Genomic DNA, 72089 nt, shown 5'->3' with positions numbered 1-72089 from the left:
ACACTGTTTCAAGGGCCTAACCACACTAGTAGGCCAAATGCAGTTTAATATCTGATAGTATAGGCCGAAAGCCAGAATGTGGAAGCTCAGCTTTGTTCAGTTGAGGACAACACCAGGCAGGGGCAGACACCTTTAGTAGGCCGGAACAGCCAATTTTTTTTTAAAAAACAGCAGTTAATAAGAGGCAGAAGGTAGAAGCTCAGCTTTATTCAGTTGAGGACAACACCAGGCAGGGGCAGACACCTTTAGTAGGCCGGAACAGCCAATTTCATTTTTAAATATCGTCATTTGGAACAGAAGGTTGAAGCTCAGCTTCATTCAGTTGAGGACAACACCAGGCAGGGGCAGACACCTTTACTAGGCCGGAACAGCCAATTTCATTTTTAAAAATCGTTATTTTGGAACAGAAGGTTGAAGCTCAGCTTTATTCAATTGAGGACAACACCAGGCAGGGGCAGACACCTTTACTAGGCCGGAACAGCCAATTTCATTTTTAAATATCGTCATTTGGAACAGAAGGTTGAAGCTCAGCTTTATTCAGTTGAGGACAACACCAGGCAGGGGCAGACACCTTTACTAGGCCGGAACAGCCAATTTCATTTTTAAAAATCGTTATTTTGGAACAGAAGGTTGAAGCTCAGCTTTATTCAGTTGAGGACAACACCAGGCAGGGGCAGACACCTTTAGTAGGCCGGAACAGCCAATTTTTTTAAAAAAACAGCAGTTAATAAGAGGCAGAAGGTAGAAGCTCAGCTTTATTCAGTTGAGGACAACACCAGGCAGGGGCAGACACCTTTAGTAGGCCGGAACAGCCAATTTCATTTTTAAAAATCGTTATTTTGGAACAGAAGGTTGAAGCTCAGCTTTATTCAGTTGAGGACAACACCAGGCAGGGGCAGACACCTTTAGTAGGCCGGAACAGCCAATTTCATTTTTAAAAATCATAATTTGGAACAGAAGGTTGAAGCTCAGCTTTATTCAGTTGAGGACAACACCAGGCAGGGGCAGACACCTTTAGTAGGCCGGAACAGCCAATTTCATTTTTAAAAATCGTTATTTTGGAACAGAAGGTTGAAGCTCAGCTTTATTCAGTTGAGGACAACACCAGGCAGGGGCAGACACCTTTACTAGGCCGGAACAGCCAATTTCATTTTTAAAAATCATAATTTGGAACAGAAGGTTGAAGCTCAGCTTTATTCAGTTGAGGACAACACCAGGCAGGGGCAGACACCTTTACTAGGCCGGAACAGCCAATTTCATTTTTAAAAATCGTTATTTTGGAACAGAAGGTTGAAGCTCAGCTTTATTCAGTTGAGGACAACACCAGGCAGGGGCAGACACCTTTAGTAGGCCGGAACAGCCAATTTTTTTAAAAAAACAGCAGTTAATAAGAGGCAGAAGGTAGAAGCTCAGCTTTATTCAGTTGAGGACAACACCAGGCAGGGGCAGACACCTTTAGTAGGCCGGAACAGCCAATTTCATTTTTAAATATCGTCATTTGGAACAGAAGGTTGAAGCTCAGCTTCATTCAGTTGAGGACAACACCAGGCAGGGGCAGACACCTTTACTAGGCCGGAACAGCCAATTTCATTTTTAAAAATCGTTATTTTGGAACAGAAGGTTGAAGCTCAGCTTTATTCAGTTGAGGACAACACCAGGCAGGGGCAGACACCTTTAGTAGGCCAGAACAGCCAATTTCATTTTTAAATATCGTCATTTGGAACAGAAGGTTGAAGCTCAGCTTTATTCAGTTGAGGACAACACCAGGCAGGGGCAGACACCTTTACTAGGCCGGAACAGCCAATTTCATTTTTAAAAATCGTTATTTTGGAACAGAAGGTTGAAGCTCAGCTTTATTCAGTTGAGGACAACACCAGGCAGGGGCAGACACCTTTAGTAGGCCGGAACAGCCAATTTTTTAAAAAAAACAGCAGTTAATAAGAGGCAGAAGGTAGAAGCTCAGCTTTATTCAGTTGAGGACAACACCAGGCAGGGGCAGACACCTTTAGTAGGCCGGAACAGCCAATTTCATTTTTAAAAATCGTTATTTTGGAACAGAAGGTTGAAGCTCAGCTTTATTCAGTTGAGGACAACACCAGGCAGGGGCAGACACCTTTAGTAGGCTGGAACAGCCAATTTAATTTTTAAAAATCGTCATTTGGAACAGAAGGTTGAAGCTCAGCTTTATTCAGTTGAGGACAACACCAGGCAGGGGCAGACACCTTTAGTAGGCCGGAACAGCCAATTTCATTTTTAAAAATCGTTATTTTGGAACAGAAGGTTGAAGCTCAGCTTTATTCAGTTGAGGACAACACCAGGCAGGGGCAGACACCTTTACTAGGCCGGAACAGCCAATTTCATTTTTAAAAATCGTAATTTGGAACAGAAGGTTGAAGCTCAGCTTTATTCAGTTGAGGACAACACCAGGCAGGGGCAGACACCTTTACTAGGCCGGAACAGCCAATTTCATTTTTAAAAATCGTTATTTTGGAACAGAAGGTTGAAGCTCAGCTTTATTCAATTGAGGACAACACCAGGCAGGGGCAGACACCTTTAGTAGGCCGGAACAGCCAATTTTTTTTAAAAAAACAGCAGTTAATAAGAGGCAGAAGGTAGAAGCTCAGCTTTATTCAGTTGAGGAAAACACCAGGCAGGGGCAGACACCTTTACTAGGCCGGAACAGCCAATTTCATTTTTAAAAATCGTTATTTTGGAACAGAAGGTTGAAGCTCAGCTTTATTCAGTTGAGGACAACACCAGGCAGGGGCAGACACCTTTACTAGGCCGGAACAGCCAATTTCATTTATAAAAATCGTAATTTGGAACAGAAGGTTGAAGCTCAGCTTTATTCAGTTGAGGACAACACCAGGCAGGGGCAGACACCTTTAGTAGGCCGGAACAGCCAATTTCATTTTTAAAAATCGTAATTTGGAACAGAAGGTTGAAGCTCAGCTTTATTCAGTTGAGGACAACACGAGGCAGGGGCAGACACCTTTAGTAGGCCAGAACAGCCAATTTCATTTTTAAAAATCGTTATTTTGGAACAGAAGGTTGAAGCTCAGCTTTATTCAGTTGAGGACAACACCAGGCAGGGGCAGACACCTTTACTAGGCCGGAACAGCCAATTTCATTTTTAAAAATCGTAATTTGGAACAGAAGGTTGAAGCTCAGCTTTATTCAGTTGAGGACAACACCAGGCAGGGGCAGACACCTTTACTAGGCCGGAACAGCCAATTTCATTTTTAAAAATCGTAATTTGGAACAGAAGGTTGAAGCTCAGCTTTATTCAGTTGAGGACAACACCAGGCAGGGGCAGACACCTTTAGTAGGCCGGAACAGCCAATTTCATTTTTAAAAATCGTAATTTGGAACAGAAGGTTGAAGCTCAGCTTTATTCAGTTGAGGACAACACCAGGCAGGGGCAGACACCTTTAGTAGGCCGGAACAGCCAATTTTTTTAAAAAAACAGCAGTTAATAAGAGGCGGAAGGTAGAAGCTCAGCTTTATTCAGTTGCAGCTTCTTGGCAATAATATAAAGAAGACGCGACAGGACAACACTCGGTGGATGCCATATCTGTGTTTTCAATGGAAAAAAACCTTTCCGTTAACTATTTGCAGGAGAAAGTTTTTGTAGCTGTTGGCCAATTTTTTTCAAAAAAAGCAGTTAATAAGAGGCCGAAGGTAGAAGCTCAGCTTTATTCAGTTGCAGCTTCTTGGCAATAATATAAAGAAGACGCGACAGGACAACACTCGGTGGATGCCATATCTGTGTTTTCAATGGAAAAAAACCTTTCAGTTAACTACTTGCAGGAGAAAGTTTTTGTAGCTGGTGGCCAATTTTTTTCAAAAAAAGCAGTTAATAAGAGGCAGAATGTAGAAGCTCAGCTTTATTCAGTTGCAGCTTCTTGGCAATAATATAAAGAAGACGCGACAGGACAACACTCGGTGGATGCCATATCTGTGTTTTCAATGGAAAAAAACCTTTCAGTTAACTACTTGCAGGAGAAAGTTCTTGTAGCTGGTGGCCAATTTTTTTCAAAAAAAGCAGTTAATAAGAGGCCGAAGGTAGAAGCTCAGCTTTATTCAGTTGCAGCTTCTTGGCAATAATATAAAGAAGACGCGACAGGACAACACTCGGTGGATGCCATATCTGTGTTTTCAATGGAAAAAAACCTTTCAGTTAACTACTTGCAGGAGAAAGTTTTTGTAGCTGGTGGCCAATTTTTTTCAAAAAAAGCAGTTAATAAGAGGCCGAAGGTAGAAGCTCAGCTTTATTCAGTTGCAGCTTCTTGGCAATAATATAAAGAAGACGCGACAGGACAACACTCGGTGGATGCCATATCTGTGTTTTCAATGGAAAAAAACCTTTCAGTTAACTACTTGCAGGAGAAAGTTTTTGTAGCTGGTGGCCAATTTTTTTTTAAAAAAGCAGTTAATAAGAGGCAGAAGGTAGAAGCTCAGCTTTATTCAGTTGCAGCTTCTTGGCAATAATATAAAGAAGACGCGACAGGACAACACTCGGTGGATGCCATATCTGTGTTTTCAATGGAAAAAAACCTTTCAGTTAACTACTTGCAGGAGAAAGTTTTTGTAGCTGGTGGCCAATTTTTTTCAAAAAAAGCAGTTAATAAGAGGCCGAAGGTAGAAGCTCAGCTTTATTCAGTTGCAGCTTCTTGGCAATAATATAAAGAAGACGCGACAGGACAACACTCGGTGGATGCCATATCTGTGTTTTCAATGGAAAAAAACCTTTCAGTTAACTACTTGCAGGAGAAAGTTTTTGTAGCTGGTGGCCAATTTTTTTAAAAAAAGCAGTTAATAAGAGGCAGAAGGTAGAAGCTCAGCTTTATTCAGTTGCAGCTTCTTGGCAATAATATAAAGAAGACGCGACAGGACAACACTCGGTGGATGCCATATCTGTGTTTTCAATGGAAAAAAACCTTTCAGTTAACTACTTGCAGGAGAAAGTTTTTGTAGCTGGTGGCCAATTTTTTTCAAAAAAAGCAGTTAATAAGAGGCCGAAGGTAGAAGCTCAGCTTTATTCAGTTGCAGCTTCTTGGCAATAATATAAAGAAGACGCGACAGGACAACACTCGGTGGATGCCATATCTGTGTTTTCAATGGAAAAAAAACTTTCAGTTAACTACTTGCAGGAGAAAGTTTTTGTAGCTGGTGGCCAATTTTTGTACTGTACCAGTTTTTTGTTGTATGTGTTTTTGTTTTTAATGTTAAAATGTCTGCATTTGATATCTCTCCAGTATTTTCTTTTTTATAAGCAAAATACTGCAGTTTTACATCGGTTACATGGATACACAGGCAGCTTGGTGGTCAGTGGAGGAGTATTGCAAGGAGTGACCGCAGACAGGCTATCAAAGGCCTAAAATAACAAACAATAGGCTCATGGCAGTTTTACATCGGTTACATGGATACACGGGCAGGCAGCTTGGTGGTCAGTGGAGGAGTATTTAAAGTAGGGACCGCAGACAGGCTATCAAAGGCCTAAAATAACAAACAATAGGCTCATGGCAGTTTTACATTGGTTACATGGATACACAGGCAGCTTGGTGGTCAGTGGAGGAGTATTGCAAGGAGTGTCTGTCCCAGTACTCCCAAAATATAAATAGATGTTAATGTCTCGCAAAACAACCAAAAAAAAAAAAGGTGGCATACTTAGGTACAGGGGTGGGCTCATCTGCTGAGTTTCTGACATAGTAATTTGGCAGTAACTATTTAATGGTGCCAATATAGGACACAGACACAGACTACTTTAAGTTGCATCATAGATGTCTACAAATTTGTATTGTCAGTGCCAGACATTGAATGATGTCAGCGAATAGACTAAAGATTGGTGGAGCTGTGCGACATAATTTTGCACGTGGTAGAGCACAGTTTGAGCTGGGGGAGGGGGGAACTCTCTTGAGGCCGGCGGGACCGCCCCAGGGCCCCTCATGTTACAACGGTGTGTCTGACGTTGGGTGTGCACCACCACCGCCAGAGACACTACATTGTACTATGAGGGACCCAGTGGCAGTGCCGTCGACCAAAAGCAGCCACACCCACCTCTTCAGACAAACAGCAGTCTCACGGGTGCTTGCGCCAAGTCGCGATACCACGGCCCCGTGTGGGGAGTTTGGCCATTTAGGGAGGTGTAAACATGTCGTATGCTGGACAATCAGCTGCAGCAAATTATACATTAGAAAAGTAATTCACAGTAGTCCACAGGCAAGAGCTTTTCATAGGAAAGCTAGGTGTCGGCCGGGCAAGGTGGGGCAAAAGATTTCGAAATCCAGTTGTGGTTCATTTTAATGAATGTTAGATCGTCAACATTTTGGGTAGCCAGACGAGTCCTTTTTTCGGTTAATATTGAACCTGCAGCACTGAATACTCTTTCTGATAGGACACTTGCTGCCGGGCAAGCAAGCTCCTGCAATGCATATTCTGCCAATTCTGGCCAGGTGTCTAATTTTGATGCCCAGTAATCAAATGGGAATGACGGTTGAGGGAGAACATCGATAAGGGATGAAAAATAGTTAGTAACCATACTGGACAAATGTTGTCTCCTGTCACTTTCAATTGATGCAGCAGTACCTGTCCTGTCTGCGGTCATAGCAAAATCACTCCACAACCTGGTCAGAAAACCCCTCTGTCCAACGCCACTTCTGATGTGTGCACCCCTAACACTCCTAGTCTGCTGCCCCCTGGAGCTCGTGTGAGAACGATCACGTGCGCTGTGTGCTGGGAATGCCTGAAGCAAACGGTCAACAAGAGCTGATTGTTTGGTTGCTAATATTAGTTCCAAGTTCTCATGTGGCATAATATTTTGCAATTTGCCTTTATAGTGTGGATCAAGGAGGCAGGCCAACCAGTAATCGTCATCGTTCATCATTTTCGTAATGCGTGTGTCCCTTTTTAGGATACGTAAGGCATAATCCGCCATGTGGGCCAAAGTTCCAGTTGTCAAATCTCCGGTTGTGATTGGTTGAGGGGCAGTTTCAGGCAAATCTACGTCACTTGTGTCCCTCAAAAAACCAGAACCCGGCCTTGCCACGCAACCAATTTCCAGTGCCCCCGGGAAAGCTTCCGCATTAAAAATATACTCATCCCCATCATCCTCCTCGTCCTCCACCTCCTCTTCGCCCGCTACCTCGTCCTGTACACTGCCCTGACCAGACAATGGCTGACTGTCATCAAGGCTTTCCTCTTCCTCTGGTGCAGACGCCTGCTCCTTTATGTGCGTCAAACTTTGCATCAGCAGACGCATTAGGGGGATGCTCATGCTTATTACGGCGTTGTCTGCACTAACCAGCCGTGTGCATTCCTCAAAACACTGAAGGACTTGACACATGTCTTGTATCTTGGACCACTTCACACCTGACAACTCCATGTCTGCCATCCTACTGCCTGCCCGTGTATGTGTATCCTCCCACAAAAACATAACAGCCCGCCTCTGTTGGCACAGTCTCTGAAGCATGTGCAGTGTTGAGTTCCACCTTGTTGCAACGTCTATGATTAGGCGATGCTGGGGAAGGTTCAAAGACCGCTGATAGGTCTGCATACGGCTGGCGTGTACAGGCGAACGTCGGATATGTGAGCAAAGTCCACGCACTTTGAGGAGCAGGTCGGAGAACCCAGGATAAGTTTTCAATAAGCACTGCACCACCAGGTTTAAGGTGTGAGCCAGGCAAGGAATGTGTTTCAGTTGGGAAAGGGAGATGGCAGCCATGAAATTCCTTCCGTTATCACTCACTACCTTGCCTGCCTCAAGATCTACTGTGCCCAGCCACGACTGCGTTTCTTGTTGCAAGAACTCGGACAGAACTTCCGCGGTGTGTCTGTTGTCGCCCAAACACTTCATAGCCAATACAGCCTGCTGACGCTTGCCAGTAGCTGGCCCATAATGGGACAACTGGTGTGCAACAGTGTCATCTGCCGATGGAGTGGTTGGCCGACTGCGGTCTGTGGAAGAGCTGTAGCTTCTGCAGGAGGACGAGGAGGAGGAGGAGGAGGGGGTGCGAACGCCTACAGCCAACTGTTTCCTAGACCATGGGCTAGGCACAACTGTCCCGAAATTGATGTCCCCTGTGGACCCTGCATCCACCACATTCACCCAGTGTGCCGTGATGGACACATAACGTCCCTGGCCATGCCTACTGGTCCATGCATCTGTAGTCAGGTGCACCTTTGTACTCACAGATTGCCTGAGTGCATGGACGATGCGCTGTTTAACTTGCTGGTGCAGGGCTGGGATGGCTTTTCTTGAAAAAAAGTGTCGACTGGGTAGCTCGTATCGTGGTTCAGCGTACTCCATCAGGGCTTTGAAAGCTTCGCTTTCAACTAACCGGTAGGGCATCATCTCTAACGAGATTAGTCTAGCTATGTGGGCGTTAAAACCCTGTGTACGCGGATGTGAGGATAAGTACTTCCTTTTCCTAACCAGAGTCTCATGTAGTGTGAGCTGAACTGGAGAGATGGAGATCGTGGAACTTGCGGGTGTGCCGGTGGACCTGGCAGACTGAGAGACGGTTGGAGACGGTATTGTTTCCGCCGATGCCCTAGATGCAATATTTCCTCCTACAAAACTGGTGATTCCTTGACCCTGACTGCTTTTGGCTGTCAAAGAAACCTGCACAGATACTGCCGGTGGTGCGGAAAATGGTGGCCTTACAGTGACGGAAGGGATGTTGCGTTGCTGACTAGCTTCATTGGCCGAGGGTGCTACAACCTTAAGGGACGTTTGGTAGTTAGTCCAGGCTTGAAAATGCATGGTGGTTAAGTGTCTATGCATGCAACTAGTATTGAGACTTTTCAGATTCTGACCTCTGCTTAAGCTAGTTGAACATTTTTGACAGATGACTTTGCGCTGATCAATTGGATGTTGTTTAAAAAAATGCCAGACTGCACTCTTCCTAGCATCGGATCCCTTTTCAGGGATTGCAGACTGAGCTTTAACCGGATGGCCACGCTGTCCTCCAACAGGTTTTGGCTTTGACACGCGTTTTGGGCCAGATACGGGCCCGGCAGATGGAACCTGTTGCGATGTTGATGCCTGCTGCGGCCCCTCCTCCACCTCCGCTTCTGAACTACTGCCGCCTGCACCCTGTTCCCCCAATGGCTGCCAATCGGGGTCAACAACCGGGTCATCTATTACCTCCTCTTCGAGCTCGTGTGCAACTTCGTCTGTGTCACTGTGTCGGTCGGTGGTTTATCGTTCGTGGCGGGGCAACATAGTCTCATCAGGGTTTGATTGCGGATCAGTACCCTGAGAGGGCAATGTTGTGGTCTCAGTCAAAGGAGCAGCATAGTACTCTGGCTGTGGCTGTGCATCAGTGCACTCCATGTCAGAATCTACTTGTAATGGGCATGGCCTGTTAAGTGTTTCACTTTCTAAGCCAGGGACGGTATGTGTAAAGAGCTCCATGGAGTAACCCGTTGTGTCGCCTGCTGCATCCTTCTCTCTTGTTGTTGTTTTTGCTGAGGAGGACAAGGAAGCGACTTGTCCCTGACCGTGAATATCCACAAGCGACGCGCTGCTTTTACATTTACCAGTTTCAGAAGAGGAGGCAAAAGAGCTAGAGGCTGAGTCTGCAATGTAAGCCAAAACTTGCTGTTGCTGCTCCGGCTTTAAAATCGGTTTTCCTAATCCCAGAAAAGAAAGCTTTCGAGGCCTTGTGTAGCCAGACGACGAAACAGCCTCCACAGCTCCAGACTTAGGTGGAATATTTTTATCCCCACGACCACCTGATGCTCCACTACCACTACCATCATTACCAGCTGACAATGAACGCCCACGGCCACGACCTCTTGCACCAGACTTCCTCATTGTTTGAAAAACTTAACCAAGTTAACTTTATTTGTTGCTGTCAAACAACTTACACGGTGAGCTATAACTTCAGTATGATTTCAATATCCCTTAACAGGTTGGTGAGACCACAAGGAAAATCAGGCACAATGTTACACACTCTGTTTTCTGTGGCACCAAATCACAGAGATGACACACACGCAGGACTGTCACTCAAGCACAAATGTCAATATTAATCTCCCACCTATTTTTTTTTTTTTCTCAGGGAGACTTTAGAAACCAAATAAGATAAAATGTTTTTTTCAGGGACAATTTAGAAACCAAATAATAAAATAAAATAAAAAAAAAGGCTTTCTATGGCCCACTGAGTGAGAGATGGCACACACAGGAGTGGCACACAAGCCCTGACTGAGGCCAATATTTTTCTCCCACTGATTGATGTAGTGTTTATTTTTAAGGTAGATTTTCGAACCCAAATCAAGCAAAAAAATAAATAGGCTTTCTATGGCCCACAATTTAAGAGAGAGAGGTGGCACACCCAGGAGTCAAGACTGGCACACAAGCTGAAAGGGCAATATTAATCTCCCACTGTTTTTTTTTTATTTTATTTTTTTTCAGGGAGACTTTAGAAACCAAATAATAAAATTAAAAAAAAGGCTTCCTATGGCCCACTGAGTGAGAGATGGCACACACAGGAGTGGCACACAAGCCCTGACTGAGGCCAATATTTTTCTCCCACTGATTGATGTAGTGTTTTTTTTTAAGGTAGATTTTAGAACCCAAATCAAGCAAAAAAATAAATAGGCTTTCTATGGCCCACTGAGTGAGAGATGGCACACACAGGAGTGACACACAAGCCCTGACTGAGGCCAATATTTTTCTCCCACTGATTGATGGAGTTTTTTTTTTTAGGTAGATTTTCGAACCCAAATCAAGGAAAAAAATAAATAGGCTTTCTATGGCCCACTGAGTGAGAGATGGCACACACAGGAGTGACACACAAGCCCTGACTGAGGCCAATATTTTTCTCCCACTGATTGATGTAGTGTTTTTTTGTTAAGGTAGATTTTCGAACCCAAATCAAGGAAAAAAATAAATAGGCTTTCTATGGCCCACTGAGTGAGAGATGGCACACACAGGAGTGGCACACAAGCCCTGACTGAGGCCAATATTTTTCTCCCACTGATTGATGTAGTGTTTATTTTTAAGGTAGATTTTCGAACCCAAATCAAGGAAAAAAATAAATAGGCTTTCTATGGCCCACAATTTGAGAGAGAGAGGTGGCACACCCAGGAGTCAAGACTGGCACACAAGCTGAAAGGGCAATATTAATCTCCCACTGTTTTTTTTTTACTTTTTTTTTTTTCAGGGAGACTTTAGAAACCAAATAATAAAATAAAATAAAAAAAGGCTTTCTATGGCCCACTGAGTGAGAGATGGCACACACAGGAGTGGCACACAAGCCCTGACTGAGGCCAATATTTTTCTCCCACTGATTGATGTAGTGTTTTTTTTTAAGGTAGATTTTAGAACCCAAATCAAGCAAAAAAATAAGTAGGCTTTCTATGGCCCACTGAGTGAGAGATGGCACACACAGGAGTGACACACAAGCCCTGACTGAGGCCAATATTTTTCTCCCACTGATTGATGGAGTTTTTTTTTTTAGGTAGATTTTCGAACCCAAATCAAGGAAAAAAATAAATAGGCTTTCTATGGCCCACTGAGTGAGAGATGGCACACACAGGAGTGACACACAAGCCCTGACTGAGGCCAATATTTTTCTCCCACTGATTGATGTAGTGTTTTTTTGTTGAGGTAGATTTTCGAACCCAAATCAAGGAAAAAAATAAATAGGCTTTCTATGGCCCACTGAGTGAGAGATGGCACACACAGGAGTGGCACACAAGCCCTGACTGAGGCCAATATTTTTCTCCCACTGATTGATGTAGTGTTTTTTTTTAAGGTAGATTTTAGAACCCAAATCAAGGAAAAAAATAAATAGGCTTTCTATGGCCCACTGAGTGAGAGATGGCACACACAGGAGTGACACACAAGCCCTGACTGAGGCCAATATTTTTCTCCCACTGATTGATGTAGTGTTTATTTTTAAGGTAGATTTTCAAACCCAAATCAAGGAAAAAAATAAATAGGCTTTCTATGGCCCACAATTTGAGAGAGAGAGGTGGCACACCCAGGAGTCAAGACTGGCACACAAGCTGAAAGGGCAATATTAATCTCCCACAGTTTTTTTTTTACTTTTTTTTTTTTCAGGGAGACTTTAGAAACCAAATAATAAAATAAAATAAAAGAAAAGGCCTTCTATGGCCCACTGAGTGAGAGATGGCACACACAGGAGTGGCACACAAGCCCTGACTGAGGCCAATATTTTTCTCCCACTGATTGATGTAGTGTTTATTTTTAAGGTAGATTTTAGAACCCAAATCAAGCAAAAAAATAAATAGGCTTTCTATGGCCCACAATTTGAGAGAGAGAGGTGGCACACCCAGGAGTCAAGACTGGCACACAAGCTGAAAGGGCAATATTAATCTCCCACTGTTTTTTTTTTACTTTTTTTTTTTTCAGGGAGACTTTAGAAACCAAATAATAAAATAAAATAAAAAAAAAGGCCTTCTATGGCCCACTGAGTGAGAGATGGCACACACAGGAGTGGCACACAAGCCCTGACTGAGGCCAATATTTTTCTCCCACTGATTGATGTAGTGTTTATTTTTAAGGTAGATTTTAGAACCCAAATCAAGCAAAAAAATAAATAGGCTTTCTATGGCCCACAATTTGAGAGAGAGAGGTGGCACACCCAGGAGTCAAGACTGGCACACAAGCTGAAAGGGCAATATTAATCTCCCACTGTTTTTTTTTTACTTTTTTTTTTTTCAGGGAGACTTTAGAAACCAAATAATAATAATAAAAAAAAGGCTTTCTATGGCCCACTGAGTGAGAGATGGCACACACAGGAGTGGCACACAAGCCCTGACTGAGGCCAATATTTTTCTCCCACTGATTGATGTAGTGTTTTTTTTTAAGGTAGATTTTAGAACCCAAATCAAGGAAAAAAATAAATAGGCTTTCTATGGCCCACTGAGTGAGAGATGGCACACACAGGAGTGACACACAAGCCCTGACTGAGGCCAATATTTTTCTCCCACTGATTGATGGAGTTTTTTTTTTTAAGGTAGATTTTCGAACCCAAATCAAGGAAAAAAATAAATAGGCTTTCTATGGCCCACTGAGTGAGAGATGGCACACACAGGAGTGGCACACAAGCCCTGACTGAGGCCAATATTTTTCTCCCACTGACTGATGTAGTGTTTTTTTTAAGGTAGATTTTAGAACCCAAATCAAGCAAAAAAATAAATAGGCTTTCTATGGCCCACTGAGTGAGAGATGGCACACACAGGAGTGACACACAAGCCCTGACTGAGGCCAATATTTTTCTCCCACTGATTGATGGAGTTTTTTTTTTTAAGGTAGATTTTCGAACCCAAATCAAGGAAAAAAATAAATAGGCTTTCTATGGCCCACTGAGTGAGAGATGGCACACACAGGAGTGGCACACAAGCCCTGACTGAGGCCAATATTTTTCTCCCACTGACTGATGTAGTGTTTTTTTTTAAGGTAGATTTTCGAACCCAAATCAAGCAAAAAAATAAATAGGCTTTCTATGGCCCACAATTTAGGAGAGAGAGGTGGCACACCCAGGAGTCAAGACTGGCACACAAGCTGAAAGGGCAATATTAATCTCCCACTGTTTTTTTTTTATTTTATTTTTTTTCAGGGAGACTTTAGAAACCAAATAATAAAATAAATAAAAAAAAGGCTTTCTATGGCCCACTGAGTGAGAGATGGCACACACAGGAGTGGCACACAAGCCCTGACTGAGGCCAATATTTTTCTCCCACTGATTGATGTAGTGTTTTTTTTTAAGGTAGATTTTAGAAAACAAATCAAGCAAAAAAATAAATAGGCTTTCTATGGCCCACTGAGTGAGAGATGGCACACACAGGAGTGACACACAAGCCCTGACTGAGGCCAATATTTTTCTCCCACTGATTGATGTAGTGTTTTTTTGTTAAGGTAGATTTTCGAACCCAAATCAAGGAAAAAAATAAATAGGCTTTCTATGGCCCACTGAGTGAGAGATGGCACACACAGGAGTGGCACACAAGCCCTGACTGAGGCCAATATTTTTCTCCCACTGATTGATGTAGTGTTTATTTTTAAGGTAGATTTTCGAACCCAAATCAAGGAAAAAAATAAATAGGCTTTCTATGGCCCACAATTTGAGAGAGAGAGGTGGCACACCCAGGAGTCAAGACTGGCACACAAGCTGAAAGGGCAATATTAATCTCCCACTGTTTTTTTTTTACTTTTTTTTTTTTCAGGGAGACTTTAGAAACCAAATAATAAAATAAAATAAAAAAAAGGCTTTCTATGGCCCACTGAGTGAGAGATGGCACACACAGGAGTGGCACACAAGCCCTGACTGAGGCCAATATTTTTCTCCCACTGATTGATGTAGTGTTTTTTTTTAAGGTAGATTTTAGAACCCAAATCAAGCAAAAAAATAAATAGGCTTTCTATGGCTCACTGAGTGAGAGATGGCACACACAGGAGTGACACACAAGCCCTGACTGAGGCCAATATTTTTCTCCCACTGATTGATGGAGTTTTTTTTTTAGATAGATGTTCGAACCCAAATCAAGGAAAAAAATAAATAGGCTTTCTATGGCCCACTGAGTGAGAGATGGCACACACAGGAGTGACACACAAGCCCTGACTGAGGCCAATATTTTTCTCCCACTGATTGATGTAGTGTTTTTTTGTTAAGGTAGATTTTCGAACCCAAATCAAGGAAAAAAATAAATAGGCTTTCTATGGCCCACTGAGTGAGAGATGGCACACACAGGAGTGGCACACAAGCCCTGACTGAGGCCAATATTTTTCTCCCACTGATTGATGTAGTGTTTTTTTTAAGGTAGATTTTAGAACCCAAATCAAGGAAAAAAATAAATAGGCTTTCTATGGCCCACTGAGTGAGAGATGGCACACACAGGAGTGACACACAAGCCCTGACTGAGGCCAATATTTTTCTCCCACTGATTGATGTAGTGTTTATTTTTAAGGTAGATTTTAGAACCCAAATCAAGGAAAAAAATAAATAGGCTTTCTATGGCCCACAATTTGAGAGAGAGAGGTGGCACACCCAGGAGTCAAGACTGGCACACAAGCTGAAAGGGCAATATTAATCTCCCACTGTTTTTTTTTTACTTTTTTTTTTTTCAGGGAGACTTTAGAAACCAAATAATAAAATAAAATAAAAAAAAAGGCTTTCTATGGCCCACTGAGTGAGAGATGGCACACACAGGAGTGGCACACAAGCCCTGACTGAGGCCAATATTTTTCTCCCACTGATTGATGTAGTGTTTTTTTTTAAGGTAGATTTTAGAACCCAAATCAAGCAAAAAAATAAATAGGCTTTCTATGGCCCACTGAGTGAGAGATGGCACACACAGGAGTGACACACAAGCCCTGACTGAGGCCAATATTTTTCTCCCACTGATTGATGGAGTTTTTTTTTTTAGGTAGATTTTCGAACCCAAATCAAGGAAAAAAATAAATAGGCTTTCTATGGCCCACTGAGTGAGAGATGGCACACACAGGAGTGACACACAAGCCCTGACTGAGGCCAATATTTTTCTCCCACTGATTGATGTAGTGTTTTTTTGTTAAGGTAGATTTTCGAACCCAAATCAAGGAAAAAAATAAATAGGCTTTCTATGGCCCACTGAGTGAGAGATGGCACACACAGGAGTGGCACACAAGCCCTGACTGAGGCCAATATTTTTCTCCCACTGATTGATGTAGTGTTTTTTTTAAGGTAGATTTTAGAACCCAAATCAAGGAAAAAAATAAATAGGCTTTCTATGGCCCACTGAGTGAGAGATGGCACACACAGGAGTGACACACAAGCCCTGACTGAGGCCAATATTTTTCTCCCACTGATTGATGTAGTGTTTATTTTTAAGGTAGATTTTCAAACCCAAATCAAGGAAAAAAATAAATAGGCTTTCTATGGCCCACAATTTGAGAGAGAGAGGTGGCACACCCAGGAGTCAAGACTGGGACACAAGCTGAAAGGGCAATATTAATCTCCCACTGTTTTTTTTTTACTTTTTTTTTTTTCAGGGAGACTTTAGAAACCAAATAATAAAATAAAATAAAAAAAAGGCTTTCTATGGCCCACTGAGTGAGAGATGGCACACACAGGAGTGGCACACAAGCCCTGACTGAGGCCAATATTTTTCTCCCACTGATTGATGTAGTGTTTATTTTTAAGGTAGATTTTAGAACCCAAATCAAGCAAAAAAATAAATAGGCTTTCTATGGCCCACAATTTGAGAAAGAGAGGTGGCACACCCAGGAGTCAAGACTGGCACACAAGCTGAAAGGGCAATATTAATCTCCCACTGTTTTTTTTTTACTTTTTTTTTTTTCAGGGAGACTTTAGAAACCAAATAATAATAATAAAAAAAAAGGCTTTCTATGGCCCACTGAGTGAGAGATGGCACACACAGGAGTGGCACACAAGCCCTGACTGAGGCCAATATTTTTCTCCCACTGATTGATGTAGTGTTTATTTTTAAGGTAGATTTTAGAACCCAAATCAAGCAAAAAAATAAATAGGCTTTCTATGGCCCACTGAGTGAGAGATGGCACACACAGGAGTGGCACACAAGCCCTGACTGAGGCCAATATTTTTCTCCCACTGATTGATGTAGTGTTTTTTTTAAGGTAGATTTTCGAACCCAAATCAAGGAAAAAAATAAATAGGCTTTCTATGGCCCACTGAGTGAGAGATGGCACACACAGGAGTGACACACAAGCCCTGACTGAGGCCAATATTTTTCTCCCACTGATTGATGGAGTTTTTTTTTTAAGGTAGATTTTCGAACCCAAATCAAGGAAAAAAATAAATAGGCTTTCTATGGCCCACTGAGTGAGAGATGGCACACACAGGAGTGGCACACAAGCCCTGACTGAGGCCAATATTTTTCTCCCACTGACTGATGTAGTGTTTTTTTTTAAGGTAGATTTTAGAACCCAAATCAAGCAAAAAAATAAATAGGCTTTCTATGGCCCACTGAGTGAGAGATGGCACACACAGGAGTGACACACAAGCCCTGACTGAGGCCAATATTTTTCTCCCACTGATTGATTGAGTTTTTTTTTTTAAGGTAGATTTTCGAACCCAAATCAAGGAAAAAAATAAATAGGCTTTCTATGGCCCACTGAGTGAGAGATGGCACACACAGGAGTGGCACACAAGCCCTGACTGAGGCCAATATTTTTCTCTCACTGACTGATGTAGTGCTTTTTTTTAAGGTAGATTTTCGAAACCAAATCAAGCAAAAAAATAAATAGGCTTTCTATGGCCCACAATTTAAGAGAGAGAGGTGGCACACCCAGGAGTCAAGACTGGCACACAAGCTGAAAGGGCAATATTAATCTCCCACTGTTTTTTTTTTATTTTATTTTTTTTCAGGGAGACTTTAGAAACCAAATAATAAAATAAAAAAAAAAGGCTTTCTATGGCCCACTGAGTGAGAGATGGCACACACAGGAGTGGCACACAAGCCCTGACTGAGGCCAATATTTTTCTCCCACTGATTGATGTAGTGTTTTTTTTTAAGGTAGATTTTAGAACCCAAATCAAGCAAAAAAATAAATAGGCTTTCTATGGCCCACTGAGTGAGAGATGGCACACACAGGAGTGACACACAAGCCCTGGCTGAGGCCAATATTTTTCTCCCACTGATTGATGGAGTTTTTTTTTTAGGTAGATTTTCGAACCCAAATCAAGGAAAAAAATAAATAGGCTTTCTATGGCCCACTGAGTGAGAGATGGCACACACAGGAGTGACACACAAGCCCTGACTGAGGCCAATATTTTTCTCCCACTGATTGATGTAGTGTTTATTTTTAAGGTAGATTTTCGAACCCAAATCAAGGAAAAAAATAAATAGGCTTTCTATGGCCCACTGAGTGAGAGATGGCACACACAAGAGTGGCACACAAGCCCTGACTGAGGCCAATATTTTTCTCCCACTGATTGATGTAGTGTTTATTTTTAAGGTAGATTTTCGAACCCAAATCAATGAAAAAAATAAATAGGCTTTCTATGGCCCACAATTTGAGAGAGAGAGGTGGCACACCCAGGAGTCAAGACTGGCACACAAGCTGAAAGGGCAATATTAATCTCCCACTGTTTTTTTTTTACTTTTTTTTTTTCAGGGAGACTTTAGAAACCAAATAATAAAATAAAATAAAAAAAAGGCTTTCTATGGCCCACTGAGTGAGAGATGGCACACACAGGAGTGGCACACAAGCCCTGACAGAGGCCAATATTTTTCTCCCACTGATTGATGTAGTGTTTATTTTTAAGGTAGATTTTAGAACCCAAATCAAGCAAAAAAATAAATAGGCTTTCTATGGCCCACTGAGTGAGAGATGGCACACACAGGAGTGACACACAAGCCCTGACTGAGGCCAATATTTTTCTCCCACTGATTGATGGAGTTTTTTTTTTTTAGGTAGATTTTCGAACCCAAATCAAGGAAAAAAATAAATAGGCTTTCTATGGCCCACTGAGTGAGAGATGGCACACACAGGAGTGACACACAAGCCCTGACTGAGGCCAATATTTTTCTCCCACTGATTGATGTAGTGTTTTTTTGTTAAGGTAGATTTTCGAACCCAAATCAAGGAAAAAAATAAATAGGCTTTCTATGGCCCACTGAGTGAGAGATGGCACACACAGGAGTGGCACACAAGCCCTGACTGAGGCCAATATTTTTCTCCCACTGATTGATGTAGTGTTTTTTTTTAAGGTAGATTTTAGAACCCAAATCAAGGAAAAAAATAAATAGGCTTTCTATGGCCCACTGAGTGAGAGATGGCACACACAGGAGTGACACACAAGCCCTGACTGAGGCCAATATTTTTCTCCCTCTGATTGATGTAGTGTTTATTTTTAAGGTAGATTTTCGAACCCAAATCAAGGAAAAAAATAAATAGGCTTTCTATGGCCCACAATTTGAGAGAGAGAGGTGGCACACCCAGGAGTCAAGACTGGCACACAAGCTGAAAGGGCAATATTAATCTCCCACTGTTTTTGTTTTACTTTTTTTTTTTTCAGGGAGACTTTAGAAACCAAATAATAAAAAAAAAAAAAAAAAGGCTTTCTATGGCCCACTGAGTGAGAGATGGCACACACAGGAGTGGCACACAAGCCCTGACTGAGGCCAATATTTTTCTCCCACTGATTGATGTAGTGTTTATTTTTAAGGTAGATTTTAGAACCCAAATCAAGCAAAAAAATAAATAGGCTTTCTATGGCCCACTGAGTGAGAGATGGCACACACAGGAGTGGCACACAAACCCTGACTGAGGCCAATATTTTTCTCCCACTGATTGATGTGGTGTTTTTTTTTAAGGTAGATTTTAGAACCCAAATCAAGGAAAAAAATAAATAGGCTTTCTATGGCCCACTGAGTGAGAGATGGCACACACAGAAGTGGCACACAAGCCCTGACTGAGGCCAATATTTTTCTCCCACTGATTGATGTAGTGTTTTTTTTTAAGGTAGATTTTAGAACCCAAATCAAGGAAAAAAATAAATAGGCTTTCTATGGCCCACTGAGTGAGAGATGGCACACACAGGAGTGACACACAAGCCCTGACTGAGGCCAATATTTTTCTCCCACTGATTGATGGAGTTTTTTTTTTTAAGGTAGATTTTCGAACCCAAATCAAGGAAAAAAATAAATAGGCTTTCTATGGCCCACTGAGTGAGAGATGGCACACACAGGAGTGGCACACATGCCCTGACTGAGGCCAATATTTTTCTCCCACTGATTGATGTAGTGTTTATTTTTAAGGTAGATTTTAGAACCCAAATCAAGCAAAAAAATAAATAGGCTTTCTATGGCCCACTGAGTGAGAGATGGCACACACAGGAGTGGCACACAAGCCCTGACTGAGGCCAATATTTTTCTCCCACTGATTGATGTAGTGTTTTTTTTTAAGGTAGATTTTAGAACCCAAATCAAGGAAAAAAATAAATAGGCTTTCTATGGCCCACTGAGTGAGAGATGGCACACACAGGAGTGACACACAAGCCCTGACTGAGGCCAATATTTTTCTCCCACTGATTGATGGAGTTTTTTTTTTAAGGTAGATTTTCGAACCCAAATCAAGGAAAAAAATAAATAGGCTTTCTATGGCCCACTGAGTGAGAGATGGCACACACAAGAGTGGCACACAAGCCCTGACTGAGGCCAATATTTTTCTCCCACTGATTGATGTAGTGTTTATTTTTAAGGTAGATTTTCGAACCCAAATCAATGAAAAAAATAAATAGGCTTTCTATGGCCCACAATTTGAGAGAGAGAGGTGGCACACCCAGGAGTCAAGACTGGCACACAAGCTGAAAGGGCAATATTAATCTCCCACTGTTTTTTTTTTACTTTTTTTTTTTTTCAGGGAGACTTTAGAAACCAAATAATAAAATAAAATAAAAAAAGGCTTTCTATGGCCCACTGAGTGAGAGATGGCACACACAGGAGTGGCACACAAGCCCTGACTGAGGCCAATATTTTTCTCCCACTGATTGATGTAGTGTTTATTTTTAAGGTAGATTGTAGAACCCAAATCAAGCAAAAAAATAAATAGGCTTTCTATGGCCCACTGAGTGAGAGATGGCACACACAGGAGTGGCACACAAGCCCTGACTGAGGCCAATATTTTTCTCCCACAGATTGATGTAGTGTTTTTTTTTAAGGTAGATTTTAGAACCCAAATCAAGGAAAAAAATAAAAAGGCTTTCTATGGCCCACTGAGTGAGAGATGGCACACACAGGAGTGGCACACAAGCCCTGACTGAGGCCAATATTTTTCTCCCACTGATTGATGTAGTGTTTATTTTTAAGGTAGATTTTAGAACCCAAATCAAGCAAAAAAATAAATAGGCTTTCTATGGCCCACTGAGTGAGAGATGGCACACACAGGAGTGGCACACAAGCCCTGACTGAGGCCAATATTTTTCTCCCACTGATTGATGTAGTGTTTTTTTTTAAGGTAGATTTTAGAACCCAAATCAAGGAAAAAAATAAATAGGCTTTCTATGGCCCACTGAGTGAGAGATGGCACACACAGGAGTGACACACAAGCCCTGACTGAGGCCAATAATTTTCTCCCACTGATTGATGGAGTTTTTTTTTTAAGGTAGATTTTCGAACCCAAATCAAGGAAAAAAATAAATAGGCTTTCTATGGCCCACTGAGTGAGAGATGGCACACACAGGAGTGGCACACAAGCCCTGACTGAGGCCAATATTTTTCTCCCACTGATTGATGTAGTGTTTATTTTTAAGGTAGATTTTCGAACCCAAATCAATGAAAAAAATAAATAGGCTTTCTATGGCCCACAATTTGAGAGAGAGTGGTGGCACACCCAGGAGTCAAGACTGGCACACAAGCTGAAAGGGCAATATTAATCTCCCACTGTTTTTTTTTTACTTTTTTTTTTTCAGGGAGACTTTAGAAACCAAATAATAAAATAAAATAAAAAAGGCTTTCTATGGCCCACTGAGTGAGAGATGGCACACACAGGAGTGGCACACAAGCCCTGACTGAGGCCAATATTTTTCTCCCACTGATTGATGTAGTGTTTATTTTTAAGGTAGATTTTAGAACCCAAATCAAGCAAAAAAATAAATAGGCTTTCTATGGCCCACTGAGTGAGAGATGGCACACACAGGAGTGGCACACAAGCCCTGACTGAGGCCAATATTTTTCTCCCACTGATTGATGTAGTGTTTTTTTTAAGGTAGATTTTCGAACCCAAATCAAGGAAAAAAATAAATAGGCTTTCTATGGCCCACTGAGTGAGAGATGGCACACACAGGAGTGACACACAAGCCCTGACTGAGGCCAATATTTTTCTCCCACTGATTGATGGAGTTTTTTTTTTTAAGGTAGATTTTCGAACCCAAATCAAGGAAAAAAATAAATAGGCTTTCTATGGCCCACTGAGTGAGAGATGGCACACACAGGAGTGGCACACAAGCCCTGACTGAGGCCAATATTTTTCTCTCACTGACTGATGTAGTGCTTTTTTTAAGGTAGATTTTCGAAACCAAATCAAGCAAAAAAATAAATAGGCTTTCTATGGCCCACAATTTGAGAGAGAGTGGTGGCACACCCAGGAGTCAAGACTGGCACACAAGCTGAAAGGGCAATATTAATCTCCCACTGTTTTTTTTTTACTTTTTTTTTTTCAGGGAGACTTTAGAAACCAAATAATAAAATAAAAAAAAAAAGGCTTTCTATGGCCCACTGAGTGAGAGATGGCACACACAGGAGTGGCACACAAGCCCTGACTGAGGCCAATATTTTTCTCCCACTGATTGATGTAGTGTTTATTTTTAAGGTAGATTTTAGAACCCAAATCAAGCAAAAAAATAAATAGGCTTTCTATGGCCCACTGAGTGAGAGATGGCACACACAGGAGTGGCACACAAGCCCTGACTGAGGCCAATATTTTTCTCCCACTGATTGATGTAGTGTTTTTTTTAAGGTAGATTTTCGAACCCAAATCAAGGAAAAAAATAAATAGGCTTTCTATGGCCCACTGAGTGAGAGATGGCACACACAGGAGTGACACACAAGCCCTGACTGAGGCCAATATTTTTCTCCCACTGATTGATGGAGTTTTTTTTTTTAAGGTAGATTTTCGAACCCAAATCAAGGAAAAAAATAAATAGGCTTTCTATGGCCCACTGAGTGAGAGATGGCACACACAGGAGTGGCACACAAGCCCTGACTGAGGCCAATATTTTTCTCCCACTGACTGATGTAGTGTTTTTTTTTAAGGTAGATTTTAGAACCCAAATCAAGCAAAAAAATAAATAGGCTTTCTATGGCCCACTGAGTGAGAGATGGCACACACAGGAGTGACACACAAGCCCTGACTGAGGCCAATATTTTTCTCCCACTGATTGAATGAGTTTTTTTTTTTAAGGTAGATTTTCGAACCCAAATCAAGGAAAAAAATAAATAGGCTTTCTATGGCCCACTGAGTGAGAGATGGCACACACAGGAGTGGCACACAAGCCCTGACTGAGGCCAATATTTTTCTCTCACTGACTGATGTAGTGCTTTTTTTAAGGTAGATTTTCGAAACCAAATCAAGCAAAAAAATAAATAGGCTTTCTATGGCCCACAATTTAAGAGAGAGAGGTGGCACACCCAGGAGTCAAGACTGGCACACAAGCTGAAAGGGCAATATTAATCTCCCACTGTTTTTTTTTTATTTTATTTTTTTTCAGGGAGACTTTAGAAACCAAATAATAAAATAAAAAAAAAGGCTTTCTATGGCCCACTGAGTGAGAGATGGCACACACAGGAGTGGCACACAAGCCCTGACTGAGGCCAATATTTTTCTCCCACTGATTGATGTAGTGTTTTTTTTTAAGGTAGATTTTCGAACCCAAATCAAGCAAAAAAATAAATAGGCTTTCTATGGCCCACTGAGTGAGAGATGGCACACACAGGAGTGACACACAAGCCCTGGCTGAGGCCAATATTTTTCTCCCACTGATTGATGGAGTTTTTTTTTTTAGGTAGATTTTCGAACCCAAATCAAGGAAAAAAATAAATAGGCTTTCTATGGCCCACTGAGTGAGAGATGGCACACACAGGAGTGACACACAAGCCCTGACTGAGGCCAATATTTTTCTCCCACTGATTGATGTAGTGTTTTTTTGTTAAGGTAGATTTTCGAACCCAAATCAAGGAAAAAAATAAATAGGCTTTCTATGGCCCACTGAGTGAGAGATGGCACACACAGGAGTGGCACACAAGCCCTGACTGAGGCCAATATTTTTCTCCCACTGATTGATGTAGTGTTTATTTTTAAGGTAGATTTTCGAACCCAAATCAAGGAAAAAAATAAATAGGCATTCTATGGCCCACAATTTGAGAGAGAGAGGTGGCACACCCAGGAGTCAAGACTGGCACACAAGCTGAAAGGGCAATATTAATCTCCCACTGTTTTTTTTTTACTTTTTTTTTTTTCAGGGAGACTTTAGAAACCAAATAATAAAATAAAATAAAAAAAAGGCTTTCTATGGCCCACTGAGTGAGAGATGGCACACATGCCCTGACTGAGGCCAATATTTTTCTCCCACTGATTGATGTAGTGTTTATTTTTAAGGTAGATTTTAGAACCCAAATCAAGCAAAAAAATAAATAGGCTTTCTATGGCCCACTGAGTGAGAGATGGCACACACAGGAGTGGCACACAAGCCCTGACTGAGGCCAATATTTTTCTCCCACTGATTGATGTAGTGTTTTTTTTTAAGGTAGATTTTAGAACCCAAATCAAGGAAAAAAATAAATAGGCTTTCTATGGCCCACTGAGTGAGAGATGGCACACACAGGAGTGACACACAAGCCCTGACTGAGGCCAATATTTTTCTCCCACTGATTGATGGAGTTTTTTTTTTAAGGTAGATTTTCGAACCCAAATCAAGGAAAAAAATAAATAGGCTTTCTATGGCCCACTGAGTGAGAGATGGCACACACAAGAGTGGCACACAAGCCCTGACTGAGGCCAATATTTTTCTCCCACTGATTGATGTAGTGTTTATTTTTAAGGTAGATTTTCGAACCCAAATCAATGAAAAAAATAAATAGGCTTTCTATGGCCCACAATTTGAGAGAGAGAGGTGGCACACCCAGGAGTCAAGACTGGCACACAAGCTGAAAGGGCAATATTAATCTCCCACTGTTTTTTTTTTACTTTTTTTTTTTTCAGGGAGACTTTAGAAACCAAATAATAAAATAAAATAAAAAAAGGCTTTCTATGGCCCACTGAGTGAGAGATGGCACACACAGGAGTGGCACACAAGCCCTGACTGAGGCCAATATTTTTCTCCCACTGATTGATGTAGTGTTTATTTTTAAGGTAGATTGTAGAACCCAAATCAAGCAAAAAAATAAATAGGCTTTCTATGGCCCACTGAGTGAGAGATGGCACACACAGGAGTGGCACACAAGCCCTGACTGAGGCTAATATTTTTCTCCCACAGATTGATGTAGTGTTTTTTTTTAAGGTAGATTTTAGAACCCAAATCAAGGAAAAAAATAAATAGGCTTTCTATGGCCCACTGAGTGAGAGATGGCACACACAGGAGTGGCACACAAGCCCTGACTGAGGCCAATATTTTTCTCCCACTGATTGATGTAGTGTTTATTTTTAAGGTAGATTTTAGAACCCAAATCAAGCAAAAAAATAAATAGGCTTTCTATGGCCCACTGAGTGAGAGATGGCACACACAGGAGTGGCACACAAGCCCTGACTGAGGCCAATATTTTTCTCCCACTGATTGATGTAGTGTTTTTTTTTAAGGTAGATTTTAGAACCCAAATCAAGGAAAAAAATAAATAGGCTTTCTATGGCCCACTGAGTGAGAGATGGCACACACAGGAGTGACACACAAGCCCTGACTGAGGCCAATAATTTTCTCCCACTGATTGATGGAGTTTTTTTTTTAAGGTAGATTTTCGAACCCAAATCAAGGAAAAAAATAAATAGGCTTTCTATGGCCCACTGAGTGAGAGATGGCACACACAGGAGTGGCACACAAGCCCTGACTGAGGCCAATATTTTTCTCCCACTGATTGATGTAGTGTTTATTTTTAAGGTAGATTTTCGAACCCAAATCAATGAAAAAAATAAATAGGCTTTCTATGGCCCACAATTTGAGAGAGAGTGGTGGCACACCCAGGAGTCAAGACTGGCACACAAGCTGAAAGGGCAATATTAATCTCCCACTGTTTTTTTTTTACTTTTTTTTTTTCAGGGAGACTTTAGAAACCAAATAATAAAATAAAAAAAAAAGGCTTTCTATGGCCCACTGAGTGAGAGATGGCACACACAGGAGTGGCACACAAGCCCTGACTGAGGCCAATATTTTTCTCCCACTGATTGATGTAGTGTTTATTTTTAAGGTAGATTTTAGAACCCAAATCAAGCAAAAAAATAAATAGGCTTTCTATGGCCCACTGAGTGAGAGATGGCACACACAGGAGTGGCACACAAGCCCTGACTGAGGCCAATATTTTTCTCCCACTGATTGATGTAGTGTTTTTTTTAAGGTAGATTTTCGAACCCAAATCAAGGAAAAAAATAAATAGGCTTTCTATGGCCCACTGAGTGAGAGATGGCACACACAGGAGTGACACACAAGCCCTGACTGAGGCCAATATTTTTCTCCCACTGATTGATGGAGTTTTTTTTTTTAAGGTAGATTTTCGAACCCAAATCAAGGAAAAAAATAAATAGGCTTTCTATGGCCCACTGAGTGAGAGATGGCACACACAGGAGTGGCACACAAGCCCTGACTGAGGCCAATATTTTTCTCCCACTGACTGATGTAGTGTTTTTTTTTAAGGTAGATTTTAGAACCCAAATCAAGCAAAAAAATAAATAGGCTTTCTATGGCCCACTGAGTGAGAGATGGCACACACAGGAGTGACACACAAGCCCTGACTGAGGCCAATATTTTTCTCCCACTGATTGATTGAGTTTTTTTTTTTAAGGTAGATTTTCGAACCCAAATCAAGGAAAAAAATAAATAGGCTTTCTATGGCCCACTGAGTGAGAGATGGCACACACAGGAGTGGCACACAAGCCCTGACTGAGGCCAATATTTTTCTCTCACTGACTGATGTAGTGCTTTTTTTAAGGTAGATTTTCGAAACCAAATCAAGCAAAAAAATAAATAGGCTTTCTATGGCCCACAATTTAAGAGAGAGAGGTGGCACACCCAGGAGTCAAGACTGGCACACAAGCTGAAAGGGCAATATTAATCTCCCACTGTTTTTTTTTTATTTTATTTTTTTTCAGGGAGACTTTAGAAACCAAATAATAAAATAAAAAAAAAAAGGCTTTCTATGGCCCACTGAGTGAGAGATGGCACACACAGGAGTGGCACACAAGCCCTGACTGAGGCCAATATTTTTCTCCCACTGATTGATGTAGTGTTTTTTTTTAAGGTAGATTTTAGAACCCAAATCAAGCAAAAAAATAAATAGGCTTTCTATGGCCCACTGAGTGAGAGATGGCACACACAGGAGTGACACACAAGCCCTGGCTGAGGCCAATATTTTTCTCCCACTGATTGATGGAGTTTTTTTTTTTAGGTAGATTTTCGAACCCAAATCAAGGAAAAAAATAAATAGGCTTTCTATGGCCCACTGAGTGAGAGATGGCACACACAGGAGTGACACACAAGCCCTGACTGAGGCCAATATTTTTCTCCCACTGATTGATGTAGTGTTTTTTTGTTAAGGTAGATTTTCGAACCCAAATCAAGGAAAAAAATAAATAGGCTTTCTATGGCCCACTGAGTGAGAGATGGCACACACAGGAGTGGCACACAAGCCCTGACTGAGGCCAATATTTTTCTCCCACTGATTGATGTAGTGTTTATTTTTAAGGTAGATTTTCGAACCCAAATCAAGGAAAAAAATAAATAGGCTTTCTATGGCCCACAATTTGAGAGAGAGAGGTGGCACACCCAGGAGTCAAGACTGGCACACAAGCTGAAAGGGCAATATTAATCTCCCACTGTTTTTTTTTTACTTTTTTTTTTTTCAGGGAGACTTTAGAAACCAAATAATAAAATAAAATTAAAAAAAAGGCTTTCTATGGCCCACTGAGTGAGAGATGGCACACACAGGAGTGGCACACAAGCCCTGACAGAGGCCAATATTTTTCTCCCACTGATTGATGTAGTGTTTATTTTTAAGGTAGATTTTAGAACCCAAATCAAGCAAATAAATAAATAGGCTTTCTATGGCCCACTGAGTGAGAGATGGCACACACAGGAGTGACACACAAGCCCTGACTGAGGCCAATATTTTTCTCCCATTGATTGATGGAGTTTTTTTTTTTTAGGTAGATTTTCGAACCCAAATCAAGGAAAAAAATAAATAGGCTTTCTATGGCCCACTGAGTGAGAGATGGCACACACAGGAGTGACACACAAGCCCTGACTGAGGCCAATATTTTTCTCCCACTGATTGATGTAGTGTTTTTTTGTTAAGGTAGATTTTCGACCCAAATCAAGGAAAAAAATAAATAGGCTTTCTATGGCCCACTGAGTGAGAGATGGCACACACAGGAGTGGCACACAAGCCCTGACTGAGGCCAATATTTTTCTCCCACTGATTGATGTAGTGTTTTTTTTTAAGGTAGATTTTAGAACCCAAATCAAGGAAAAAAATAAATAGGCTTTCTATGGCCCACTGAGTGAGAGATGGCACACACAGGAGTGACACACAAGCCCTGACTGAGGCCAATATTTTTCTCCCTCTGATTGATGTAGTGTTTATTTTTAAGGTAGATTTTCGAACCCAAATCAAGGAAAAAAATAAATAGGCTTTCTATGGCCCACAATTTGAGAGAGAGAGGTGGCACACCCAGGAGTCAAGACTGGCACACAAGCTGAAAGGGCAATATTAATCTCCCACTGTTTTTGTTTTACTTTTTTTTTTTTCAGGGAGACTTTAGAAACCAAATAATAATAATAAAAAAAAAAAAAGGCTTTCTATGGCCCACTGAGTGAGAGATGGCACACACAGGAGTGGCACACAAGCCCTGACTGAGGCCAATATTTTTCTCCCACTGATTGATGTAGTGTTTATTTTTAAGGTAGATTTTAGAACCCAAATCAAGCAAAAAAATAAATAGGCTTTCTATGGCCCACTGAGTGAGAGATGGCACACACAGGAGTGGCACACAAGCCCTGACTGAGGCCAATATTTTTCTCCCACTGATTGATGTAGTGTTTTTTTTTAAGGTAGATTTTAGAACCCAAATCAAGGAAAAAAATAAATAGGCTTTCTATGGCCCACTGAGTGAGAGATGGCACACACAGGAGTGACACACAAGCCCTGACTGAGGCCAATATTTTTCTCCCACTGATTGATGGAGTTTTTTTTTTTAAGGTAGATTTTCGAACCCAAATCAAGGAAAAAAATAAATAGGCTTTCTATGGCCCACTGAGTGAGAGATGGCACACACAGGAGTGGCACACATGCCCTGACTGAGGCCAATATTTTTCTCCCACTGATTGATGTAGTGTTTATTTTTAAGGTAGATTTTAGAACCCAAATCAAGCAAAAAAATAAATAGGCTTTCTATGGCCCACTGAGTGAGAGATGGCACACACAGGAGTGGCACACAAGCCCTGACTGAGGCCAATATTTTTCTCCCACTGATTGATGTAGTGTTTTTTTTTAAGGTAGATTTTAGAACCCAAATCAAGGAAAAAAATAAATAGGCTTTCTATGGCCCACTGAGTGAGAGATGGCACACACAGGAGTGACACACAAGCCCTGACTGAGGCCAATATTTTTCTCCCACTGATTGATGGAGTTTTTTTTTTAAGGTAGATTTTCGAACCCAAATCAAGGAAAAAAATAAATAGGCTTTCTATGGCCCACTGAGTGAGAGATGGCACACACAAGAGTGGCACACAAGCCCTGACTGAGGCCAATATTTTTCTCCCACTGATTGATGTAGTGTTTATTTTTAAGGTAGATTTTCGAACCCAAATCAATGAAAAAAATAAATAGGCTTTCTATGGCCCACAATTTGAGAGAGAGAGGTGGCACACCCAGGAGTCAAGACTGGCACACAAGCTGAAAGGGCAATATTAATCTCCCACTGTTTTTTTTTTACTTTTTTTTTTTTCAGGGAGACTTTAGAAACCAAATAATAAAATAAAATAAAAAAAGGCTTTCTATGGCCCACTGAGTGAGAGATGGCACACACAGGAGTGGCACACAAGCCCTGACTGAGGCCAATATTTTTCTCCCACTGATTGATGTAGTGTTTATTTTTAAGGTAGATTGTAGAACCCAAATCAAGCAAAAAAATAAATAGGCTTTCTATGGCCCACTGAGTGAGAGATGGCACACACAGGAGTGGCACACAAGCCCTGACTGAGGCTAATATTTTTCTCCCACAGATTGATGTAGTGTTTTTTTTTAAGGTAGATTTTAGAACCCAAATCAAGGAAAAAAATAAATAGGCTTTCTATGGCCCACTGAGTGAGAGATGGCACACACAGGAGTGGCACACAAGCCCTGACTGAGGCCAATATTTTTCTCCCACTGATTGATGTAGTGTTTATTTTTAAGGTAGATTTTAGAACCCAAATCAAGCAAAAAAATAAATAGGCTTTCTATGGCCCACTGAGTGAGAGATGGCACACACAGGAGTGGCACACAAGCCCTGACTGAGGCCAATATTTTTCTCCCACTGATTGATGTAGTGTTTTTTTTTAAGGTAGATTTTAGAACCCAAATCAAGGAAAAAAATAAATAGGCTTTCTATGGCCCACTGAGTGAGAGATGGCACACACAGGAGTGACACACAAGCCCTGACTGAGGCCAATAATTTTCTCCCACTGATTGATGGAGTTTTTTTTTTAAGGTAGATTTTCGAACCCAAATCAAGGAAAAAAATAAATAGGCTTTCTATGGCCCACTGAGTGAGAGATGGCACACACAGGAGTGGCACACAAGCCCTGACTGAGGCCAATATTTTTCTCCCACTGATTGATGTAGTGTTTATTTTTAAGGTAGATTTTCGAACCCAAATCAATGAAAAAAATAAATAGGCTTTCTATGGCCCACAATTTGAGAGAGAGTGGTGGCACACCCAGGAGTCAAGACTGGCACACAAGCTGAAAGGGCAATATTAATCTCCCACTGTTTTTTTTTTACTTTTTTTTTTTCAGGGAGACTTTAGAAACCAAATAATAAAAAAAAAAAAAAAAGGCTTTCTATGGCCCACTGAGTGAGAGATGGCACACACAGGAGTGGCACACAAGCCCTGACTGAGGCCAATATTTTTCTCCCACTGATTGATGTAGTGTTTATTTTTAAGGTAGATTTTAGAACCCAAATCAAGCAAAAAAATAAATAGGCTTTCTATAGCCCACTGAGTGAGAGATGGCACACACAGGAGTGGCACACAAGCCCTGACTGAGGCCAATATTTTTCTCCCACTGATTGATGTAGTGTTTTTTTAAGGTAGATTTTCGAACCCAAATCAAGGAAAAAAATAAATAGGCTTTCTATGGCCCACTGAGTGAGAGATGGCACACACAGGAGTGACACACAAGCCCTGACTGAGGCCAATATTTTTCTCCCACTGATTGATGGAGTTTTTTTTTTAAGGTAGATTTTCGAACCCAAATCAAGGAAAAAAATAAATAGGCTTTCTATGGCCCACTGAGTGAGAGATGGCACACACAGGAGTGGCACACAAGCCCTGACTGAGGCCAATATTTTTCTCCCACTGACTGATGTAGTGTTTTTTTTTAAGGTAGATTTTAGAACCCAAATCAAGCAAAAAAATAAATAGGCTTTCTATGGCCCACTGAGTGAGAGATGGCACACACAGGAGTGACACACAAGCCCTGACTGAGGCCAATATTTTTCTCCCACTGATTGATTGAGTTTTTTTTTTTAAGGTAGATTTTCGAACCCAAATCAAGGAAAAAAATAAATAGGCTTTCTATGGCCCACTGAGTGAGAGATGGCACACACAGGAGTGGCACACAAGCCCTGACTGAGGCCAATATTTTTCTCTCACTGACTGATGTAGTGCTTTTTTTAAGGTAGATTTTCGAAACCAAATCAAGCAAAAAAATAAATAGGCTTTCTATGGCCCACAATTTAAGAGAGAGAGGTGGCACACCCAGGAGTCAAGACTGGCACACAAGCTGAAAGGGCAATATTAATCTCCCACTGTTTTTTTTTTATTTTATTTTTTTTCAGGGAGACTTTAGAAACCAAATAATAAAATAAAAAAAAAAGGCTTTCTATGGCCCACTGAGTGAGAGATGGCACACACAGGAGTGGCACACAAGCCCTGACTGAGGCCAATATTTTTCTCCCACTGATTGATGTAGTGTTTTTTTTTAAGGTAGATTTTAGAACCCAAATCAAGCAAAAAAATAAATAGGCTTTCTATGGCCCACTGAGTGAGAGATGGCACACACAGGAGTGACACACAAGCCCTGGCTGAGGCCAATATTTTTCTCCCACTGATTGATGGAGTTTTTTTTTTTAGGTAGATTTTCGAACCCAAATCAAGGAAAAAAATAAATAGGCTTTCTATGGCCCACTGAGTGAGAGATGGCACACACAGGAGTGACACACAAGCCCTGACTGAGGCCAATATTTTTCTCCCACTGATTGATGTAGTGTTTTTTTGTTAAGGTAGATTTTCGAACCCAAATCAAGGAAAAAAATAAATAGGCTTTCTATGGCCCACTGAGTGAGAGATGGCACACACAGGAGTGGCACACAAGCCCTGACTGAGGCCAATATTTTTCTCCCACTGATTGATGTAGTGTTTATTTTTAAGGTAGATTTTCGAACCCAAATCAAGGAAAAAAATAAATAGGCTTTCTATGGCCCACAATTTGAGAGAGAGAGGTGGCACACCCAGGAGTCAAGACTGGCACACAAGCTGAAAGGGCAATATTAATCTCCCACTGTTTTTGTTTTACTTTTTTTTTTTTCAGGGAGACTTTAGAAACCAAATAATAATAAAAAAAAAAAAAAAAGGCTTTCTATGGCCCACTGAGTGAGAGATGGCACACACAGGAGTGGCACACAAGCCCTGACTGAGGCCAATATTTTTCTCCCACTGATTGATGTAGTGTTTATTTTTAAGGTAGATTTTAGAACCCAAATCAAGCAAAAAAATAAATAGGCTTTCTATGGCCCACTGAGTGAGAGATGGCACACACAGGAGTGGCACACAAGCCCTGACTGAGGCCAATATTTTTCTCCCACTGATTGATGTAGTGTTTTTTTTTTTAATGTAGATTTTAGAACCCAAATCAAGGAAAAAAATAAATAGGCTTTCTATGGCCCACTGAGTGAGAGATGGCACACACAGGAGTGACACACAAGCCCTGACTGAGGCCAATATTTTTCTCCCACTGATTGATGGAGTTTTTTTTTTTAAGGTAGATTTTCGAACCCAAATCAAGGAAAAAAATAAATAGGCTTTCTATGGCCCACTGAGTGAGAGATGGCACACACAGGAGTGGCACACATGCCCTGACTGAGGCCAATATTTTTCTCCCACTGATTGATGTAGTGTTTATTTTTAAGGTAGATTTTAGAACCCAAATCAAGCAAAAAAATAAATAGGCTTTCTATGGCCCACTGAGTGAGAGATGGCACACACAGGAGTGGCACACAAGCCCTGACTGAGGCCAATATTTTTCTCCCACTGATTGATGTAGTGTTTTTTTTTAAGGTAGATTTTAGAACCCAAATCAAGGAAAAAAATAAATAGGCTTTCTATGGCCCACTGAGTGAGAGATGGCACACACAGGAGTGACACACAAGCCCTGACTGAGGCCAATATTTTTCTCCCACTGATTGATGGAGTTTTTTTTTTAAGGTAGATTTTCGAACCCAAATCAAGGAAAAAAATAAATTGGCTTTCTATGGCCCACTGAGTGAGAGATGGCACACACAAGAGTGGCACACAAGCCCTGACTGAGGCCAATATTTTTCTCCCACTGATTGATGTAGTGTTTATTTTTAAGGTAGATTTTCGAACCCAAATCAATGAAAAAAATAAATAGGCTTTCTATGGCCCACAATTTGAGAGAGAGAGGTGGCACACCCAGGAGTCAAGACTGGCACACAAGCTGAAAGGGCAATATTAATCTCCCACTGTTTTTTTTTTACTTTTTTTTTTTTCAGGGAGACTTTAGAAACCAAATAATAAAATAAAATAAAAAAAGGCTTTCTATGGCCCACTGAGTGAGAGATGGCACACACAGGAGTGGCACACAAGCCCTGACTGAGGCCAATATTTTTCTCCCACTGATTGATGTAGTGTTTATTTTTAAGGTAGATTGTAGAACCCAAATCAAGCAAAAAAATAAATAGGCTTTCTATGGCCCACTGAGTGAGAGATGGCACACACAGGAGTGGCACACAAGCCCTGACTGAGGCTAATATTTTTCTCCCACAGATTGATGTAGTGTTTTTTTTAAGGTAGATTTTAGAACCCAAATCAAGGAAAAAAATAAATAGGCTTTCTATGGCCCACTGAGTGAGAGATGGCACACACAGGAGTGGCACACAAGCCCTGACTGAGGCCAATATTTTTCTCCCACTGATTGATGTAGTGTTTATTTTTAAGGTAGATTTTAGAACCCAAATCAAGCAAAAAAATAAATAGGCTTTCTATGGCCCACTGAGTGTGAGATGGCACACACAGGAGTGGCACACAAGCCCTGACGGAGGCCAATATTTTTCTCCCACTGATTGATGTAGTGTTTTTTTTTAAGGTAGATTTTCGAACCCAAATCAAGGAAAAAAATAAATAGGCTTTCTATGGCCCACTGAGTGAGAGATGGCACACACAGGAGTGACACACAAGCCCTGACTGAGGCCAATAATTTTCTCCCACTGATTGATGGAGTTTTTTTTTTAAGGTAGATTTTCGAACCCAAATCAAGGAAAAAAATAAATAGGCTTTCTATGGCCCACTGAGTGAGAGATGGCACACACAGGAGTGGCACACAAGCCCTGACTGAGGCCAATATTTTTCTCCCACTGATTGATGTAGTGTTTATTTTTAAGGTAGATTTTCGAACCCAAATCAATGAAAAAAATAAATAGGCTTTCTATGGCCCACAATTTGAGAGAGAGTGGTGGCACACCCAGGAGTCAAGACTGGCACACAAGCTGAAAGGGCAATATTAATCTCCCACTGTTTTTTTTTTACTTTTTTTTTTTCAGGGAGACTTTAGAAACCAAATAATAAAATAAAAAAAAAAAGGCTTTCTATGGCCCACTGAGTGAGAGATGGCACACACAGGAGTGGCACACAAGCCCTGACTGAGGCCAATATTTTTCTCCCACTGATTGATGTAGTGTTTATTTTTAAGGTAGATTTTAGAACCCAAATCAAGCAAAAAAATAAATAGGCTTTCTATGGCCCACTGAGTGAGAGATGGCACACACAGGAGTGGCACACAAGCCCTGACTGAGGCCAATATTTTTCTCCCACTGATTGATGTAGTGTTTTTTTTAAGGTAGATTTTCGAACCCAAATCAAGGAAAAAAATAAATAGGCTTTCTATGGCCCACTGAGTGAGAGATGGCACACACAGGAGTGACACACAAGCCCTGACTGAGGCCAATATTTTTCTCCCACTGATTGATGGAGTTTTTTTTTTTAAGGTAGATTTTCGAACCCAAATCAAGGAAAAAAATAAATAGGCTTTCTATGGCCCACTGAGTGAGAGATGGCACACACAGGAGTGGCACACAAGCCCTGACTGAGGCCAATATTTTTCTCCCACTGACTGATGTAGTGTTTTTTTTTAAGGTAGATTTTAGAACCCAAATCAAGCAAAAAAATAAATAGGCTTTCTATGGCCCACTGAGTGAGAGATGGCACACACAGGAGTGACACACAAGCCCTGACTGAGGCCAATATTTTTCTCCCACTGATTGATTGAGTTTTTTTTTTTAAGGTAGATTTTCGAACCCAAATCAAGGAAAAAAATAAATAGGCTTTCTATGGCCCACTGAGTGAGAGATGGCACACACAGGAGTGGCACACAAGCCCTGACTGAGGCCAATATTTTTCTCTCACTGACTGATGTAGTGCTTTTTTTAAGGTAGATTTTCGAAACCAAATCAAGCAAAAAAATAAATAGGCTTTCTATGGCCCACAATTTAAGAGACAGAGGTGGCACACCCAGGAGTCAAGACTGGCACACAAGCTGAAAGGGCAATATTAATCTCCCACTGTTTTTTTTTTATTTTATTTTTTTTCAGGGAGACTTTAGAAACCAAATAATAAAATAAAAAAAAAAGGCTTTCTATGGCCCACTGAGTGAGAGATGGCACACACAGGAGTGGCACACAAGCCCTGACTGAGGCCAATATTTTTCTCCCACTGATTGATGTAGTGTTTTTTTTTAAGGTAGATTTTAGAACCCAAATCAAGCAAAAAAATATATAGGCTTTCTACGGCCCACTGAGTGAGAGATGGCACACACAGGAGTGACACACAAGCCCTGGCTGAGGCCAATATTTTTCTCCCACTGATTGATGGAGTTTTTTTTTTTAGGTAGATTTTCGAACCCAAATCAAGGAAAAAAATAAATAGGCTTTCTATGGCCCACTGAGTGAGAGATGGCACACACAGGAGTGACACACAAGCCCTGACTGAGGCCAATATTTTTCTCCCACTGATTGATGTAGTGTTTTTTTGTTAAGGTAGATTTTCGAACCCAAATCAAGGAAAAAAATAAATAGGCTTTCTATGGCCCACTGAGTGAGAGATGGCACACACAGGAGTGGCACACAAGCCCTGACTGAGGCCAATATTTTTCTCCCACTGATTGATGTAGTGTTTATTTTTAAGGTAGATTTTCGAACCCAAATCAAGGAAAAAAATAAATAGGCTTTCTATGGCCCACAATTTGAGAGAGAGAGGTGGCACACCCAGGAGTCAAGACTGGCACACAAGCTGAAAGGGCAATATTAATCTCCCACTGTTTTTTTTTTACTTTTTTTTTTTTCAGGGAGACTTTAGAAACCAAATAATAAAATAAAATAAAAAAAAAGGCTTTCTATGGCCCACTGAGTGAGAGATGGCACACACAGGAGTGGCACACAAGCCCTGACAGAGGCCAATATTTTTCTCCCACTGATTGATGTAGTGTTTATTTTTAAGGTAGATTTTAGAACCCAAATCAAGCAAAAAAATAAATAGGCTTTCTATGGCCCACTGAGTGAGAGATGGCACACACAGGAGTGACACACAAGCCCTGACTGAGGCCAATATTTTTCTCCCACTGATTGATGGAGTTTTTTTTTTTTAGGTAGATTTTCGAACCCAAATCAAGGAAAAAAATAAATAGGCTTTCTATGGCCCACTGAGTGAGAGATGGCACACACAGGAGTGACACACAAGCCCTGACTGAGGCCAATATTTTTCTCCCACTGATTGATGTAGTGTTTTTTTGTTAAGGTAGATTTTCGAACCCAAATCAAGGAAAAAAATAAATAGGCTTTCTATGGCCCACTGAGTGAGAGATGGCACACACAGGAGTGGCACACAAGCCCTGACTGAGGCCAATATTTTTCTCCCACTGATTGATGTAGTGTTTTTTTTTAAGGTAGATTTTAGAACCCAAATCAAGGAAAAAAATAAATAGGCTTTCTATGGCCCACTGAGTGAGAGATGGCACACACAGGAGTGACACACAAGCCCTGACTGAGGCCAATATTTTTCTCCCTCTGATTGATGTAGTGTTTATTTTTAAGGTAGATTTTCGAACCCAAATCAAGGAAAAAAATAAATAGGCTTTCTATGGCCCACAATTTGAGAGAGAGAGGTGGCACACCCAGGAGTCAAGACTGGCACACAAGCTGAAAGGGCAATATTAATCTCCCACTGTTTTTGTTTTACTTTTTTTTTTTTCAGGGAGACTTTAGAAACCAAATAATAATAAAAAAAAAAAAAAAAGGCTTTCTATGGCCCACTGAGTGAGAGATGGCACACACAGGAGTGGCACACAAGCCCTGACTGAGGCCAATATTTTTCTCCCACTGATTGATGTAGTGTTTATTTTTAAGGTAGATTTTAGAACCCAAATCAAGCAAAAAAATAAATAGGCTTTCTATGGCCCACTGAGTGAGAGATGGCACACACAGGAGTGGCACACATGCCCTGACTGAAGCCAATATTTTTCTCCCACTGATTGATGTAGTGTTTATTTTTAAGGTAGATTTTAGAACCCAAATCAAGCAAAAAAATAAATAGGCTTTCTATGGCCCACTGAGTGAGAGATGGCACACACAGGAGTGGCACACAAGCCCTGACTGAGGCCAATATTTTTCTCCCACTGATTGATGTAGTGTTTTTTTTTAAGGTAGATTTTAGAACCCAAATCAAGGAAAAAAATAAATAGGCTTTCTATGGCCCACTGAGTGAGAGATGGCACACACAGGAGTGACACACAAGCCCTGACTGAGGCCAATATTTTTCTCCCACTGATTGATGGAGTTTTTTTTTTAAGGTAGATTTTCGAACCCAAATCAAGGAAAAAAATAAATAGGCTTTCTATGGCCCACTGAGTGAGAGATGGCACACACAAGAGTGGCACACAAGCCCTGACTGAGGCCAATATTTTTCTCCCACTGATTGATGTAGTGTTTATTTTTAAGGTAGATTTTCGAACCCAAATCAATGAAAAAAATAAATAGGCTTTCTATGGCCCACAATTTGAGAGAGAGAGGTGGCACACCCAGGAGTCAAGACTGGCACACAAGCTGAAAGGGCAATATTAATCTCCCACTGTTTTTTTTTTACTTTTTTTTTTTTCAGGGAGACTTTAGAAACCAAATAATAAAATAAAATAAAAAAAGGCTTTCTATGGCCCACTGAGTGAGAGATGGCACACACAGGAGTGGCACACAAGCCCTGACTGAGGCCAATATTTTTCTCCCACTGATTGATGTAGTGTTTATTTTTAAGGTAGATTGTAGAACCCAAATCAAGCAAAAAAATAAATAGGCTTTCTATGGCCCACTGAGTGAGAGATGGCACACACAGGAGTGGCACACAAGCCCTGACTGAGGCTAATATTTTTCTCCCACAGATTGATGTAGTGTTTTTTTTTAAGGTAGATTTTAGAACCCAAATCAAGGAAAAAAATAAATAGGCTTTCTATGGCCCACTGAGTGAGAGATGGCACACACAGGAGTGGCACACAAGCCCTGACTGAGGCCAATATTTTTCTCCCACTGATTGATGTAGTGTTTATTTTTAAGGTAGATTTTAGAACCCAAATCAAGCAAAAAAATAAATAGGCTTTCTATGGCCCACTGAGTGAGAGATGGCACACACAGGAGTGGCACACAAGCCCTGACTGAGGCCAATATTTTTCTCCCACTGATTGATGTAGTGTTTTTTTTTAAGGTAGATTTTAGAACCCAAATCAAGGAAAAAAATAAATAGGCTTTCTATGGCCCACTGAGTGAGAGATGGCACACACAGGAGTGACACACAAGCCCTGACTGAGGCCAATAATTTTCTCCCACTGATTGATGGAGTTTTTTTTTTAAGGTAGATTTTCGAACCCAAATCAAGGAAAAAAATAAATAGGCTTTCTATGGCCCACTGAGTGAGAGATGGCACACACAGGAGTGGCACACAAGCCCTGACTGAGGCCAATATTTTTCTCCCACTGATTGATGTAGTGTTTATTTTTAAGGTAGATTTTCGAACCCAAATCAATGAAAAAAATAAATAGGCTTTCTATGGCCCACAATTTGAGAGAGAGTGGTGGCACACCCAGGAGTCAAGACTGGCACACAAGCTGAAAGGGCAATATTAATCTCCCACTGTTTTTTTTTTACTTTTTTTTTTTCAGGGAGACTTTAGAAACCAAATAATAAAATACAAAAAAAAAGGCTTTCTATGGCCCACTGAGTGAGAGATGGCACACACAGGAGTGGCACACAAGCCCTGACTGAGGCCAATATTTTTCTCCCACTGATTGATGTAGTGTTTATTTTTAAGGTAGATTTTAGAACCCAAATCAAGCAAAAAAATAAATAGGCTTTCTATGGCCCACTGAGTGAGAGATGGCACACACAGGAGTGGCACACAAGCCCTGACTGAGGCCAATATTTTTCTCCCACTGATTGATGTAGTGTTTTTTTTAAGGTAGATTTTCGAACCCAAATCAAGGAAAAAAATAAATAGGCTTTCTATGGCCCACTGAGTGAGAGATGGCACACACAGGAGTGACACACAAGCCCTGACTGAGGCCAATATTTTTCTCCCACTGATTGATGGAGTTTTTTTTTTAAGGTAGATTTTCGAACCCAAATCAAGGAAAAAAATAAATAGGCTTTCTATGGCCCACTGAGTGAGAGATGGCACACACAGGAGTGGCACACAAGCCCTGACTGAGGCCAATATTTTTCTCCCACTGACTGATGTAGTGTTTTTTTTTAAGGTAGATTTTAGAACCCAAATCAAGCAAAAAAATAAATAGGCTTTCTATGGCCCACTGAGTGAGAGATGGCACACACAGGAGTGACACACAAGCCCTGACTGAGGCCAATATTTTTCTCCCACTGATTGATTGAGTTTTTTTTTTTAAGGTAGATTTTCGAACCCAAATCAAGGAAAAAAATAAATAGGCTTTCTATGGCCCACTGAGTGAGAGATGGCACACACAGGAGTGGCACACAAGCCCTGACTGAGGCCAATATTTTTCTCTCACTGACTGATGTAGTGCTTTTTTTAAGGTAGATTTTCGAAACAAAATCAAGCAAAAAAATAAATAGGCTTTCTATGGCCCACAATTTAAGAGAGAGAGGTGGCACACCCAGGAGTCAAGACTGGCACACAAGCTGAAAGGGCAATATTAACCTCCCACTGTTTTTTTTTTTACTTTTTTTTTTTTCAGGGAGACTTTAGAAACCAAATAATAAAATAAAATAAAAAAAAAGGCTTTCTATGGCCCACTGAGTGAGAGATGGCACACACAGGAGTGGCACACAAGCCCTGACAGAGGCCAATATTTTTCTCCCACTGATTGATGTAGTGTTTATTTTTAAGGTAGATTTTAGAACCCAAATCAAGCAAAAAAATAAATAGGCTTTCTATGGCCCACTGAGTGAGAGATGGCACACACAGGAGTGACACACAAGCCCTGACTGAGGCCAATATTTTTCTCCCACTGATTGATGGAGTTTTTTTTTTTTAGGTAGATTTTCGAACCCAAATCAAGGAAAAAAATAAATAGGCTTTCTATGGCCCACTGAGTGAGAGATGGCACACACAGGAGTGACACACAAGCCCTGACTGAGGCCAATATTTTTCTCCCACTGATTGATGTAGTTTTTTTTGTTAAGGTAGATTTTCGAACCCAAATCAAGGAAAAAAATAAATAGGCTTTCTATGGCCCACTGAGTGAGAGATGGCACACACAGGAGTGGCACACAAGCCCTGACTGAGGCCAATATTTTTCTCCCACTGATTGATGTAGTGTTTTTTTTTAAGGTAGATTTTAGAACCCAAATCAAGGAAAAAAATAAATAGGCTTTCTATGGCCTACTGAGTGAGAGATGGCACACACAGGAGTGACACACAAGCCCTGACTGAGGCCAATATTTTTCTCCCTCTGATTGATGTAGTGTTTATTTTTAAGGTAGATTTTCGAACCCAAATCAAGGAAAAAAATAAATAGGCTTTCTATGGCCCACAATTTGAGAGAGAGAGGTGGCACACCCAGGAGTCAAGACTGGCACACAAGCTGAAAGGGCAATATTAATCTCCCACTGTTTTTGTTTTACTTTTTTTTTTTTCAGGGAGACTTTAGAAACCAAATAATAAAAAAAAAAAAAAAAAAGGCTTTCTATGGCCCACTGAGTGAGAGATGGCACACACAGGAGTGGCACACAAGCCCTGACTGAGGCCAATATTTTTCTCCCACTGATTGATGTAGTGTTTATTTTTAAGGTAGATTTTAGAACCCAAATCAAGCAAAAAAATAAATAGGCTTTCTATGGCCCACTGAGTGAGAGATGGCACACACAGGAGTGGCACACAAGCCCTGACTGAGGCCAATATTTTTCTCCCACTGATTGATGTAGTGTTTATTTTTAAGGTAGATTTTCGAACCCAAATCAATGAAAAAAATAAATAGGCTTTCTATGGCCCACAATTTGAGAGAGAGTGGTGGCACACCCAGGAGTCAAGACTGGCACACAAGCTGAAAGGGCAATATTAATCTCCCACTGTTTTTTTTTTACTTTTTTTTTTTCAGGGAGACTTTAGAAACCAAATAATAAAATACAAAAAAAGGCTTTCTATGGCCCACTGAGTGAGAGATGGCACACACAGGAGTGGCACACAAGCCCTGACTGAGGCCAATATTTTTCTCCCACTGATTGATGTAGTGTTTATTTTTAAGGTAGATTTTAGAACCCAAATCAAGCAAAAAAATAAATAGGCTTTCTATGGCCCACTGAGTGAGAGATGGCACACACAGGAGTGGCACACAAGCCCTGACTGAGGCCAATATTTTTCTCCCACTGATTGATGTAGTGTTTTTTTTAAGGTAGATTTTCGAACCCAAATCAAGGAAAAAAATAAATAGGCTTTCTATGGCCCACTGAGTGAGAGATGGCACACACAGGAGTGACACACAAGCCCTGACTGAGGCCAATATTTTTCTCCCACTGATTGATGGAGTTTTTTTTTTAAGGTAGATTTTCGAACCCAAATCAAGGAAAAAAATAAATAGGCTTTCTATGGCCCACTGAGTGAGAGATGGCACACACAGGAGTGGCACACAAGCCCTGACTGAGGCCAATATTTTTCTCCCACTGACTGATGTAGTGTTTTTTTTTAAGGTAGATTTTAGAACCCAAATCAAGCAAAAAAATAAATAGGCTTTCTATGGCCCACTGAGTGAGAGATGGCACACACAGGAGTGACACACAAGCCCTGACTGAGGCCAATATTTTTCTCCCACTGATTGATTGAGTTTTTTTTTTTAAGGTAGATTTTCGAACCCAAATCAAGGAAAAAAATAAATAGGCTTTCTATGGCCCACTGAGTGAGAGATGGCACACACAGGAGTGGCACACAAGCCCTGACTGAGGCCAATATTTTTCTCTCACTGACTGATGTAGTGCTTTTTTTAAGGTAGATTTTCGAAACAAAATCAAGCAAAAAAATAAATAGGCTTTCTATGGCCCACAATTTAAGAGAGAGAGGTGGCACACCCAGGAGTCAAGACTGGCACACAAGCTGAAAGGGCAATATTAACCTCCCACTGTTTTTTTTTTACTTTTTTTTTTTTCAGGGAGACTTTAGAAACCAAATAATAAAATAAAATAAAAAAAAAGGCTTTCTATGGCCCACTGAGTGAGAGATGGCACACACAGGAGTGGCACACAAGCCCTGACAGAGGCCAATATTTTTCTCCCACTGATTGATGTAGTGTTTATTTTTAAGGTAGATTTTAGAACCCAAATCAAGCAAAAAAATAAATAGGCTTTCTATGGCCCACTGAGTGAGAGATGGCACACACAGGAGTGACACACAAGCCCTGACTGAGGCCAATATTTTTCTCCCACTGATTGATGGAGTTTTTTTTTTTTAGGTAGATTTTCGAACCCAAATCAAGGAAAAAAATAAATAGGCTTTCTATGGCCCACTGAGTGAGAGATGGCACACACAGGAGTGACACACAAGCCCTGACTGAGGCCAATATTTTTCTCCCACTGATTGATGTAGTGTTTTTTTGTTAAGGTAGATTTTCGAACCCAAATCAAGGAAAAAAATAAATAGGCTTTCTATGGCCCACTGAGTGAGAGATGGCACACACAGGAGTGGCACACAAGCCCTGACTGAGGCCAATATTTTTCTCCCACTGATTGATGTAGTGTTTTTTTTTAAGGTAGATTTTAGAACCCAAATCAAGGAAAAAAATAAATAGGCTTTCTATGGCCCACTGAGTGAGAGATGGCACACACAGGAGTGACACACAAGCCCTGACTGAGGCCAATATTTTTCTCCCTCTGATTGATGTAGTGTTTATTTTTAAGGTAGATTTTCGAACCCAAATCAAGGAAAAAAATAAATAGGCTTTCTATGGCCCACAATTTGAGAGAGAGAGGTGGCACACCCAGGAGTCAAGACTGGCACACAAGCTGAAAGGGCAATATTAATCTCCCACTGTTTTTGTTTTACTTTTTTTTTTTTCAGGGAGACTTTAGAAACCAAATAATAAAAAAAAAAAAAAAAAAGGCTTTCTATGGCCCACTGAGTGAGAGATGGCACACACAGGAGTGGCACACAAGCCCTGACTGAGGCCAATATTTTTCTCCCACTGATTGATGTAGTGTTTATTTTTAAGGTAGATTTTAGAACCCAAATCAAGCAAAAAAATAAATAGGCTTTCTATGGCCCACTGAGTGAGAGATGGCACACACAGGAGTGGCACACAAGCCCTGACTGAGGCCAATATTTTTCTCCCACTGATTGATGTAGTGTTTTTTTTTAAGGTAGATTTTAGAACCCAAATCAAGGAAAAAAATAAATAGGCTTTCTATGGCCCACTGAGTGAGAGATGGCACACACAGGAGTGACACACAAGCCCTGACTGAGGCCAATATTTTTCTCCCACTGATTGATGGAGTTTTTTTTTTTAAGGTAGATTTTCGAACCCAAATCAAGGAAAAAAATAAATAGGCTTTCTATGGCCCACTGAGTGAGAGATGGCACACACAGGAGTGGCACACATGCCCTGACTGAGGCCAATATTTTTCTCCCACTGATTGATGTAGTGTTTATTTTTAAGGTAGATTTTAGAACCCAAATCAAGCAAAAAAATAAATAGGCTTTCTATGGCCCACTGAGTGAGAGATGGCACACACAGGAGTGGCACACAAGCCCTGACTGAGGCCAATATTTTTCTCCCACTGATTGATGTAGTGTTTTTTTTTAAGGTAGATTTTAGAACCCAAATCAAGGAAAAAAATAAATAGGCTTTCTATGGCCCACTGAGTGAGAGATGGCACACACAGGAGTGACACACAAGCCCTGACTGAGGCCAATATTTTTCTCCCACTGATTGATGGAGTTTTTTTTTTAAGGTAGATTTTCGAACCCAAATCAAGGAAAAAAATAAATAGGCTTTCTATGGCCCACTGAGTGAGAGATGGCACACACAAGAGTGGCACACAAGCCCTGACTGAGGCCAATATTTTTCTCCCACTGATTGATGTAGTGTTTATTTTTAAGGTAGATTTTCGAACCCAAATCAATGAAAAAAATAAATAGGCTTTCTATGGCCCACAATTTGAGAGAGAGAGGTGGCACACCCAGGAGTCAAGACTGGCACACAAGCTGAAAGGGCAATATTAATCTCCCACTGTTTTTTTTTTACTTTTTTTTTTTTCAGGGAGACTTTAGAAACCAAATAATAAAATAAAATAAAAAAAGGCTTTCTATGGCCCACTGAGTGAGAGATGGCACACACAGGAGTGGCACACAAGCCCTGACTGAGGCCAATATTTTTCTCCCACTGATTGATGTAGTGTTTATTTTTAAGGTAGATTGTAGAACCCAAATCAAGCAAAAAAATAAATAGGCTTTCTATGGCCCACTGAGTGAGAGATGGCACACACAGGAGTGGCACACAAGCCCTGACTGAGGCCAATATTTTTCTCCCACAGATTGATGTAGTGTTTTTTTTTAAGGTAGATTTTAGAACCCAAATCAAGGAAAAAAATAAATAGGCTTTCTATGGCCCACTGAGTGAGAGATGGCACACACAGGAGTGGCACACAAGCCCTGACTGAGGCCAATATTTTTCTCCCACTGATTGATGTAGTGTTTATTTTTAAGGTAGATTTTAGAACCCAAATCAAGCAAAAAAATAAATAGGCTTTCTATGGCCCACTGAGTGAGAGATGGCACACACAGGAGTGACACACAAGCCCTGACTGAGGCCAATATTTTTCTCCCTCTGATTGATGTAGTGTTTATTTTTAAGGTAGATTTTCGAACCCAAATCAAGGAAAAAAATAAATAGGCTTTCTATGGCCCACAATTTGAGAGAGAGAGGTGGCACACCCAGGAGTCAAGACTGGCACACAAGCTGAAAGGGCAATATTAATCTCCCACTGTTTTTGTTTTACTTTTTTTTTTTCAGGGAGACTTTAGAAACCAAATAATAAAATTAAAAAAAAAAGGCTTTCTATGGCCCACTGAGTGAGAGATGGCACACACAGGAGTGGCACACAAGCCCTGACTGAGGCCAATATTTTTCTCCCACTGATTGATGTAGTGTTTATTTTTAAGGTAGATTTTAGAACCCAAATCAAGCAAAAAAATAAATAGGCTTTCTATGGCCCACTGAGTGAGAGATGGCACACACAGGAGTGGCACACAAGCCCTGACTGAGGCCAATATTTTTCTCCCACTGATTGATGTAGTGTTTTTTTTTAAGGTAGATTTTAGAACCCAAATCAAGGAAAAAAATAAATAGGCTTTCTATGGCCCACTGAGTGAGAGATGGCACACACAGGAGTGACACACAAGCCCTGACTGAGGCCAATATTTTTCTCCCACTGATTGATGGAGTTTTTTTTTTTAAGGTAGATTTTCGAACCCAAATCAAGGAAAAAAATAAATATGCTTTCTATGGCCCACTGAGTGAGAGATGGCACACACAGGAGTGGCACACATGCCCTGACTGAGGCCAATATTTTTCTCCCACTGATTGATGTAGTGTTTATTTTTAAGGTAGATTTTAGAACCCAAATCAAGCAAAAAAATAAATAGGCTTTCTATGGCCCACTGAGTGAGAGATGGCACACACAGGAGTGGCACACAAGCCCTGACTGAGGCCAATATTTTTCTCCCACTGATTGATGTAGTGTTTTTTTTTAAGGTAGATTTTAGAACCCAAATCAAGGAAAAAAATAAATAGGCTTTCTATGGCCCACTGAGTGAGAGATGGCACACACAGGAGTGACACACAAGCCCTGACTGAGGCCAATATTTTTCTCCCACTGATTGATGGAGTTTTTTTTTTAAGGTAGATTTTCGAACCCAAATCAAGGAAAAAAATAAATAGGCTTTCTATGGCCCACTGAGTGAGAGATGGCACACACAAGAGTGGCACACAAGCCCTGACTGAGGCCAATATTTTTCTCCCACTGATTGATGTAGTGTTTATTTTTAAGGTAGATTTTCGAACCCAAATCAATGAAAAAAATAAATAGGCTTTCTATGGCCCACAATTTGAGAGAGAGAGGTGGCACACCCAGGAGTCAAGACTGGCACACAAGCTGAAAGGGCAATATTAATCTCCCACTGTTTTTTTTTTACTTTTTTTTTTTTCAGGGAGACTTTAGAAACCAAATAATAAAATAAAATAAAAAAAGGCTTTCTATGGCCCACTGAGTGAGAGATGGCACACACAGGAGTGGCACACAAGCCCTGACTGAGGCCAATATTTTTCTCTCACTGATTGATGTAGTGTTTATTTTTAAGGTAGATTGTAGAACCCAAATCAAGCAAAAAAATAAATAGGCTTTCTATGGCCCACTGAGTGAGAGATGGCACACACAGGAGTGGCACACAAGCCCTGACTGAGGCCAATATTTTTCTCCCACAGATTGATGTAGTGTTTTTTTTTAAGGTAGATTTTAGAACCCAAATCAAGGAAAAAAATAAATAGGCTTTCTATGGCCCACTGAGTGAGAGATGGCACACACAGGAGTGGCACACAAGCCCTGACTGAGGCCAATATTTTTCTCCCACTGATTGATGTAGTGTTTTCTTTTAAGGTAGATTTTAGAACCCAAATCAAGGAAAAAAATAAATAGGCTTCCTATGGCCCACTGAGTGAGAGATGGCACACACAGGAGTGGCACACAAGCCCTGACTGAGGCCAATATTTTTCTCCCACTGATTGATGTAGTGTTTTTTTTTTAGGTAGATTTTCGAACCCAAATCAAGGAAAAAAATAAATAGGCTTCCTATGGCCCACTGAGTGAGAGATGGCACACACAGGAGTGGCACACAAGCCCTGACTGAGGCCAATATTTTTCTCCCACTGATTGATGTAGTGTTTTTTTTTAAGGTAGATTTTAGAACCCAAATCAAGGAAAAAAATAAATAGGCTTTCTATGGCCCACTGAGTGAGAGATGGCACACACAGGAGTGACACACAAGCCCTGACTGAGGCCAATATTTTTCTCCCACTGATTGATGGAGTTTTTTTTTTTAAGGTAGATTTTCGAACCCAAATCAAGGAAAAAAATAAATAGGCTTTCTATGGCCCACTGAGTGAGAGATGGCACACACAGGAGTGGCACACAAGCCCTGACTGAGGCCAATATTTTTCTCCCACTGATTGATGTAGTGTTTATTTTTAAGGTAGATTTTAGAACCCAAATCAAGCAAAAATATAAATAGGCTTTCTATGGCCCACTGAGTGAGAGATGGCACACACAGGAGTGGCACACAAGCCCTGACTGAGGCCAATATTTTTCTCCCACTGATTGATGTAGTGTTTTTTTTAAGGTAGATTTTAGAACCCAAATCAAGGAAAAAAATAAATAGGCTTTCTATGGCCCACTGAGTGAGAGATGGCACACACAGGAGTGACACACAAGCCCTGACTGAGGCCAATATTTTTCTCCCACTGATTGATGGAGTTTTTTTTATAAGGTAGATTTTCGAACCCAAATCAAGGAAAAAAATAAATAGGCTTTCTATGGCCCACTGAGTGAGAGATGGCACACACAGGAGTGGCACACAAGCCCTGACTGAGGCCAATATTTTTCTCCCACTGATTGATGTAGTGTTTATTTTTAAGGTAGATTTTCTAACCCAAATCAATGAAAAAAATAAATAGGCTTTCTATGGCCCACAATTTGAGAGAGAGAGGTGGCACACCCAGGAGTCAAGACTGGCACACAAGCTGAAAGGGCAATATTAATCTCCCACTGTTTTTTTTTTACTTTTTTTTTTTTCAGGGAGACTTTAGAAACCAAATAATAAAATTAAAAAAAAAAAGGCTTTCTATGGCCCACTGAGTGAGAGATGGCACACACAGGAGTGGCACACAAGCCCTGACTGAGGCCAATATTTTTCTCCCACTGATTGATGTAGTGTTTATTTTTAAGGTAGATTTTAGAACCCAAATCAAGCAAAAAAATAAATAGGCTTTCTATGGCCCACTGAGTGAGAGATGGCACACACAGGAGTGGCACACAAGCCCTGACTGAGGCCAATATTTTTCTCCCACAGATTGATGTAGTGTTTTTTTTTAAGGTAGATTTTAGAACCCAAATCAAGGAAAAAAATAAATAGGCTTTCTATGGCCCACTGAGTGAGAGATGGCACACACAGGAGTGGCACACAAGCCCTGACTGAGGCCAATATTTTTCTCCCACTGATTGATGTAGTGTTTATTTTTAAGGTAGATTTTAGAACCCAAATCAAGCAAAAAAATAAATAGGCTTTCTATGGCCCACTGAGTGAGAGATGGCACACACAGGAGTGGCACACAAGCCCTGACTGAGGCCAATATTTTTCTCCCACTGATTGATGTAGTGTTTTTTTTTAAGGTAGATTTTAGAACCCAAATCAAGGAAAAAAATAAATAGGCTTTCTATGGCCCACTGAGTGAGAGATGGCACACACAGGAGTGACACACAAGCCCTGACTGAGGCCAATATTTTTCTCCCACTGATTGATGGAGTTTTTTTTTTAAGGTAGATTTTCAAACCCAAATCAAGGAAAAAAATAAATAGGCTTTCTATGGCCCACTGAGTGAGAGATGGCACACACAGGAGTGGCACACAAGCCCTGACTGAGGCCAATATTTTTCTCTCACTGATTGATGTAGTGTTTATTTTTAAGGTAGATTGTAGAACCCAAATCAAGCAAAAAAATAAATAGGCTTTCTATGGCCCACTGAGTGAGAGATGGCACACACAGGAGTGGCACACAAGCCCTGACTGAGGCCAATATTTTTCTCCCACAGATTGATGTAGTGTTTTTTTTTAAGGTAGATTTTAGAACCCAAATCAAGGAAAAAAATAAATAGGCTTTCTATGGCCCACTGAGTGAGAGATGGCACACACAGGAGTGGCACACAAGCCCTGACTGAGGCCAATATTTTTCTCCCACTGATTGATGTAGTGTTTTCTTTTAAGGTAGATTTTAGAACCCAAATCAAGGAAAAAAATAAATAGGCTTTCTATGGCCCACTGAGTGAGAGATGGCACACACAGGAGTGACACACAAGCCCTGACTGAGGCCAATAATTTTCTCCCACTGATTGATGGAGTTTTTTTTTTAAGGTAGATTTTCGAACCCAAATCAAGGAAAAAAATAAATAGGCTTTCTATGGCCCACTGAGTGAGAGATGGCAAACACAGGAGTGGCACACAAGCCCTGACTGAGGCCAATATTTTTCTCCCACTGATTGATGTAGTGTTTATTTTTAAGGTAGATTTTCGAACCCAAATCAATGAAAAAAATAAATAGGCTTTCTATGGCCCACAATTTGAGAGAGAGTGGTGGCACACCCAGGAGTCAAGACTGGCACACAAGCTGAAAGGGCAATATTAATCTCCCACTGTTTTTTTTTTACTTTTTTTTTTTCAGGGAGACTTTAGAAACCAAATAATAAAATAAAAAAAAAAGGCTTTCTATGGCCCACTGAGTGAGAGATGGCACACACAGGAGTGGCACACAAGCCCTGACTGAGGCCAATATTTTTCTCCCACTGATTGATGTAGTGTTTATTTTTAAGGTAGATTTTCGAACCCAAATCAAGGAAAAAAATAAATAGGCTTCCTATGGCCCACTGAGTGAGAGATGGCACACACAGGAGTGGCACACAAGCCCTGACTGAGGCCAATATTTTTCTCCCACTGATTGATGTAGTGTTTTTTTTTTAGGTAGATTTTCGAACCCAAATCAAGGAAAAAAATAAATAGGCTTCCTATGGCCCACTGAGTGAGAGATGGCACACACAGGAGTGGCACACAAGCCCTGACTGAGGCCAATATTTTTCTCCCACTGATTGATGTAGTGTTTTTTTTTAAGGTAGATTTTAGAACCCAAATCAAGGAAAAAAATAAATAGGCTTTCTATGGCCCACTGAGTGAGAGATGGCACACACAGGAGTGACACACAAGCCCTGACTGAGGCCAATATTTTTCTCCCACTGATTGATGGAGTTTTTTTTTTTAAGGTAGATTTTCGAACCCAAATCAAGGAAAAAAATAAATAGGCTTTCTATGGCCCACTGAGTGAGAGATGGCACACACAGGAGTGGCACACAAGCCCTGACTGAGGCCAATATTTTTCTCCCACTGATTGATGTAGTGTTTATTTTTAAGGTAGATTTTAGAACCCAAATCAAGCAAAAATATAAATAGGCTTTCTATGGCCCACTGAGTGAGAGATGGCACACACAGGAGTGGCACACAAGCCCTGACTGAGGCCAATATTTTTCTCCCACTGATTGATGTAGTGTTTTTTTTAAGGTAGATTTTAGAACCCAAATCAAGGAAAAAAATAAATAGGCTTTCTATGGCCCACTGAGTGAGAGATGGCACACACAGGAGTGACACACAAGCCCTGACTGAGGCCAATATTTTTCTCCCACTGATTGATGGAGTTTTTTTTTTAAGGTAGATTTTCGAACCCAAATCAAGGAAAAAAATAAATAGGCTTTCTATGGCCCACTGAGTGAGAGATGGCACACACAGGAGTGGCACACAAGCCCTGACTGAGGCCAATATTTTTCTCCCACTGATTGATGTAGTGTTTATTTTTAAGGTAGATTTTCGAACCCAAATCAATGAAAAAAATAAATAGGCTTTCTATGGCCCACAATTTGAGAGAGAGAGGTGGCACACCCAGGAGTCAAGACTGGCACACAAGCTGAAAGGGCAATATTAATCTCCCACTGTTTTTTTTTTACTTTTTTTTTTTTCAGGGAGACTTTAGAAACCAAATAATAAAATTAAAAAAAAAAAGGCTTTCTATGGCCCACTGAGTGAGAGATGGCACACACAGGAGTGGCACACAAGCCCTGACTGAGGCCAATATTTTTCTCCCACTGATTGATGTAGTGTTTATTTTTAAGGTAGATTTTAGAACCCAAATCAAGCAAAAAAATAAATAGGCTTTCTATGGCCCACTGAGTGAGAGATGGCACACACAGGAGTGGCACACAAGCCCTGACTGAGGCCAATATTTTTCTCCCACAGATTGATGTAGTGTTTTTTTTTAAGGTAGATTTTAGAACCCAAATCAAGGAAAAAAATAAATAGGCTTTCTATGGCCCACTGAGTGAGAGATGGCACACACAGGAGTGGCACACAAGCCCTGACTGAGGCCAATATTTTTCTCCCACTGATTGATGTAGTGTTTATTTTTAAGGTAGATTTTAGAACCCAAATCAAGCAAAAAAATAAATAGGCTTTCTATGGCCCACTGAGTGAGAGATGGCACACACAGGAGTGGCACACAAGCCCTGACTGAGGCCAATATTTTTCTCCCACTGATTGATGTAGTGTTTTTTTTTAAGGTAGATTTTAGAACCCAAATCAAGGAAAAAAATAAATAGGCTTTCTATGGCCCACTGAGTGAGAGATGGCACACACAGGAGTGACACACAAGCCCTGACTGAGGCCAATATTTTTCTCCCACTGATTGATGGAGTTTTTTTTTTAAGGTAGATTTTCAAACCCAAATCAAGGAAAAAAATAAATAGGCTTTCTATGGCCCACTGAGTGAGAGATGGCACACACAGGAGTGGCACACAAGCCCTGACTGAGGCCAATATTTTTCTCCCACTGATTGATGTAGTGTTTATTTTTAAGGTAGATTTTCGAACCCAAATCAATGAAAAAAATAAATAGGCTTTCTATGGCCCACAATTTGAGAGAGAGTGGTGGCACACCCAGGAGTCAAGACTGGCACACAAGCTGAAAGGGCAATATTAATCTCCCACTGTTTTTTTTTTACTTTTTTTTTTTTCAGGGAGACTTTAGAAACCAAATAATAAAAAAAAAAAAAAAGGCTTTCTATGGCCCACTGAGTGAGAGATGGCACACACAGGAGTGGCACACAAGCCCTGACTGAGGCCAATATTTTTCTCCCACTGATTGATGTAGTGTTTATTTTTAAGGTAGATTTTAGAACCCAAATCAAGCAAAAAAATAAATAGGCTTTCTATGGCCCACTGAGTGAGAGATGGCACACACAGGAGTGGCACACAAGCCCTGACTGAGGCCAATATTTTTCTCCCACTGATTGATGTAGTGTTTTTTTTTAAGGTAGATTTTAGAACCCAAATCAAGGAAAAAAATAAATAGGCTTTCTATGGCCCACTGAGTGAGAGATGGCACACACAGGAGTGACACACAAGCCCTGACTGAGGCCAATATTTTTCTCCCACTGATTGATGGAGTTTTTTTTTTAAGGTAGATTTTTGAACCCAAATCAAGGAAAAAAATAAATAGGCTTTCTATGGCCCACTGAGTGAGAGATGGCACACACAGGAGTGGCACACAAGCCCTGACTGAGGCCAATATTTTTCTCCCACTGATTGATGTAGTGTTTATTTTTAAGGTAGATTTTAGAACCCAAATCAAGCAAAAAAATAAATAGGCTTTCTATGGCCCACTGAGTGAGAGATGGCACACACAGGAGTGGCACACAAGCCCTGACTGAGGCCAATATTTTTCTCCCACTGATTGATGTAGTGTTTTTTTTTAAGGTAGATTTTAGAACCCAAATCAAGGAAAAAAATAAATAGGCTTTCTATGGCCCACTGAGTGAGAGATGGCACACACAGGAGTGACACACAAGCCCTGACTGAGGCCAATATTTTTCTCCCACTGATTGATGGAGTTTTTTTTTTAAGGTAGATTTTCGAACCCAAATCAAGGAAAAAAATAAATAGGCTTTCTATGGCCCACTGAGTGAGAGATGGCACACACAGGAGTGGCACACAAGCCCTGACTGAGGCCAATATTTTTCTCCCACTGATTGATGTAGTGTTTATTTTTAAGGTAGATTTTCTAACCCAAATCAATGAAAAAAATAAATAGGCTTTCTATGGCCCACAATTTGAGAGAGAGAGGTGGCACACCCAGGAGTCAAGACTGGCACACAAGCTGAAAGGGCAATATTAATCTCCCACTGTTTTTTTTTTACTTTTTTTTTTTTCAGGGAGACTTTAGAAACCAAATAATAAAATAAAAAAAAAAGGCTTTCTATGGCCCACTGAGTGAGAGATGGCACACACAGGAGTGGCACACAAGCCCTGACTGAGGCCAATATTTTTCTCCCACTGATTGATGTAGTGTTTATTTTTAAGGTAGATTTTAGAACCCAAATCAAGCAAAAAAATAAATAGGCTTTCTATGGCCCACTGAGTGAGAGATGGCACACACAGGAGTGGCACACAAGCCCTGACTGAGGCCAATATTTTTCTCCCACTGATTGATGTAGTGTTTTTTTTTAAGGTAGATTTTAGAACCCAAATCAAGGAAAAAAATAAATAGGCTTTCTATGGCCCACTGAGTGAGAGATGGCACACACAGGAGTGACACACAAGCCCTGACTGAGGCCAATGTTTTTCTCCCACTGATTGATGGAGTTTTTTTTTTTAAGGTAGATTTTCGAACCCAAATCAAGGAAAAAAATAAATAGGCTTTCTATGGCCCACTGAGTGAGAGATGGCACACACAGGAGTGGCACACAAGCCCTGACTGAGGCCAATATTTTTCTCCCACTGATTGATGTAGTGTTTATTTTTAAGGTAGATTTTAGAACCCAAATCAAGCAAAAAAATAAATAGGCTTTCTATGGCCCACTGAGAGAGAGATGGCACACACAGGAGTGGCACACAAGCCCTGACTGAGGCCAATATTTTTCTCCCACTGATTGATGTAGTGTTTTTTTTAAGGTAGATTTTAGAACCCAAATCAAGGAAAAAAATAAATAGGCTTTCTATGGCCCGCTGAGTGAGAGATGGCACACACAGGAGTGACACACAAGCCCTGACTGAGGCCAATATTTTTCTCCCACTGATTGATGGAGTTTTTTTTTTAAGGTAGATTTTCGAACCCAAATCAAGGAAAAAAATAAATAGGCTTTCTATGGCCCACTGAGTGAGAGATGGCACACACAGGAGTGGCACACAAGCCCTGACTGAGGCCAATATTTTTCTCCCACTGACTGATGTAGTGTTTTTTTTAAGGTAGATTTTAGAACCCAAATCAAGCAAAAAAATAAATAGGCTTTCTATGGCCCACTGAGTGAGAGATGGCACACACAGGAGTGGCACAAAAGCCCTGACTGAGGCCAATATTTTTTCTCCCACTGATTGATGTAGTGTTTTTTTTTAAGGTAGATTTTCGAACCCAAATCAAGGAAAAAAATAAATAGGCTTTCTATGGCCCACAATTTGAGAGAGAGAGGTGGCACACCCAGGAGTCAAGACTGGCACACAAGCTGAAAGGGCAATATTAATCTCCCACTGTTTTTTTTTATTTTATTTTTTTTCAGGGAGACTTTAGAAACCAAATAATAATAATAAAAAAAAAAAGGCTTTCTATGGCCCACTGAGTGAGAGATGGCACACACAGGAGTGGCACACAAGCCCTGACTGAGGCCAATATTTTTCTCCCACTGATTGATGTAGTGTTTTTTTTTAAGGTAGATTTTAGAACCCAAATCAAGCAAAAAAATAAATAGGCTTTCTATGGCCCACAATTTGAGAGAGAGAGGTGGCACACCCAGGAGTCAAGACTGGCACACAAGCTGAAAGGGCAATATTAATCTCCCACTGTTTTTTTTTTTTTTTTTTTTTTTTTCAGGGAGACTTTAGAAACCAAATAATAAAATAAAATTAAAAAAAAGGCTTTCTATGGCCCACTGAGTGAGAGATGGCACACACAGGAGTGGCACACAAGCCCTGACTGAGGCCAATATTTTTCTCCCACTGATTGATGTAGTGTTTTTTTGTTAAGGTAGATTTTAAAACCCAAATCAAGGAAAAAAATAAATAGGCTTTCTATGGCCCACTCAGTGAGAGATGGCACACACAGGGATGGCACTCTAGCAGAAATGCCAATCTTAATCTCCCACAAAAAAACAAAAAAAAAACCAGGGACTGTCCTACAATTACTTTCTCCCTGCAGTAATCTCAGCCAGGTATGGCAGGCAGCAATAGGAGTGGACTGATGCACAAATTAAATAAAAAGTGTGGACAAACAAAAAAGATAGCTGTGCAGAAAGGAAGGAACAAGAGGATATGTGCTTTGAAAAAAGCAGTTGGTTTCCACAGTGGCGTACACACAGCAATACAGCTATCAGGGAGCCTTCTAGGGCAGCCCAATGAGCTACAGCGCTGAGAGAAAAAAAAAAATTTAGCTTCCACTGTCCCTGCATACCGAAGGTGGTGTTGGACAGTGGAAATCGCTACAGCACAAGCGGTTTGGTGGTTAGTGGACCCTGCCTAACACTCTCCCTGCTTCTGACGAAGCGGCAGCAACCTCTCCCTAAGCTCAGATCAGCAGCAGTGAGATGGCGGTCGGCGGGAACGCCCCTTTATAGCCCCTGTGACGCCGCAGACAGCAAGCCAATCACTGCAATGCCCTTCTCTAAGATGGTGGGGACCAGGACCTATGTCATCACGCTGCCCACACTCTGCGTTCACCTTCATTGGCTGAGAAATGGCGCTTTTCGCGTCATTGAAACGCGACTTTGGCGCGAAAGTCGCGTACCGCATGGCCGACAAGCACAGGGGTCGGATCGGGTTTCATGAGAAGCCGACTTAGCCAAAAGTCGGCGACTTTTGAAAATGAACGACCCGTTTCGCTCAACCCTATTAACAACTACTTAATGAGAGCCTGAAGATTGAAGCTCAGGCAAGTAAACCTGGAGAACACCTTGGAGCGGCAGACACTGTTAGTAGGCCCCAACCAAATTAGTAGGCCTAATGCCGTGTTATATTTACAACAATTTAATGAGAGCCTGAAGATTGAAGCTCAGGCAAGTAAACCTGGAGAACACCTTGGAGAGACAGACACCGTTAGTAGGCCCCAACCAAACTAGTAGGCCTAATGCCATGTTATATTAACAACTACTTAATGAGAGCCTGAAGATTGAAGCTCAGGCAACTAAACCTGGAGAACACCTTGGAGCGGCAGACACCGTTAGTAGCCCCCAACCAAACTAGTAAGCCTAATGCCGTGTTATATTAACAACTACTTAATGAGAGCCTGAAGATTGAAGCTCAGGCAAGTAAACCTGGAGAACACCTTGGAGGGGCAGACACCGTTAGTAGGCCCCAACCAAACTAGTAGGCCTAATGCCGTAATATATTTACAACAACTTAATGAGAGCCTGAAGATTGAAGCTCAGGCAAGTAAACCTGGAGAACACCTTGGAGCGACAGACACCGTTAGTAGGTCCCAACCAAACTAGTAGGCCTAATGCCGTGTTATATTTACAACAACTTAATGAGAGCCTGAAGATTGAAGGTCAGGCAATTAAACCTGGAGAACACCTTGGAGCGGCAGACACCGTTAGTAGGCCCCAACCAAACTAGTAGGCCCAATGCCATGTTATAATTTACAACAACTTAATGAGAGCCTGAAGATTGAAGGTCAGGCAAGTAAACCTGGAGAACACCTTGGAGCGGCAGACACCATCAGTAGGCCCCAACTAAACTAGTAGGCCTAATGCCGTGTTATATTAACAACTACTTAATGAGAGCCTGTGGTCAGTGGAGGACGATTGCAAGGACGGACCGCAGACATACTTCCTAGGCCTAAAATAAAAAAGCAGGCTCTATGCAGTTTAAATTAGGCTACAGGGGTACACAGGCAGCATTGGTGTGGTCAGCGTAGGACGATTGCAAGGGGGGACCGCAGACAGACTTACTAGGCCTAAAATAAAAAAGTAGGCTCTATGCAGGTTTAAATAGGTTACAGGGGTACACAGGCAGCATTGGTGTGGTCAGCGGAGGACGATTGCACCGAGGGGCAGACACAGTTAGTAGGGCCAAAAAAGTAATAGGCAAAATGCAGTTAAAAATAGGTTACAGGAGTAAGCAGGCGGCCTAGCTTTGTTCAGTGGAGGACAACTGTAAGGAGTGTCTGACACAGTTAGTAGGCCAAAATAATAAAGTGAGGTTAATGTCTGGCCCCCCAAAAATTCAAAAATAAACAGGTGGCATACCGAGGTACAGGGGTGGGCTCCTCTGCTGACTTGCAGACAGTGGTAGTTGGTGCAAAGTATTAACTGGTGTAAATGTAAGGCAGGGCCCCTGAATATTTTTACTATCAACAATCATGTTAACAAATTGGTATTGGCAGTGCCATTGAAGGATTTAACAGCACAGACTAAACAGTGGTGGAGCAGTGAGAGGTAATTTTGCAAGTGGTAGAGCACTGTTTGAGCTGGGGGGAACACTCTCTCGTGGGCGGCGGTACTGGCCCAGGGCCCCTCATGTTACGACGGTGTGTCTGACATTGGGTGTGCACCACCACCGCCAGAGACACTTCATTGTACTATGAGGGACCCTGTGCCAGTGCCGTCACCCAAAAGTGGGCACACCCACCTGTTTAGCCAAATGGCACTCGCACGGGTGCTTGCGCCAAGTGGTGACCACGGCCCCGTGGGGGGAGTCAGCCCATTTAGGGAGGTGTAAAAAAGGCCTATGGTGGACATACAGCAGCTGCAAATGGAGAAATTGGAGCAGTCAGTAAGACGAGTCCAAAAGCAAGACCTTTTTACAGGAAAGCTAGGTGTCAGCAGGGGGGAAAGGTGGGGCAAAATAATTAGAAATCCATGATTGGTTCATTTTAATGAAAGTTAGATCATCAACATTTTGGGTAGCCAGACGAGTCCTTTTTTCGGTCAGTATTGAACCAGCAGCACTGAATACTCTTTCTGATAGCACACTAGCAGCTGGGCAAGCGAGCTCCTGTAATGCATATTCTGCCAATTCAGGCCAGGTGTCTATTTTAGATGCCCAGTAATCAAAGGGGAATGACGTGTGAGGGAGAACATCGATAAGGGAGGAAAAATAGTTAGTAACCATACTGGACAAATGTTGTCTCCTGTCACTTTGAATCGATGCTGCAGTACCTGTCGTGTCTGCGGTAATTGCGAAATCACTCCACAACCTGGTAATAAAACCCCTCTGTCCAACGCCACTTCTGATTTGTGCCCCTCTAACACCTCTTGCATGTTGCCCCCTGCAGCTCGTGTGAGAACCATCACCGCCGCTGTGTGCTGGGAATGCCTGAACCAAATGGTCAACAAGAGTTGCTTGTTTGGTAGCCAATATTTGCTCAAGGTTCTCATGTGGCATGATATTTAGCAATTTCCCTTTATAGCGTGGATCCAGGAGGCAGGCCAACCAGTAATTGTCATCGGTCATCATTTTGAGAATGCAGGGGTCCCTTTTTAGGATACGCAAGGCATAATCAGCCATGTGGGCCAATGTTCCAGGTGTCAAATCAATGCTTGTGCTGGGTTGAGGAGCACTTTCTGGCAAATCCACATCACTTGTCCCCCACAAAAAACCTGTACCTGACCCTGCACCACCAACACTTTCTATTCCCCCCTGAGATGCTTCCTCCTCCCATAAATAATCATCCCCATCTTCCTCCTCCTCCTCCTCCTCTTCGTCCACAACCTCATCCCCGAGGATTGTGATTTCCTTGCTCCGGGGCGACCCTCAAGACTGGGCTTTTTCATTGACACCAGGGGATCCTGCGTTGCTCAATGTGGATGCGTTTTTTCTGGCCTTGGGGTTGCTTTATGACGAACCTCATTTGGAGCTTCAGGCAGAAAAAACTTTGATGTCCCTATCTCAGGGGCAAGATGAAGCGGAAATTTACTGCCAAAGATTCCGTAAATGGTCTGTGCTTACTCAGTGGAATGAGTGCGCCCTGGCGGCGACTTTCAGAGAGGGTCTCTCTGATGCCATTAAGGATGTTATGGTGGGGTTCCCTGTGCCTGCGGGTCTGAATGAGTCCATGACAATGGCTATTCAGATCGATAGGCGTTTGCGGGAGCGCAAACCAGTGCACCATCTGGCGGTGTCCACTGAGAAGTCGCCAGAGAGTATGCAGTGTGATAGAATTCTGTCCCGAAGCGAGCGGCAGAATTTTAGACGGAAAAATGGGTTGTGTTTCTATTGTGGTGATTCTACTCATGTTATATCAGCATGCTCTAAGCGCACTAAAAAGCTTGGTAAATCTGTTTCCATTTGCACCTTACCGTCTAAATTTATTCTATCTGTGACCCTGATTTGCTCTTTGTCATCTATTACCACGGACGCCTATGTCGACTCTGGCGCCGCTTTGAGTCTTATGGATTGGTCCTTTGCCAAACGCTGTGGGTATGATTTAGAGCCTTTGGAGACTCCTATTCCTCTGAAGGGGATTGACTCCACCCCATTGGCTAATAATAAACCACAATACTGGACACAAGTAACTATGCGTATTAATCCGGATCACCAGGAGATTATTCGCTTTCTGGTGCTGTATAATCTACATGATGATTTGGTGCTAGGATTGCCTTGGCTGCAATCTCACAACCCAGTCCTCGACTGGAGAGCTATGTCTGTGTTGAGCTGGGGATGTAAGGGGGCTCATGGGGATGTACCTGTGGTTTCCATTTCATCATCCATTCCCTCTGAAATTCCTGAGTTCCTGTCTGACTATCGTGACGTCTTTGAAGAATCCAAGCTTGGTTCGTTACCTCCGCACCGAGAGTGCGATTGTGCCATAGATTTAATCCCGGGTAGTAAATACCCAAAGGGTCGTTTATTTAATCTGTCTGTGCCTGAACATGCTGCTATGCGAGAATATATAAAGGAGTCCTTGGAAAAGGGACATATTCGTCCATCGTCATCTCCCTTAGGAGCCGGTTTTTTCTTTGTGTCAAAAAAAGACGGCTCTTTGAGACCATGTATTGATTATCGGCTTTTGAATAAAATCACTGTTAAATATCAATACCCATTGCCGTTGCTGACTGATTTGTTTGCTCGCATAAAGGGGGCCAAGTGGTTCTCTAAGATTGACCTTCGTGGGGCGTATAATTTGGTGCGAATCAGGCAGGGGGATGAGTGGAAAACCGCATTTAATACGCCCGAGGGCCACTTTGAGTATTTAGTGATGCCTTTTGGTCTTTCTAATGCTCCGTCAGTTTTCCAGTCCTTTATGCATGATATTTTTCGCGATTATTTGGATAAATTTATGATTGTGTATCTGGATGATATTCTGATTTTTTCGGATGACTGGGACTCTCATGTCCAGCAAGTCAGGAGGGTTTTTCAGGTTTTGCGGTCTAATTCTTTGTGTGTGAAGGGTTCTAAGTGTGTTTTTGGGGTACAGAGGATTTCCTTTTTGGGATATATTTTTTCCCCCTCTTCCATTGAAATGGATCCTGTCAAGGTTCAAGCTATTTGTGATTGGACGCAGCCCTCTTCTCTTAAGAGTCTTCAGAAATTTTTGGGCTTTGCTAACTTTTATCGTCGATTTATTGCTGGTTTTTCGGATATTGCTAAGCCATTGACCGATTTGACTAAGAAGGGTGCTGATGTTGCTGATTGGTCCCCTGATGCTGTGGAGGCCTTTCGGGAGCTTAAGCGCCGTTTTTCCTCTGCCCCTGTGTTGCGTCAGCCTGATGTTGCTCTACCTTTTCAGGTTGAGGTCGACGCTTCTGAGATCGGAGCTGGGGCAGTGTTGTCGCAGAAAAGTTCTGACTGCTCCGTGATGAGGCCTTGTGCCTTCTTTTCCCGTAAATTTTCGCCCGCTGAGCGGAATTATGATGTTGGGAATCGGGAGCTTTTGGCCATTAAGTGGGCTTTTGAGGAGTGGCGCCATTGGCTTGAGGGGGCCAGACATCAGGTGGTGGTATTGACTGACCACAAAAATTTGATTTATCTTGAGACCGCCAGGCGCCTGAATCCTAGACAGGCGCGCTGGTCATTATTTTTCTCTCGGTTTAATTTTGTGGTGTCATACCTACCGGGTTCTAAGAATGTTAAGGCGGATGCCCTTTCTAGGAGTTTTGAGCCTGACTCGCCTGGTAACTCTGAGCCCACAGGTATCCTTAAGGATGGAGTGGTATTGTCAGCCGTTTCTCCAGACCTGCGGCGGGCCTTGCAGGAGTTTCAGGCGGAGAGACCTGATCGTTGCCCACCTGATAAACTGTTTGTTCCTGATGATTGGACCAGTAGAGTCATCTCTGAGGTTCATTCTTCTGCGTTGGCAGGTCATCCTGGCATTTTTGGTACCAGGGATTTGGTGTCAAGGTCCTTCTGGTGGCCTTCCCTGTCACGAGATGTGCGAGGCTTTGTGCAGTCTTGTGACGTTTGTGCTCGGGCCAAGCCTTGTTGTTCTCGGGCTAGTGGATTATTGTTGCCCTTGCCTATTCCTAAGAGGCCTTGGACGCACATCTCGATGGATTTTATTTCAGATCTGCCTGTTTCTCAGAAGATGTCTGTCATCTGGGTGGTGTGTGGCCGTTTTTCTAAGATGGTCCATTTGGTTCCTCTGCCCAAGTTACCTTCTTCTTCCGAGTTGGTTCCTCTGTTTTTTCAAAATGTTGTTCGTTTGCATGGTATTCCTGAGAATATCGTTTCTGACAGAGGGACCCAATTCGTGTCTAGATTTTGGCGGGCATTCTGTGCTAGGATGGGCATAGATTTATCTTTTTCGTCCGCTTTCCATCCTCAGACGAATGGCCAGACCGAGCGGATTAATCAGACCCTGGAGACATATCTGAGGTGTTTTGTGTCTGCTGACCAGGATGATTGGGTTGCTTTTTTGCCATTGGCGGAGTTCGCTCTCAATAATCGGGCCAGCTCTGCCACTTTGGTGTCCCCGTTTTTCTGTAATTCGGGGTTTCATCCTCGATTTTCCTCTGGTCAGGTGGAATCTTCGGATTGTCCTGGAGTGGATGCTGTGGTGGAGAGATTGTATCAGATCTGGGGGCAGGTGGTGGACAATTTGAGGTTGTCCCAGGAGAAGACTCAGCTTTTTGCCAACCGCCACCGTCGTGTTGGTCCTCGGCTTTCTGTTGGGGATTTGGTGTGGTTGTCTTCTCGTTTTGTCCCTATGAGGGTCTCTTCTCCTAAGTTTAAGCCTCGGTTTATCGGCCCGTATAAGATATTGGAGATTCTTAACCCTGTTTCCTTCCGTTTGGACCTCCCTGCATCCTTTTCTATTCATAACGTTTTTCATCGGTCATTATTGCGCAGGTATGAGGTACCGGTTGTGCCTTCCGTTGAGCCTCCTGCTCCGGTGTTGGTTGAGGGTGAGTTGGAGTACGTTGTGGAGAAAATCTTGGACTCTCGTGTTTCCAGACGGAGACTCCAGTATCTGGTCAAGTGGAAGGGATACGGCCAGGAGGATAATTCTTGGGTGAATGCATCTGATGTTCATGCCTCCGATCTGGTTCGTGCCTTTCATAGGGCCCATCCTGATCGCCCTGGTGGTTCTGGTGAGGGTTCGGTGCCCCCTCCTTGAGGGGGGGGTACTGTTGTGAATTTGGATTCTGGGCTCCCCCGGTGGCTACTGGTGGAATTGAACTGGTGTCTTCATCTTCTCTGTTCACCTGTTCCCATCAAGATGTGGGAGTCGCTATATAACCTTGCTGCTCTGTTAGTTGCTTGCCGGTCAACAATGTTATCAGAAGCCTCTCTGTGCTTGTTCCTGCTCCTAGACAACTACTAGATAAGTTGGACTCTTGTCCATGTTTGTTTTTGCATTTTGTTCCAGTTCACAGCTGTAGTTTCGTTACTGTGTCTGGAAAGCTCTTGTGAACGGGAATTGCCACTCTGGTGTTATGAGTTAATGCCAGAGTTTTAAAGTAATTTCTGGATGGTGTTTTTGATAGGGTTTTCAGCTGACCATGAAAGTGTCCTTTCTGTCTTCTGCTATGTAGTAAGTGGACCTCAAATTTGCTAAACCTATTTTCATACTACGTTTGTTATTTCATCTCAACTCACCGCCAATACATGTGGGGGGCCTCTGTCTCCTTTCGGGGTATTTCTCTAGAGGTGAGCTAGGACTAATATTTTCCTCTGCTAGCTTTATTTAGTCCTCCGGCTGGGCTGGGCATCTAGAATCAACGTAGGCATGCTACCCGGCCACTGCTAGTTGTGCGTTAGGTTTAGTTCATGGTCAGCTCAGTTCCCATCTTCCAAGAGCTAGTTCCTATATATGCTTATGCTATGTTCTCTTGCCATTGAGATCATGACAGGTCGTGCTGTAAGACCGGAGCAACACCCTACTGAGGCGCACTACCGGTGGCCGGAACGCCGAGGGAGTATTATAACATTCAGCTTCAAGCAATACTCTAAACAGCGGCAGGACAGTCAGTTTAAGGCGGGCTGTCTAACACATATCACCTATGAAGTCTTGGGAGGCAATTGCGGGAGAGGGGCGTCTCTAGGGTCCCGGAAGAACTCCAGGCCTATCCGACAAACGGGTGCCGTTCTAACTGTAACATCAGGAAGGGACGGAAGATTAGAAGAACATCATTTAATCGAGTTGTGAGGGAACTTAAGAAACAGACACAACGGTTGTGGGGTACTTTCCGTAAGCACAGCAGGGAAGGACTACAACACATAGCGCTAAGAAGGAAGGCACCGATTTCCACCTGTGAAGTGAACTCTGGAGGTGCCATTGGACCGGCCGGACTTGCGCAGCCTGGTGAACCGTATTCTGGACTGAGGACTCAGAGATCTCCAGTAAAGAGGTAAAGAGACTGCAACCTGGTGTCCTCGTTATTTACCGCGACCTGCACCCCACAACTGCACTGTTACAACACCACTTATTGCACTGGACGTCCCTCACTGACAGACAGGGCCACGGACCGGGTCTAGCCACCGTGACAACCCCAGGGCAGAGACCCAGAGGCCCGGCTCCGGGTACCCCTCGGCCCTGCGGTGGTGTGGGGGCGCTCCAAACTTGGCGTCACGAACAGGATCTACTTAAGCCTGAAGAATCAGGTCATGTGTGCCTTGGAATTGTGATTTATCGTGCTTTGACTGTGCTTTATTACAAAGACTGTGTGCTGTGCCATTTGCCGCCAAAAATCCGCCGCCATTACAGCGCTGAGGAGAGCGCAGGAAGAGAAGAGGGGCGTGAGGTGGGCGTAGACAAGCTGGAGAGCGCGAACAACAATGGCCGCCCAGTCCAAATATTTCTGTGTCTTGAGGACGTGTCCGTCAACAGCTGAGGTCCGCCTCCTGATCCTGTTTGGAGGGTGGAGACCATGGAGACGGGGCCGCCCACGAAAGAGACCGCGGGAAGAAGACGCGGGAGCGGAGACAAAGATGGCAGCGCCAGAAACCCCGCATGAGAAAGATCGGGCGCGGAGAGAGGTTGGGCAGCCCGATGTAGCCCGGGGTACGCCGTCACCGTGGGAGCTGACCCTTGCCGGGCCAACGGTGGGCCGACCTCCCCGGCCGCCGTCGGAAGAAAGCATGGCCGCGGCAGAGGCCCGGCAGATTGCTACCCGCCTGGAGGCCGACGCCCGCGTGATTGCTAGGCTGGGCCAGCCCACAGAGATCTGCCTGGTTCCAGTGCCCCCTGCTTCTCCCAACCTGGCCGCGGCTGAAGGTGCGCCGCAGGCATCGGGCCTAAAGATCACGCCTGAGGCCGAACACCTGCGGCACTTGATGGCTGCATGGCGAACCTGACCTCGGCCGGCCGTGCAGGTGGACCTGACCCCCACAGCGGAGGTTCCCTCATCCCACTGGGGGGTCGTGATTTCTTTTAACCCCCAATATGGACGCGGGGTTATCCAGGAAATCGGGGAGCCGCTACAAATCCACGTGGATCGGGAAGAGGTGGAGCCCTGCAGCGGAAGATTCCCCCGCGACCTAGAACCCGGTGACGCGGTGACCTACACCAGATGGAGGAGGGCTACGGGAGAGGCTGGCTGGGTAGCGCGGGGCGTGCAGCGATGTACTGCCTTCCAGGCTGCTGCCGGAACACCGGAGGAAGATGATCCCGTGGGGAAAGCAGCAGAGCCCGGCCCCGCGGAACCTCGAGAAGCCCGGTCTCGCTGTGCCCCGGAGGGACGTGTGCGTCTGCCAGTGAGAAGGGCCTCCCGGCGAGGGATTTTATCACTGCTGGGACCGGAAAGGCGTCCTGGCTCACCAGTGCGATCTGTTGGCCTGGTGAGACCGGATAGGAGACCACCACAGTAAGATTTTACTGCATTTCTTTTACTGTAAATAGTTACTGTTTTATTGCTTTTATGTTGCTGCTAAACCCATTCAGGGTAAACTCTTAAAGGGATCCCTTTGTTGACCCGGGATCCCTATTGTTTGTTTTTGTTACCAAAAGTTTTGCACAAGTTTTTTAAAAAAAAACAAAACAAAACAAAAAAACTGCTGAATCATGAACAGTGCATGATCCGAACTCTTTTGTATATAGTTTGCACCTTATTAAAGGCGCTCCCTACTGGTTTTACTTAAACAAGGACTCTTTGCGAAGATACCGTACTGGAACCTTTGATGAGTATGGACTGGTAGCTTGAGAAGATGTGCTACCTCACAGAGATTTGGTCCCCTCTTAAAGGGGATGTTCATTTGTTGCACGTAAATGGTGATATTGCTTTAAGACCGGTAGCAATAATGTCAATGGAAGAAAATGCTGATAATATTTACATGTAAAAGTTATATGTATGCCATTAGTTAATTGTAAAGGAATGCTGATAATGTTCTCTGAAAGAAAAAGTAAAAGGAAGTAATGAGAAAGTTTAATGTTGTGAAAAGAAGATAGTTGATAATGTTGATAAGAAAAGGGGGGGGATAGAAGGTAAACCCTGCGTTCCCCATCGAAAGTTAGTAATGTGTTACTAAGGACAGAAAGTGAACCCGTAAGGGTTAGTGGGTGAGTCCTTATAGGAGCCAAGTAGAGCCGGCTCAGTGTTCTCAAACTGAAAGAAAAGTTATGTTCTATACTGTGTATAGTAGTTGAAAAGGCAGTAGGCCCTGGCTGAACGGGGCGGTCCTGTAACAGAAAGGAGAGGCAGTAGGTCTGGTGCCGATAGGACAGGCGGTCCTGCAGATCCAAAGTAGGAGAATGAAAAAGTTAAAGTGCCTTATAATGTGATTATAGAAAGGTCTTTAGTGGATTTAGAGTATGAGTCCTTAAAGGCAATGTTAAATTATTGTTCAACAATTTTGCACTTAAGTAGAATGCCCGGTTGGGTAACAGAAGTAAATTATAGCATGTTGCTATGATATTTTTTGCCATGTTTGTAACGTTCAAGTGTCCTTACCTCCCATAAAGGGAAGCCTGTTCAAGTATACTTATTGTCATTGCACTCAACAAAATTGTATGTCTTTTTGCTAACTTGTATTGTTGTTTTCTTCCCAGTCCCGGAGTACTGTGTTTAACCAGGGGGGAGTGCAGCGCCCCAGAGTCCTGGTCGTTGCAGTACTGTGGCTCCGCCACTATGGGGAGCCATGGTGCGTCCGATGGCACTGAAGGAGTTCATCTGATCAGGTATCACAGACACCAATACATTTCACAGCCGGGCCTCCGGGGGGAGCTAAGGGTTCTATTCATTAGGCCACTCCCCACCATAGTGGGTAAACTGGGGGTCAGGCAGGAAGTTAGATCAGAAAGCTGACTGGATTGGACGAAGCAACACCTAGTGGCAGAGGGTGTTGTGGAGGAAGAGACAGTAGGGTCTCTGTCAGGGGTGGGATCCTGACAGAGGCTTGGCATTGAATAGAACGTAACGGGTCCGCGCCAGCTCCGGGAAGCGGCGGGACCCAAGAAAGGACTAGAAGCGAGATAGATTGTGCTGAGTGAGAAACGAGATCAAGCAATAGGAGAATTCCAGTAGGGGTCGTGCTGTAAGACCGGAGCAACACCCTACTGAGGCGTACTACCGGTGGCCGGAACGCCGAGGGAGTATTATAACATTCAGCTTCAAGCAATACTCTAAACAGCGGCAGGACAGTCAGTTTAAGGCGGGCTGTCTAACACATATCACCTATGAAGTCTTGGGAGGCAATTGCGGGAGAGGGGCGTCTCTAGGGTCCCGGAAGAACTCCAGGCCTATCCGACAAACGGGTGCCGTTCTAACTGTAACATCAGGAAGGGACGGAAGATTAGAAGAACATCATTTAATCGAGTTGTGAGGGAACTTAAGAAACAGACACAACGGTTGTGGGGTACTTTCCGTAAGCACAGCAGGGAAGGACTACAACACATAGCGCTAAGAAGGAAGGCACCGATTTCCACCTGTGAAGTGAACTCTGGAGGTGCCATTGGACCGGCCGGACTTGCGCAGCCTGGTGAACTGTATTCTGGACTGAGGACTCAGAGATCTGCAGTAAAGAGGTAAAGAGACTGCAACCTGGTGTCCTCGTTATTTACCGCGACCTGCACCCCACAACTGCACTGTTACAACACCACTTATTGCACTGGACGTCCCCCACTGACAGACAGGGCCACGGACCGGGTCTAGCCACCGTGACAACCCCAGGGCAGAGACCCAGAGGCCCGGCTCCGGGTACCCCTCGGCCCTGCGGTGGTGTGGGGGCGCTCCATTAGTTCTCCGGCTGGCGCGCGGCATCTAGAGACAACGCAGGAATGCCCCCTGGCTACTTCTAGTGTGGTGTGTAGGTTTAGCATCGCGGTCAGCTCTAGTTTCCATCACCCGAGAGCTTGTCCGTTTATTCTATGCTTCTGATGTTTCCTTGCCATTGGAAACCATAACAGTATGGCCAGCCGAAATGTTTAATCTATAGGCTGAAGCAGGAGAGAAAAGGAACTGTGTGAAACCTTTTTTTTTTTTTTTCCCTTCCTCTGAAGTTGTACTCCAGCTCTAATTGCAGTCTCCTGTTTTCCTCTCCTCTTAACCCCTGAATGGCTCAGACTTTATCTGTTGAAATATGGATCCCCAGAGTCTGGCTACCAATTTGAATAATCTTGCCTCTAAAGTTCAGAATATACAAGATTTTTTGTTACATGCTCCTCGGTCTGAACCTAAAATTCCTATACCGGAGTTTTTTTCTGGAGATCGATCTTGTTTTCTAAATTTTAAATACAATTGTAAATTGTTTCTTTCGCTGAGATCTCATTCTGCTGGAGATCCTGCCCAGCAAGTAAAAATTGTTATTTCTTTACTGCGGGGTGACCCCCAAAATTGGGCATTTTCATTGGCACCAGGGGATCCTGCGTTGCTCAATGTGGATGCGTTTTTTCTGGCTTTGGGGTTGCTTTATGAGGAACCAAATTTGGAGATTCAGGCTGAGAAAGCCCTAATAGCCCTCTCTCAGGGGCAAGATGAAGCCGAAATATATTGCCAAAAATTTCGAAAATGGTCTGTGCTTACTCAGTGGAATGAGTGCGCTCTGGCGGCAATTTTCAGAGAAGGTCTCTCTGATGCTGTAAAAGACGTCATGGTGGGGTTTCCTGCGCCTACTGGTCTGAATGAGTCCATGACAATGGCAATTCAGATTGATCGGCGTTTACGGGAACGCAAACCTGTGCACCAGTTGGCGGTGTCTTCTGAAGAGGCACCACAGAGTATGCAATGTGATAGCTTTCTGTCCAGAAGCGAACGACAGATTTATAGGCGCAAAAATCATTTGTGCTTCTATTGTGGAAATTCTACTCATGTTATATCAGCATGCTCTAAACGAACAAAGAAAGTTGATAAATCCTCTGCTATTGGCACTTTGCAGTCCAAGTTTATTTTGTCTGTAACTCTAATTTGTTCGTTATCTTCTATTGTTGCGGATGCGTATGTGGATTCTGGTGCCGCTTTGAGTCTTATGGATTGGTCCTTTGCCAGGCGCTGTGGGTTTGATCTAGAGCCTCTGGAAGTTCCTATACCTTTAAAGGGTATTGATTCTACACCATTGGCTAGTAACAAACCACAATACTGGACACAAGTGACTATGCGTATGACTCCAGACCATCAAGAGGTGATTCGCTTCCTTGTACTGTATAATCTACATGATGTGTTGGTGCTGGGATTGCCATGGTTGCAAACTCATAACCCAGTCCTTGACTGGAAAACAATGTCTGTACTTAGCTGGGGATGTCAGGGAAATCATGGGGACACATCTTTGGTCTCCATTGCTTCATCTATTCCCTCTGAAATTCCTGAGTTTTTGTCTGATTATCGTGAGGTTTTTGAGGAATCTACTCTTAATTCTCTTCCTCCTCACAGAGATTGCGATTGCGCCATAGATTTGATCCCTGGCAGTAAATTTCCTAAGGGTCGTCTATTCAATCTGTCTGTACCTGAACATGCTGCCATGCGAGAGTATATTAGGGAGTCCTTGGAAAAGGGACATATTCGTCCTTCTTCGTCTCCTCTTGGAGCGGGGTTCTTTTTCGTAGCTAAAAGCGATGGTTCTTTGAGACCTTGTATTGATTATAGACTCTGTCTTGAATAAGATCACAGTCAAGTATCAGTATCCTTTGCCATTGCTGACAGATTTATTTGCTCACATTGAGGGGGCGAAGTGGTTCTCTAAGATTGATCTTCGCGGTGCGTATAATTTGGTGCGAATTAAGCAGGGGGATGAGTGGAAAACCGCATTTAATACGCCCGAGGGCCATTTTGAGTATTTGGTGATGCCTTTTGGTCTGTCAAATGCCCCTTCGGTCTTTCAGTCTTTTATGCACAATATTTTCCGTGAATATCTGGATAAATTTATGATTGTGTATTTGGACGATATCTTGATTTTTTCGGATGACTGGGAATCTCATGTTCAACAAGTTAGGAGGGTTTTTCAGGTTTTGCGGACCAATTCTCTGTTTGTTAAAGGTTCAAAGTGTGTTTTTGGGGTTCAGAAGATTTCTTTTTTGGGGTACATTTTTTCCCCCTCTTCTATTGAGATGGATCCTGTGAAGGTTCGGGCTATTTGTGACTGGACGCAACCGACTTCTCTTAAGGGCCTTCAGAAATTTTTGGGCTTTGCTAACTTTTATCGTCGATTCATAACTGGTTTTTCTAGCGTTGTCAGGCCTTTGACTGATTTGACTAAAAAGGGTGCTGATGTTGCAGATTGGTCTCCTGCTGCTGTGGAGGCCTTTCGGGAGCTTAAGCGCCGTTTTTCTTCTGCTCCGGTGTTGTGCCAGCCTGATGTTTCTCTTCCTTTTCAGGTGGAAGTTGATGCTTCCGAGATCGGAGCGGGGGCGGTTTTGTCGCAGAAAAGTTCAGATTGTTCAGTGATGAGACCTTGTGCGTTCTTTTCTCGAAAATTTTCGCCCGCCGAGCGAAATTACGACGTCGGTAATCGGGAGCTTTTGGCGATGAAGTGGGCATTCGAGGAGTGGCGTCATTGGCTTGAGGGTGCTAAACATCAGGTGGTGGTCTTGACTGATCACAAAAATTTGATTTATCTTGAGTCGGCCAGACGTCTGAATCCTAGACAGGCGCGCTGGTCGTTGTTTTTCTCCCGGTTTAATTTTGTGGTTTCGTATCTGCCAGGTACTAAGAATGTGAAGGCGGATGCCCTTTCTAGGAGTTTTGAACCTGATTCCCCTGGTGATTCTAAACCTACGGGTATACTTAAGGATGGGGTGATATTGTCTGCTGTCTTCCCAGACCTGCGACGTGCTTTACAAGAGTTTCAGGCGGATCGGCCTGATCGTTGTCCGCCTGGTAGATTGTTTGTGCCGGATGAGTGGACCAATAGAGTCATCTCGGAGGTTCATTCTTCTGCGTTGGCAGGTCATCCGGGAATTTTTGGTACCAGAGATTTGGTGGCTAGGTCCTTCTGGTGGCCTTCCCTGTCTCGGGACGTGCGTACTTTTGTGCAGTCTTGCGATGTTTGTGCTCGGGCCAAGCCTTGTTGTTCTCGGGCTAGTGGGTTGTTGTTGCCCTTGCCTGTTCCTAAGAGGCCTTGGACACACATCTCTATGGATTTTATTTCTGATCTCCCTGTTTCTCAGAGGATGTCCGTCATTTGGGTGGTGTGTGACCGCTTTTCTAAGATGGTTCATTTGGTGCCCTTGCCCAAGCTGCCTTCCTCATCTGAGTTGGTGCCCCTGTTTTTTCAGAATGTGGTTCGGCTGCATGGTATTCCGGAGAATATCGTTTCCGACAGGGGATCCCAGTTTGTGTCCAGATTTTGGCGGGCGTTTTGTGCCAGGATGGGCATTGATTTGTCTTTTTCGTCTGCATTTCATCCCCAGACAAATGGCCAGACGGAACGTACTAATCAGACCTTGGAGACTTATTTGAGGTGTTTCGTGTCTGCTGATCAGGATGACTGGGTCTCCTTTTTGCCGTTGGCTGAGTTTGCCCTTAATAATCGGGCCAGTTCTGCCACTTTGGTCTCCCCTTTCTTTTGCAATTCAGGGTTCCATCCTCGTTTTTCATCTGGTCAGGTGGAGTCTTCGGATTGTCCTGGAGTGGATACCATGGTGGATAGGTTGCATCGTATTTGGGGGCAGGTGGTGGACAATTTGGAGTTGTCCCAGGAGAGGACTCAACGTTTTGCTAATCGCCATCGTCGTGTTGGTCCTCGTCT

The sequence above is a fragment of the Ranitomeya variabilis genome, chromosome 4, assembly GCF_051348905.1.
Source record: "Ranitomeya variabilis isolate aRanVar5 chromosome 4, aRanVar5.hap1, whole genome shotgun sequence".
In the NCBI taxonomy this organism is placed as follows: Eukaryota; Metazoa; Chordata; class Amphibia; order Anura; family Dendrobatidae; genus Ranitomeya; species Ranitomeya variabilis.
The sequence above is the reverse complement of the archived record's forward strand: the minus strand, read 5'-3'. Positions refer to the sequence as shown.